General features: G+C 34.7%; 2 protein-coding genes across 2 annotated transcripts; one reads left to right on the top strand and one right to left on the bottom strand.

Moving 5' to 3' along the window:
* The first annotated feature begins 4,326 nt into the window (after positions 1 to 4,326).
* Positions 4,327 to 8,881, top strand: LOC137404898 (neurofilament medium polypeptide-like). The gene is made up of 3 exons (XM_068091124.1): positions 4,327 to 5,200; positions 5,425 to 5,702; positions 8,807 to 8,881. The coding sequence occupies exons 1-3, from the start codon at positions 4,327 to 4,329 to the stop codon at positions 8,879 to 8,881; spliced, it is 1,227 nt and encodes a 408-aa protein (XP_067947225.1).
* A 1,849-nt stretch (positions 8,882 to 10,730) lies between these two features.
* LOC137404899 (coiled-coil domain-containing protein 150-like) lies at positions 10,731 to 47,390 on the bottom strand. The gene is made up of 12 exons (XM_068091125.1): positions 47,291 to 47,390; positions 45,591 to 45,670; positions 43,576 to 43,718; positions 42,729 to 42,851; positions 28,484 to 28,577; positions 27,697 to 27,866; positions 26,275 to 26,395; positions 25,243 to 25,368; positions 12,531 to 12,782; positions 11,524 to 11,610; positions 11,171 to 11,242; positions 10,731 to 10,904 (listed from the first exon to the last, which is right to left on the bottom strand). Exons 1-12 carry the CDS (start codon positions 47,388 to 47,390, stop codon positions 10,731 to 10,733), a joined length of 1,542 nt encoding a protein of 513 aa, XP_067947226.1.
* Positions 47,391 to 72,089: the final 24,699 nt, after the last annotated feature.

Here is a 72,089-nt window from a genome sequence, read left to right on the forward strand (position 1 = left end):
AATTTGTTTATGGAAGTTGTCACACTACATATAGTTGCTTGTATTACTCAGAAGTAACTTACCTTTTGGCAATGGAATAGCTGACGCTGATCTTTATTTCTACACTAACTGAATGCTCGGTGTTGCCCAAGTAATAAAAGTTTTTGCAAAAACCATTAATTATTTTTAACACATCACAGCAGTTACTACTCTAAATTTCAAACTTCATATCATGAGAAAAGTGTTTTATGTAGTTGAAATAAATTGAGAGAAAAAATAAAAACAACTGTGCTGGTTGTCAAACTTTGTCAAACAACTGTAACTTTCAAACATCATATCATGAGAAAAATGTTTTATGCAGGTCAAATAAATTAGAAAAAAATAAAACAACTATGAAAGGGTTTAAATATAAATGTGAAATAATTAGCAAGTAAGAACTAAATTGAGTCTGTTTTGCTAGGATTACAATTGAATATGATTTGGTAATGATATATTTATTGTATCTAAATATAGTTTGAGTAATCAGCACTAGTAATAAGGACATCAACACTTATCGTGTACTTGATGAGCTACCAACTTGTCTTGTACATAGCAATCATTCATTGAGTTGCGTTGCGTATTTACTAGCTGCTAGTGAGAAGTTGTTTCACGGCTAAATATATTATATATTTGTTATTTACAGAACATGTACCAGTGTTCTGATACAATTGATACAAACTGAGAAAACAAAATGAAAGTCCTGAATTTTTTGAATTAATATAACAATTTGCGCATAGAAGTGTTTGCATTCGTGTATAAAAAAAGGTTACTGCTTCAGCAGAAGCTATCTATCAAAACTTTGCATTCGACTATACTGGTACCTTTCGATACTGGTACAAATGTGAAAATGATATATCGGGTTGCCTTTGTCTGATCGAACAGAGAGAAAATGGACTTCTCGAGATTCCTACTTAAGATAATACCATTGTCCGCATGAAAAGAATTGGCCTTGACCGCGGATTTAGCAGTTGAACCTCACGAAAAACCAAAAATATATGAAGCGAGAAACCAAAAACATGAAAAAGACCAATGTTTTAGATAACTGAAATAGTTCATAGAGTTTCAATTAATGTGAAAATGGGAAAAAGATGTATAATTTATATAGTAAGAGCTATCAATTGTAAGAGCTTTCGCAGTCTCGTGATTAGAGAATAGTATTGTCAAGCTGCGGCTGCATTCTTTGTGAGTTCACGTCAAGCAGAATGCCAAATCTTATTTCAAAATTTTGATAGTTATAGCTGGACATACCGAAAACACCACAAACTTTGAGAAATATATAGATATAGATTTATGTCAGAACCATTGATTTATGACAGCAATACTAAAAACAGCTTTAAGAGTTGTGAGAGGCTAGAAATTATGATTGAGAACTTAAGAGGGCTGTTTAATATGACTCCTGCATTGATAGCTAAATTTCCCCCCTGCTCTTTCTTTTTCTAATGTATAAACATCATGTAAGATATTTCTAAAGTCCTTAGAGGTTAATGTTTTATGACAAGTTTGCAACATGATTTATACAAAACAGAATTATTTTACTAATTTAATAAACTTTTTAGTAAAAACTCAACAAAAGGTTACTCATAGAACAGGTTTCTTCTGTTTGCTAACACTTAAGAAGATTTGGAAAACAGCTGTCATAACAGAAAATGACTCTTGCAGTCATGGTGCACTCTTGCAGCCTGCATTCCCAAATTTTTAATATTTTAATGGAAGGATTAGGTTAGTAAGAAAAGGCTACCAGTTTTATACAACAATCTGAAATCGAAAGTATTAATGATTCTACTAACTGACTCTACAACAAGAGTTTGCTAGCCAATTAAATACTGGAAGGGCAGATCTACAAAAATGACTGCAAGAATTAGTGACAAATTCTTTAGTGCAAAATAGCAACCCATGCATTTAGGTTTTTACCCTAGTCAGATCAGATCTGAGGCTCACATACTTAGACAGTAAACAGGTATGCTATTGGTCAGTAATATACCTACCTGCCCAGTGGTAACTATGACAACATTGTGTGAAACCTGCAGGTGTATGTATGGGAGTCAGATCTACTAAGTAACCAGAACTCTATGTATTTGCTGAGACTTATAAAAAACCTCTCAACTGCAGACAGTCAATAACAGGTGCTTATTCGGGGCTCTAGTCACTAGTTTGTTGTAACCTTGAAGTCTTGTGAGAACATGAGCTTTCCTGTGCGCACAAATTAATATATTGTGATACTATCATAAGCTGAGTTATAAAAATAGACTGCCTTTTTAATTTTGTTATGTGTGGTTTGCAGGCAAGCATCGATGGCCATTTTAGGGCTTGTCGAAACTCTTGTTGAAAAAGGTGCAAACATCAATGCGCAGGACTGCGAAGGATGGGCCCCACTCCACGCAGCCATCTCAAATGGCTTCCTCGATGTCACTTGGTAAGAATAAATAAACCCTCATCGGCCAGGTTGTTAAAATGTATAACTGAGTTCATACCAAAGTGTCTGTGAATATTTTATTTTTTACAATTTAAACAGAAGTCAATTCATTTAGACAGTTGCTTGAACCGCCCGATTGATGAGTGAATAATAACAACTATGAAGATATTGATAACAAAATTGATCAACTTGAACAAATTGGCAGGCTTTCACGCAGTACAGTTTGTGTACAGCATGACAAATGATGACATTATTATATAAGGTGAAACTACTAAGAAAATTTGGAGCACTCTCTCTATATCTAGCTATCCCGCATTGCAGTTGAAATAAATTTCAGCGTGTATTCTGACACAATTTCATTTCACTTCCTCGTACCTTATACATGGTCGTTAATATAATTATTTTGAATAATGTGTTTGAGCATTTTGATCATATTTATAGCTAAGGGTTGAGGGTTTGTAATGGAATAATTTTTAGCTATTTGCTAAGCCAAGGGGCAGCCAGGGACATTCTCAATAACGACAGGAAAACGCCAGAGGACATGGGCCAGGAGGAGGAGATGAGACAACTCCTAAGTATGAGTATTGAAAGTAAGTAGTGCATGTGGGTAATTACAGAAGTAGCTTGTATTTTTAATAAGTTTTAAGCTGAATATTGGATAGTATAACCTGTAGGGACTTGCAGGCAAATTAAGTGTCATGTGACAGCATTGTGATTGTTATCAGCATAATAAGGGCCTCTACTAATATGCATTAGTGACAGTGATAAAAAAGGCTTTGCTAATCTGCTCTTTTGTGTTGGTTTTAGCACCAGCAGAATATCTTAGCAAAAGAGAAGAGAAAATGACCTTGCTAAAAGTTAATTTTAGATAATTCTAACCGACTTCATGTCTTATTTGATAGGTGACATGAGGCTAATAGCGATGCAGTATCTCTTAACAACTTGTTTCATTTGTCTATTCACTACTAAAGACCTGAAGAGCATTAGAAGTGAAATAAGAAATATGTCAAGATCTCACATTTGGTTCTTCATAAAAACCTTATGAGGCTTAAGACAAACTTAAGAGTTTCAAATTGTTTTAAAACATTGTAGTCAAATGGTATAAGACTAGTTTAACATTTTGAAAGTGAACAACAATTGATCAATTTTATAAAGAATAAACTCTAATCTCGGCAGCCATGTTTAAAGTGTAAGTAGTTATAGTAATTTGTGGGAAATAAAACGATTGCAACCAAGTTCAATTCATTTAAAAGTTAACATAATATTCAGATTGAAAAAAATTTAAACAACCTCTTTGCTACCATATGTATTATTCTTATTGACTACAGAACACTTTAGGAAACCTAAAGGATAAACAAAACTGTGTGTTAATTAGGTTATGTTCTTAGACAAAAACTTACAATTTATTGTATTTTAGAGAGATGGAAAAATAACCAAACAACAATGAGGGGTATCAGCAAGAAACTGAATTCGAAAGAATTTCCTGAGATGATGCAGCAAAAACAGTTGAATCAGGGGGCCAGACAGAAGAAGATGAGCATGAAATAGCTCAGTTAAAAGTTGATTTGGTGGAAGTTTTCTCAGGGATGAAAATCGAACAGGGAAGCGAGGAGGGAAATAGTAAGAAACAAGTTGCAGGAGGTATACAGAGAGAAGACACCCAGAGCATAGCTGAATCAAGGAGGCAGACTGAAGCAAATGAGAATGAAACAGTTCATTTAAATGCTGATAAGAACCAAGTTTTCTCAGGGATAAAAGTCGAACAGGAAAGCAAGGAGAGAAATAGTAAGAAACGTGTTGCGGAAGGTATAGAGAGAGAAGGTACCAAAAACTTAATTGGATCAAGGAGTTAGACAGAAGAAAATAAGACTGAAATAGTTCAATTAGACGTTGATATGAATGGAGTTTTCTCGAGGTTGAAAGTTGAACATAAAAACAAGAAGGGAAGTAGTAAGGAGCAAGTTGCTGAAGGTACACAGAGGGAAGATACAGCAAAAGCAGTTGGATCAGGAAGCCAGACAGAAGAAGATGAGCAAGAAATAGCTCAGTTTAAAGTTGATATGGTTGAAGTTTCTTCAGAGATGGGAATTGAACAGGAAAGCGAGGAGAAAAATAGTAAGAAACAAGTTGCAGGAGGCATACAGAGAGAAGATACCCAGAGTGTAGCTGAATCAGGGAGGCAGACAGTAGCAAATGAGAATGAAACAGTTCATTTTAATTTTGATATGAACAAAGTTTTCTCAGTGACAAAAATCGAACAGGAAAGCGACGAGGGAAATAGCAAAGAGCAAGTTGCAGGAGGTATACAGAGAGACAATACCAAAAAATTAATTGGATTAGTGAGTCAGACAGAAGAAAATAAGATGGAAACAGTTTGTTTCAATGTTAATATGAACGAAGCTTTTTCAGGAATAGGACTCGAACAAAAAAATGAGGTAAATAATAAGGAGCAGATTGCTAAAAGTACACAGAGAGAAGATACCAAAAATATAGTTGAATTACTGAGCCAAACAGAAAGTAAGAATGAAATAGTTCATTTAAATGTTGATATGATTGAAGTTTTCTCAGAGATTGGAATTGAACATACCAACAAGGAGGTAAATAGTAAGGAGCAAGTTGCTGAAGGTACACAGAGAGAAGATACCAAAAATGTTGTTGTATCAAGGAGTCAGACAGAAGAACATGAGGATGAAACAGTTCAGTTAAAAGTTGATACGGTTGAAGTTTTCTCAGAGATGGGAATTGAACAGGAAAGTGAGGAGGGAAATAGTAAGGAACAAGCTGCATGAGGCATACAGAGAGAAAACACCCAAAAAGTAGCTGAATCAGGGAGGCAGACAGAAGCAAATGAGAATGAAACAGTTAAATTAAATATTGCCATAGGTATACAGAGAGGAGACATCGACAAGCAAACTAGAGCCGGAAGCCACACAGAAAAAATGATGCAAATGAATCGGTTGCATTGCGTGTCAACAAAAAAAGTGTTTTTCCAGAAATAGGAGGAACAAAAGAGGAAGAAAATAATGGTAAAATAAAGCCAAATAGACAACATGAGAATGAAAAGAATGGTCATGACAGTGAGTATGCAGAACTTCATTCGGACACGCATAAACAGTTAGAAGGAAAGTTTCGGGAGGAGGCTGTGATGGATGGGTGTGACCAAACAGAAGATACGCGAAAAGAAAAAGGGTTTTTCCGATTAAACAAAAAGAATTTGAAAGGCAAAAAACGAAGGAATGTTGGCTTTGAGCTAGCAAAGGCATGGAATCGAGTAAGCAGAAGTTTGAAAAGCTTTCAAGTATATCCTTAGTTTTTAGTTGTTTCTATAATAGCAGCTAATAATTTAAAATTTTTCTCTAGATTTTTAAACATTGGGTCGGAAAATCTTCCAACAAACTTTTAAATTGCCTTTTTGTTAAATCTACGTACAGTCAAACATGGATAACCCAGAAGCAACTTCTATTGAAAAGTTCTGATGTTTTTGAAAAAATCACATAACAAAGAATCTGTACAGACTGTCGCTAGAGACAGGTAGGAATAGGTAGTTATGGCTCGAACAGAGAGTACCTGCTCAGATTGTCACTATAGGCAGGTGAGAATAGGTAGTGTATGAATTGACCAGAAGAACCTGTGCCAACTGTCATTGGTTTAGGATTATTAAGTTTGGGTCAATCAAAGAGTGTTAATAGAAATGAATAAATTAAGTGAGTTCCAAGGTACATAGAAAGGTAATGATTAAAAATGTGTGTCAATAATATCCAATTATCCCTTTACATTCGTGTAACTACAAATTACTATTATGTGTTTATATACTGAGCAAGCTAGAGATATGAAAACACCTATGATACCAGACAGATTGAATGTTTTAAAACTGCTAATCAGGTTACATCATAGAAAATACAACTCTTAGAGCAAGCATAGACAACTCCCAATACACTCGCAACAATCACATGTTCAAAATTAAGCAGAGATAGCAGATTGTGCATCATTACAGTTGAATACATAAAAGATGAAGAAGCGATTTACATGTAGCTTTCACATAAGCTAATAGGGAAAATAGTGTTGATTGTTATAATGGTACTTTATACTTTGTATAGTATAAAGTACCGGCAGCAATAGTGGCATCAGCAGCTGACACTGAGATTTATTACTCCTCTTCATGAGTGCTAATATTATTCAATAAAATGTCACGTATTTATGACTTTCTCTATGGATGTACTTATAATCCTTTTTATTATATTATTTATATTGTACTTTGTGTAGTGGTACTTTATACAAAGTAATACTCCTTTTTCTTATATTATTTTTATTTATAGTGTGTTAAATAATTATATTCCTTCCTCCATATAAGGTATCATTTACCAATAAAAAAGATGACTTGTTACATGTACTACCATAAATACATCAATAAAACCATAATTTGACTATGAATAATAGGCTAACAGTTCAAATTATAATGGCAGCACTATGAAGTGTTATGATAGCCTGCTATCGTGTGCTGAAAAGCCTTAAATTCTAATATCATGTATCAATCATTAAGTACCCAGCCCTAAACACTTAAGGATTAGACTAGTTTTTCACACCTAGTAATTATCCATCTACTAAACCGTAAATTAAATCATCAGCTAAACTATAAATTAAGCATTAATAGGTCAGACATATTGGTTATTCTATGACATAGATAGTGATATGCATAAGCTTGTATAGCAGGGTGCAGTACCTCGCATGACATTGCTCTGAACCAGGTTTTACTGCTAAGGCAAGATTCACAACATTCAATTCTTTTTCAGGAGCCGTAACCGTTGGGTTCGTTAGTTGGAGGCTTCGAACATGATAATGGTGAGTATTGCTTAGAATCGAGCAAATGTTACTGTAAAAAGATGTTCTACATAATGGTCTATCAAATGAGCAAACATGATCGTATATTGCGCTGGCTATTATTGAATAAATGTGAACAAAATATAAAAAACAAGCTTATTTATGACTATGCTAATCTAATTCATACCATATATTTCAGGTATTCTATTCCACACACAAGTTTCAAAGTAGATACACGTAGATGAGCCAACAGAGCTTATTATAAAAGTGATTGATCATCTTGTTGACTAAAACAGATTCAAGTTTCCCTGATGAGATGGCGTCTGCTCGACTAGCCTTCCTAAGCTCATTTGTTGTTTAATCTGTGTCGCATTTTGCAAAGAATAAACAGCGGTTACGCTTCAAGTGAAACGAAAATGGGTTTTATCTTTTGGTTTCATAATCTACAGACATGCAAATATTCTGGTTATAAACCAGAAATACCATAAGACTTCGAATACATACAAAACAATGCTAACATTCAATTTAGAGGAAATGATTATCTTTCTCCAAATACAATGTACATGTAATTTTGGCCAATTGTCAACAAACCCCTTCACGAGCAGTTTATCAGTGATTTAGCCATAGAGTTACCATCTAATATGTACAGTATTATGTGATATGAGTACATCCATGAAATGTATGCCCTATCTGCTATCATTACATTTTTATGAAATGCTTTCCATTCCTTAAATGATTAACTAATCCATGTAATACTGGAAACTTACATTGAATAGGGAAGTTATCCTCTCCCTAGGTTGGTGTGAAAGCCTGCTGAAGACAGATTATTCTCTTTTTGTGTAATTCATCAGAATACTTACTGATAAGTGAGGACGTTCTTTTTCCATTGTGTTTCATAGAAATATCTACATAACAGAGAATTGATTTTATATTATATCCAAGTATCTACTCAAGGGAGAAGTTGGTCTCTTCTGGTGTATTACTAACAAATATGTACTAAGGAAAGAAGTCGTCCCCTATTGACATCTTCCATAAAAACACGCTCTGAGAAAAAAGTTGCCTTCTTCCATAGAATGACTAGCAAACATCTATTAGAGGGAGAGAGATGTTTTGCATTTTTCCTATGAAGAAAAGAGGCTGTTCTTCTTTGGCACATTATATACAAAGAAAAACAAGGAAAACAAAAAAGGCTAGTAATGATTCTATAGCTTTTGCTTCCAACGAAGTTTACTCAGTTTTTTTATTAATTATATAAACTAAGCTATGCAAGCAAGGAAATGCGACTTCACAAAATAATACTCAAAGAGAATCATTCAGTAAAGCTAGTCTAGATGAAAGCTGTAATCAGCAGAGCTGTGGACGGAAGAAACTGTGTAAAAACATCAGTGATTGGCTGAGAGCGGAAGCAAGCATCAAGATATAAGCCATCGCTTTTCCATCTCTCTTATGATGGCATCCAATTTTTGGCTGCTTGATGTGAACTATAAAAAGAGGAAAGATGAATAATTATATAATCAAATACAACCCAGAGCTAGTGTATTACTATCTCTGGTGCAGCGTAGAGAACCAACGGAGGAACGTGTTAGATTAGATACAGAGCGATCTCCAGTACGTACACGAGAAAGCGACTAAGCTGGACGATTGCTACTTTGATATCTTCCCTGTGATACGCTGAGAATCTGCTCCAAAGAGGAATTACCTTCCACGCGATCATTCCTCCTGCAATATAAAACTAGAGCATATGTTGGCCTACTGATTGACAAAAGGACGTCTGTGAATTACAAGAACAATGCTTTACCAAACTTATAACTGAGAGAGACAAGAGAGAGCAGGCCAGCCTCTACACAAAGCTATTGTTAGTCTGGTTAATAAGAGCACTTTACATATTCAGCAAGATCAATGCTCAAATATTAGCAACACAGTTCAGCCATAGCAGACAGTCTGTCGGTTGTAGTTACACCATAAAAATGACAAAAACAGACCTTTCCTCCTGTATACATACCAGACAGAAGTAGTTACAGCTTGTTCAACTATTAAGCTGCGGCTACACCAGCAACCAAAGCTTTTAAAGAGCATAAGTCTCTGCAGCGAGACAACTCCCAAATGAACATCAGATGTTATGTGGTTCCCTTCATGTTATTTTATTCCACATTTATTTTATTCCATATTTACTTATATTATTTTAATATTTTCATATATTATTTGATTCCATTTATACTATTTCACATTTGCCTAGCCGGTTATAATTAAGAAAAGATTATTGCAATTTACTACTTTACGATGAAAAATAAGTTAATTGAAAAATTGCTAATGACATGCTGACTAAAGAAACGAGAGCTTCAATTACATCTAGCTAAACCAGAATTATCGCGACTGAATCTGTTCGGCTGCAAGCTTTTACCCTTTGGTTATTTTAGTTGCTTATTTTAGCCAAACTTTATGAAAACGAAAACTTCACTTTACTTGCTGCATGACTCGGGCTTCAGAGTACTACAGAAACCTGAAAAATATTTGCCATTCAAAGTTAATCAGTTTTTATGTAAAACAACAGTGAATAAGAGCCAGTTTTAGACTGTTAATGACCAATAATAGTTACATTGAAGACCGATTGTCAGATAGCATTTAGCTTGCTATGAGTTACCTGTAGGTAGTTGGCTACTGTTTGAGGAAATACTGTACAAAAAGTGTATGAGGTCAGGATGCGGAGTACGTCTAACAGAGAGAGCTCAGGCTAACCTGAGGTGACAGATCATGGATGTACTTGCATCCACAATAATATATCAGCAGGTGCTAGCAGTTGTACATAAGGTAGGGTGAAGTAGACACTAGCATACATGATTTAACACAGGAGCACCAGTATGATGTCTCTAACTAATCACCAGTACACTGAGACATCAGTTAGTATTTCCATGATTTGAGAGAGATTGTCAATAAACATATACATCGTACCTTGTGTTAGACAGAGTGGATTCATATGCTGTGAGTGTCAGTGTGAGTGATTGATAGTGGATTGATCAAAGTCCATTCTGTCGGCCATGTTTGTCAGATGTTTTCGTGCAACCTTTTAATAAAGTGAAACAGATCAGAAATGAGTGAGTTCTAATACAGTGTAGAAATAGAGTGCAGAAATAAAAGATTCCATGGTGTATCTTGGCTTAATATGTGTAAAATGTTGGAAAGACGTTCTCACCAAAAAAACCTTTGAAGCACTTAGTTACCAACTCCACAACTATTAGATTTACACAGAATTTAGTTGTAAAATTTCTGTGAGACTTTTACCTATTTGCCCTCTAATTTAAAATAAATGATGGAAGAGTATTCCTAAACTTGCAATACTATGGCTGAACTACAACAAAGGAGACACCTTCATAACCTGTCATCACTAGTAGACAACAACTTGATCACAAAGAATGAAAAACAAGCCACATAATGTACTGTACAACTTACCTTAATCATATCCCTAGCTTTTGAGGTCGTCTCATCAGCTCGAGGTCGTCTCATCAGCTCGCTGTCGTTCTATCAATAGCCGATGCTGTTTGTCCATGTTCTTCCACTCAAGGTCTAGATGCTGCTTTTTTGCTGAGCACAGCTCCCCTGAGAGCGCTGAAAATCTCTCTTCAAAATACCTGTTAGTATCCTCCAGTGTCTCAGTGGCCTGAGTAATAAATATTCTAATAATAATTTAAACAGTGTCTACTCTAGCTGAGACCACATAAAAACAGATTGTTTTTATGTTTATATTTTGATAAAGTTAATTCTTCTGAGCAGTTCTTCCACATGGATGATCCATTTAAAAGGTTGACAACACATTTGAATTTATTACAATTTTGACGACAGTTTTAATTACTAGTTATACAAAGTGGCCATAAAAGATCACATATTAAGAAATGAACCATCTCTGCAGGTGGCCACACTACTTACTATTTGTGTGTCATTGTTTGCTTCGACCAGTTTCAACTCTGTAGCTCTGAGAAGTTCTTGCAGGGAGGCAACCTACAAATGAATTCAAGGACTATGGAATTGGGTAAAAAATAACAACATGAGCTACACAGTAATCAAACATAGGTTACACAGTAATACGACCAAAGTAGACTATACAGTACTACAGCATTGGCTATACAGTAACACAATGTAGACCACACAGTAATGCTAAATATGCTACATGATACTACAAAATGGGCTACACAGTACTACAGAATATGGGCAACACATTACTGCAATACAGACAATTTGCTATTTTGGAGTTGTCAGTAGATGAAGTACAAAGTAATTACCTCCTTTTTGCATTCATGATACTTCCTTCTCAGCTCATCACATCTCATCTTCTCTGCATCCAGCAGTCTCTTCGTTTCCTCAAGACTCTATAAACAAACAAAAGGTTTTCACAAACAACTGTTCACTTAATCCAAATGAAGAAATCTTCATCAAATTTTAAGTGTATCAAGCGAATTAGGGCTAATTAAGTTACAATAAAACCTCTAATTGAATGCCACCTCTATTTGAACGCCACCTCTATTTGAACGTCATCTTTATTTGAATACCACCTCTATATGACTGCCATTATAAGAAAAGGGTTGAAGAATAGAGCGCCCACCCTTTAATTGAATGTCACCTCCATTTGACCGTCACCTCCATTTAACTACCACTTTGACATTCTCTGATCTTTACGAACCCATAATATCAAGTGATCAGTAGAAAAGTGTCCACAAAATCACAAAATACACACAGAGTCAAGAGACTTAAACATCCATGGAAGGTGTTGAGAGATCAAGCATTCATCAAATGTCTCTAAAGTGCTTTATTGCAATGCGAATCACATTATTTTGAATTATACCTCAGCACCCTGCATGACTGTCATAGTGTGGCTGAATATAAAATATAAAAAACTGTATAAATAGTAATTGTATTTACAAACATAACAGGATCCATTTTCTAAAATAAAAAAAACATCTGAAAGTCCAACTAGGATGGGCTGCTCTCTAAGTTTAAAGATTAACAGAATGATGGAATATGGTAGCTCTTGCAACAATCAGCTAATTACTTACAATATATATGTACCTACTAGTGCCAACAGGAAGCACACTATATAGCAATCAACATAGCAACCATAATCTTTGCCTCAAGCTACTGAAAATCTTTACATTTCAACTAATCTTAGCCTTTCATCAAATCAGATTCTGTGGCGAGATGCAAATTAAACTTGTTAAAATACTAAAAACAAACTCAAAACCCATTACAGCCTCATCTGTGTAATGATAGACTAAATTATGTTATTTTATACTAAATGAGTTTTGGGCAACCACCAGTAAGGAATATCTGTGACTAGAGGAAGTCTATAAAACAGAAGCCTCTGACTACAGCTACAAGGACACATCTCTGTCTGTTCAGGATGCAGAGTAGCTAGTTTTCGCATTTTACTCTGCACTTCCTTGAACTGGGATACAATCTTTCTAATTGTCTTTTCTTGATCTCTACAGCGAAATGACAACTTCTCATTGCTGGTGTAAAGTCTTTTCACTTCTTTTTTTATTTCCTAGAAACAGACAAGAGCTTGTTCAGAAATTTAAAGTTAACAGCTGAAAAAGTATTAATAGGAAAAGCTATGACATATGTGAACAGATCCTAAAGACAAAACCATAAGAAATATAGAATGTGAAAGCTAGTCAGTGAAAAAACGTAGCATAAATAATCAATGTTATAAGAAGTGAGTACTCTGAAAAGTCTGCCTAGCTTGAAACTAGAGATTGTTGATTAATCTATTTGAATTTGTTGCAAACATTAAAAAAACAATTTAAAAGTACATTGATAATCACTTTAACCAATTCAAAAGTACATTGATTATCGTCTTAACAGTAGTATAGTAGGAGCAGATCTACACACATTTGCACTTAAAGTTGGATTTTGGGTACATTTTAGCCCGAGAACCTCGGAGAATGGTGTTGTCTGATGGAAAGTTTGGGGGGGTAGGTGTGTGAGTGTTGGGAGCTAAGGTTATGAAGTTTGAGAGGAATTGTGGGAAGGATGCGGTGCTGGTCGAGAGGAATTGTGGGAAGGATGACGTGAAGAGGGCGATGGTTTCGGGTTTCGATGCGATGGGTTTGGGGTTTGGGTGTCTACGAGTTGAGCGATCGATCGTCGAATGGTTGGGGTTGGGTTGGCGACCGGTGGGGTGAACGGTGTTATGTCGTTTCGGTTGAATGAACGCTGATGTTGGACGAGTTCGGGCGTGTCTATTCGTGGAATCGGTTAAGTCTCCCTTCGTTATAAAACTCTTTAAAGATGAGTAATAAGAAAGGGGAAAGTCGAATGATTTATTCATTATGAAAAATTTCTTTTGAGAAGACATGAAGAGTCTTTATAGAAAACTAGATGATATAATTCAAATTTCTCCAATACTATTTATTAGTTTTGGATTTTTTTCGGTTAACGGTGAATTTTTACGAAATATAATTCAATTAAAACATAACCCCTCGGATTGTACTTATGGTATAGCTAGTTATGAAATTATTCAAAGGTTGGGAATTACTGAACGACTTGTTCAATGGGCTAATCCATCTTCACGGTTAGCGAGATATTGTGTAGGCAACTCAGCTCGTTCAAGGTTTTGTGGATGGAGAGCATTGCCTATTAAGTTTGTTTGTCATCATCCACAATTCGAAGAAAATAATGGTAGATTTACAGCTCCAATTAATACTTCCACTACTCGATCCACCATCAGAACTACACACACATCCAGAATTCCTACCACCACCACAACTACACTCGCTAGTACAATTCCTACTACCACCACAACTACACTCGCTACCATCATTCTAGCAAGTGGAATCACAACTCTTCCATCATCTGAAAATCTTAAGGAAAATATAACTAATATCCCATTTGTACCAATAGCCTTAAGATTATATAATCCGAATAATGATGAAAGAGAATACGGAAATGAAAGTTTTTCTGTAGAAAGATCCACCATCAGAACTACACACATTTCCACAATTCCTACCAACATTGCAACTACGGACGTTACCACTATTCCAGTGAGCAGAATGACAACTCAGACATCATCTGAAAATCTTAAGGAAAATATAACTGATATCTTATTCATACCAAGAGCCTTAAGATTATATCATCTAAGTAATAAAGAAGAGAGTATGGAAATGAAAGTTTTTCTGTAGACAAATTACAGGATGTCGAAATTTTTTATCATAATCACATGCTGCTGCTAAAGTTGTAATCTAATTTTCATGCTTTCCTAAATTTTTATTCCACAATGAAAATGATATGTGAATATTGTATTGATTTTATTTTAATAATAGTATCTTAAAATATACAATAAAATATAAATTCTCCATCTTTGGAGATGAAGATTTTATTTCTAAAGGTTCTATTGATTTGCATATATATTCATTCAAAAAAAATTCTTTCTTATAAATACTAATTGCCAGTTTTCTGTGGAGTTGAAGAGCTTGTCACTTCAGAATATTGTAATTCTTTCTTATCGAGATAGAAGTATGTGTTGCTTGACTCGCTTTTCTCATCAACTTCTTTTTGTTTTGCATCATCACTGTTTAAATATATAAAACATTGAGGATTGAGAAAGGATGAAATAAATGGATAACTATTATCTTTGGTTTTAAAATTCTCAAAATCTACTTACCAAAATATACATTGAGCTAAGCCATCGTATACGTCTTGTCCACATGTTCAGGAAGGTAATCCGTCTAAAGGATAATCCAATGGTAAATCCAATTGCAACTCCGTTTCACTATTTTGAGAGTTTGTTTCTTTCGAGTTGTTTTTTTTCATCAGTTTCCTTACCATCTTCTTGATACCTGTTTAATTTTTTGAAAAACCATTGAAAATTGAGAAAAGATGATGTATATAAAATGAATAATTATATATTCATATAAAACTTTAGAATTTAAAATTTCAAAATGTACTTACCAATGTACACATTGTGCTAATCCATCATATACATGTCCACATGTACAGGAAAGTAGTTCGTGTGTACAATATTCCCATGGTGTAGCCCAAATTTGAAGACAACTATCTGTACATTTCCATTCTGACATTTTACCCTTCTCAGAATTCTGTTAGCTTATGAAGAGTGTTATGATAATAATGATTCGTTCTCGATTGCTTTATATAGTTGAACGTCTGTAAAACGCTTGAGTGAGTTTAATGAAAATTTATAAATAGATTACAAAACATTCCTCTATGCTTACAATTTCGCGAAAATGAATTTCGCGAAATTACACATATATATTACATAGTCAACTTTCGCGAAATTGAATTTCGCGAAAGTGAATTTCGCGAAATTGGATTTCGCGAAATTTCACATTATATATATTATATAGTCAACTTTCGCGAAATTGAATTTCGCGAAATTTCACATTATATATATTATATAGTCAACTTTCGCGAAATTGAATTTCGCGAAAGTGAATTTCGCGAAATTGGATTTAGCGAAATTTTACTTCATATATGTTATATAGTCAACTTTCGCGAAATTGAATTTCGCGAAAATGAATTTCGCGAAATTAGATTTCGCGAAATTTCACATCATATATATTATATAGTCAACTTTCGCGAAATTGAATTTCGCGAAAGTGAATTTCGCGAAATTGGATTTCGCGAAATTTCACATCATATATATTATATAGTCAACTTTCGCGAAATTGGATTTCGCGAAATTTCACATTATATATATTATATAGTCAACTTTCGCGAAATTCAATTTCGCGAAAATCTGTTTACTATTTTCACCTCATTAATTCCTTTAGACACACCCATCATTCTTCAATTCACTATATAAGCGTTGCATGATCTGATGGAATATTCTGCCTCCTTAACCATCTCTTGATGCCTACTTATATACAGACTTGAGAATTTGGGTCGATCGAGCGTTGATACCATAAGGCTTGTATGCTTCAGCTAGAATTCTGTTAGCCGGCTATTCGCGATTAAGTTCGTTGAGTGTCGCTGTGTTCAGGCTGTTGTGTGGACAAGCGCCTTGGCATTCGACCTGATTGTTTTCCTAGGTTTACCTATGGAATTCTCCTGTTTGGTTTGGCTTAACCATTCCATAACAGTCTCTTGCCCAGTAAATAGATGAAGATGATGAACTAGTAAAGGGGCATACATGGATTAATATGTGGATTATTTTGAGGATAGCTCCAACTCAGCGTGAGTATATCAATATATAAAACTTATATCAAAAAAGTAAATAATATTCGGTTGTATTTGTTACCAAGTTTATTTCGATATAAAGTATATATGTATATTCAATTGTAAAATATAGAAAAAAATTTATGTCAGTTCTTCTAGTAATTTAACAATTTGGGAAGTTCCTTGAATATGTACATTGTCAATACCTTCATTTTCTTCGTTATTAAGACTTTTACTAATTTTTCCATTCCAATCATATCTATCTAGTATAGTTTTTCGAACTACATGATCTCGTGTATCTGTTTCAGAAATTTTTAGCATAACTGTTAGAAAATCTTCTATTGAACATCCTCTGCTCCAAAATATTGCAAAGAGAAGACAGTAATCTCCACATGTTGTTGAAAGAAATCCTTGGAGTAGAACATCATTCCATTTAATTAACTTTATTCCAGAAAGTTTTAAGATTTGAGCGACATCTGGATATGTTGAAGGATCTCATCCTGTTGAATCGAAATAATTAATTTCGGATTTTGTTCGAATAACTCCTATCCAGTGTTCTCCTGGTTGATAAGAATAGTGTGTGTTAAAAATATATATTCCTTCATTCGATAAAAATTGTTCTTTAAATTCATTTCTTGCACAGACAGCAAAAAAATGATTATTAGTCATGTGATCTTGGGAAAGAACATCGAAAATATTTGCTGTATTCATCCTTAGAATATGCTTTCACCACTGAGTCGAACGCTAAAGTCAGAAGCGATTTCCATCATTCCATCTTTTTGTATATATGTATTAAGATAGACATTTTCTGGTGTTGCAGCCTGAAAACCGATATCGATTGTTAGTGAAACATGTCTCATTAAATGAAAACCTTCGGATGAGAGATCTCCTGTCAAATCGAAAGCGTATATTGCAAGTCCAGTTTCATATTCAGTCAGTCCAATTCCACTTCCTTCAGAAGAAAGATCTTTTCCCATTGCATTTAGAAGTTGTACATATGGTCGAGTATACATTCTATTTTCAAAATTTGGAGTATATCGTTTTCCAAAAGGTAGTCCATCAATTTGTAGTTCTACATGACTCACATCGTAATGACCAAATTTGAAAGGATTACGATTGTATGATCCATTTTCTCCATCGTGTGATGAAAGTGAAACAAGTATTAAATTTGGTCTAAGTGTGTTATCAGCAATTTTAATTTGAGTATGGGTTAATCCAGTATTCACATTATAAGATCTGGTGTATACCCGAGAAAGAGGATACTTTGCATTAACACCATTAAGTAGTTTTTCGTTATGTAAAAGCTGAATTGTTTGGTTGATTTTTAATTTTCGAAGATGAAGTACACATTTCGTCAACTTTACTTTTCCCCCTCCTCTAGGAGCAGCTGCTGCTGCCATCAAACAATAACTTGGTTTACTTCGGTCTAGTTCTAATTTACAATTCAATCCTGGAATGAGATATCTTTCCTGTTGAAAAATGCTAAGATGGAGTCGTCCAAAAAACTCAAATTTGTTTGATCCTCTAATAAGATTCTTTCTTGCTGTAGTCGCAGTATTATCGAAATCCACACCATCTTTTGCAAGATTATCATCTTGAAACCATCCTTCTGCTTTTAATTGGTATTGTTTTGCTTCTCTGCTATTATTGAGAAGGGTTTCTATGAACGATCTCATAGGATAATCACTTGAATGTTCAACAACGGATCCATTAATTTTGAATGTTGCTGTTTTGATTAGCGAATGAAAAAACGCATCCCCTGGTACAACACTTACGTTAGCAACAGCATTGTCTAAATTGGAACCATCGTCCTTGACTACTTTTCCTTCGATTTGCAAATATGAATTACTTAAATCGATATAGTGATCTACATCTCCAGGTATTTCAATTTCAATTGGTCCATATTCACTGAGTCGTGACGGACCTAATTCACTATAATATCCGTGCTCCACCAAACTATGTGTGCCCGGAACAACAAATATACCCAAACTTTCGTTTATCGTAAAAGGAGAACCCGAGATTTTTAAACCTGTTGAACCAATCTCTCCAGAACTCATCTTTCACTATTGATGTATGTCAATGAAATGAACTAAAAAATATTGAGATAATAATATATAAAACATTTCAAATTTTAAAAAATATTTGGAGTGGCTTTTCTCCGTCGCTTTGCAGGTTTGCTACGGTTATTTAATTTTCTTTTCCTAGGTTTTCTAACTCTTGGAATTACTACTTCATCTGTTTCTTCTTCTTCTTCTTTTGGTCTCTCTACCATGTTATTAAGATAATTGGATGCAGCATCTAACCCTTTTTTCCCTAATGAGATAGCCGTTTTTTTGCTAGAGGCGCAACAGCTTTTGCTAATTTTTTAAATATTCCTGATAGTCGTCCATTTCCCATCACTCTTTTTCCTTTATATGGTGTCAATCCGCCATTTCCTGTTTGATTAGACGTGTAATATTGAATGTAAAAGTTTTTTGAGTCTTCTGGAGTATATGGAATTAATATGGAATTCATTGTTTCTTTCTGAAATGAACCGTTAGTATAACCTTCCCTCCATCAAATGGTACTTTTTCTCCATCATCACTTGTTATAAGGGTCTCTATCACATCAGTAGAAATTTTATCTACTTCAACGTAATGCGCTTGACTGAATTCTGTATAAACTCGAGAGAACTTCTTTCCACTTACTGGGACAACTCGTAACAATCGTACATTTGCATCTCCAGCGAGTCTGTTACTTACAATTGATGAATATACGTATAATGATGTAAATCCATAGTTGATATCCGGAGATGTGATGTTTCCGTGTTTTCCCACATTATAAGTTATCTTCGGATCTAATCCTAAGATATTTGCGAAATCTTGTGAAAACGAAACCTGAACACTCGAATCTCTTACATACAACATAGATTTGTTGGATATTTTGTCGTATTCGAATTCTATAGTTGGATGGAGATTGAAGGATTTTAGAACATCATGAGCTCGTTAAATTACTTCATCTATATCTTCGTATCTTCCATTTCCAATTTTTATGTCGAAACGACGAAATCTCCCATTAAGTTCCGCTTTTGTGATGCTTATTATCCCTTCTACTACATTTGGCCAATTATTTGAAAACGATATATCTTTTAGAGCAACTTTCCATTGTCCTTCTGTAAAATCTACATATCTGGCTAGTCTAACTGTAAAGTTTGAATTAGTATTTTTAGGAAAGTCACTAAAACTAGCATCAGAAGGAAGAGTTACGAACTCCGACATTTTCAATTCTTTCAATGAAGTTCAATTCCTTATCATCCTCTTTTATTTAACAAAATCTCTTTCATTGACCCAGCTATTGAATGAATCAGGATATCCCATCCATTTAACAAGTATTTCCTTTGTTCTTCCTCGTTTCCGAGATTTGAGAATTTTCTTGACTCGAAAAAATGCGGGTTTTTTTACTTTCTGTAGTTCATCTTCATAAAAAGTTCCATCAACCGGTTCGTTTGCCAAATCACGTAATTTATAGATAATCGGTCTTTCAAAATCAAGTACTTCTGTAATTTGAAAAACTTCAACCTTCCAATTTATTGTGAAACCTCTTTCGAAAGCTGTTCTAGCTTTACTAATACGAACGTAATCATCAATATTGAATTTGGGAGTACTGTCAGAACTATATTCTCCATTTTCATAAATCCTATTCCAGATTCTTTCTTGATTTTCATAATTTACATCATTCGGTTTTATTCCTAATGTTGTGTGAATAGTATTGTTATATGCTTTTACCATTTGTGGTAAAACATCAATATATCTACGTTCATCCGAATATGTCATGAATCTATACATCTTCATCCGTAATGTTTTGTTGAATCGTTCTATGATGGAAGCTTTAATTGTCTCATTCTCAGATGTAAACCATTTTACTTTATTTTCTTTCAAAACTTTTTTGACATCTCGATTATTAAACTCATTTCCTTTGTCTGTTTGAAAAACTCTATAATTAGTTCCATCCAATACTTTTTTTAAGGCTTTTGCTACCAATATACCTGATTTGTTAACAAGAGGCTCTACCCATGCTTTTCTTGAAAAAACATCAATCATTGTAAGTAAAAATGTAATTGCATCATTTTCAGCTCGATGAGATCTAACATCCATTAAATCAGCCTGTAATTGTTCACCAACTCCTGCAACAATTGTAGGTCTTCTTCTAAATTTCGTTTTTATTTGTTTGTGTAACGTATAAGCATCTTCACCACTTAACCAATCTCTAACTTCTTGTTCGCTTTCTTTTCTCCGAAGTGCTTCAATCAGTTTTCATGCTCCACCTAATGAAGATGGTAGATCCCGGGTATAATAGAATTCATTTAGTAAGTCGTCCATTTTCCTCTTGTTCCTACATAAGGTTTTCGTGAAGACGATCTATTCGAATTAGATTTTGATTTATTTGATAAATTCGAGTTCGACTCCTTGATAATTTTTTCAAATAAGTTATATTGTTTCTCAAATGAACTTGGAGAAAAGGGAGAAGATACAATTGAACTATCTTTAACTCGAATCTTTCTTTCAAGAAGATTTCGTAAGTTCTCAGGTTTAATCTCTCCTGCAGATCCTGTTATTTTCCCGGTTAAAGAATCATAATGTCCAGACTTTTCCAATTTTTGCCAGAAGTTTTTTCGCTTTAGTTTGATCTTGTTTCGAACCGAAGTCTTCAACTATTGAAGAAATGGAATAAGATCTAGAAGAATTTGACGATGGTTCTTCTTCGTTAAACTTCGGTGGTAATAATGTGTCTTCTTTTTTTGGCGAATCTTTTAAAACTGTAGAGTCTTGAGACGAATTATCTTTGGGTAATTCAGGTGTATCTTTCTTTAGAGTTTCTTTTGAATTTTGTGGAGCTGAAGGTGTTTGTGACATCATTGAAATCGGTTTTCGAATAGTCGGAGACTGTTGAATTGGATAACTCCGAATTGAATTCATTTCATCTAAAAATTTTTGAAGTTCAGCTGCATACAAATTAACTTTGTTATAGTCTGAAATAGTGTTATCGTTATTAATTTGACGCATCCTATCTCTGGACTCCTTAACCTTACTTACTCTTGGATTTTCTAATGGATTAAAACGAAGTGACGAACTATAGCCATCATTGATAATTTTTTAATCCTGTCGACTTTTAAATTGGTTCCTTTTGTACTCGTCTTCAGAAACCAAAAAAAATTTTTTTTTGTACTTAGGAAAGCTCATCTTCCTGCTGAATGATTAATACAAGTTGAGGGATGGCTTTATAATCCGTTTCAATAATCCTCTTCCGTTTTGCAAAATCTTTCGTTTATATTTAAGCGGTTTGTTTTGATCGATAATATTCATCAACTCCTTTTTATGTTGACTCAGAGAATGGTATTGATTTTTCGTTAAAGGTACATTCCCATATATAATATTTTTAACAATTTCAAGTAATGTTCTAATTACTTCTTCTTTCATATGAGGTAAAGCAGAACTTGCAAGTTCATCGGTAAGACTGTTCAGTATTTGCAGAATTACTCTGTTTTTTTTCATTCTCTTAGAAAGTGGAGAATTATCCATGATAACTTAATTATCTTCTTTTTCGTGGTTTAAACAATCCTCCGAGAAATGGTTCAACTAATCCTGGGAGTATAGCACCCGCGATCGGACCTAGTAAAGCCGATAAAAACCCTCCTCTTTGCAAAAGTTGTTTCTTTTCCAAATTCGATGTTCTAGGACTAATCAGTCGAGCGATGTTCGTACTTTGTCGACTCAAAGCTTTATACTGAGCATCAGTTAGTCGTTCTTTTCTTTTAATGAGTAATTTCACACAATCAATAATTGCTAAAATTAAATCCGTTTTAGCATTTTTAATAATTGATTGTTGAGAAGAAATAGAATCTCCAACTAGAGATAATAAAGTTAGTAAATTTCGTTGAATTCTTTTTGTTTCAGCCATATCTATGTGATAATTTTAGTGATGTTATAGTAATCACTCAGAGGAAGATACAGAAGTAGTATGGTGATTATTTAAAGAGAACTTGGAATAAATACTTGTTTTATTTAATTATGGAATACCAATCAAAATCGTTTGCTTAATTAGGCTTATAAATAATCATAGGCGTAGAGTCAACAGGAGGGAAATTTCCCATAATTCTCATTGTATCATCGGTTTCTTGTCGGAGGTCCAGTCTCATGAAGGAATATGGTGAAGATGTTGCATCTCGGTAGGATTCCTGAAAATATTTAACTTGTCCAGGAAAAACTTGTTTTCCTAAAAATGTAATTGATGTAGAATCCCTGGGGTTTTTTCCTATAAAAAATAGTGACTATTCAACGAAATTGTTCTAAGTTTACCAAAGAATAAGTTTTGTGTAATAGTAAAAATACTAATATTTAGATGGTGACTTTCTCGAGTATACAAATTGTTAGCCATCTTGATATTTGATGATAATTCCTCCATTAGATCATCAATGATCATCCATCTATTTTCTCCATCTTTGGGAAAAGTACTCGGATCTTTCAATCCTTCATGAAATTCCACTCCTTTCATATCCTCAAAAGCTTCCTGCCATATTCCATAGCAATATATAATTTCGATTGGAGAAGGGGTAGATATTAATTGAGATTGTTCAATCAACCGTTTAACGAGTTGAGTTTTTCCTGATCCTGTTGGTCCTGTTATCATAGATGTGAAAGGAGAATGTAACCTCACATCAATTGATTGTAGTCCGTCTTTCTCCATGTTTTGATAATTACTAACATTGAAGTTTTCATTTCAACTAATTATAATGATGAGGAGATGTTTCAAAAATCACACTTTCATTATTCATAAGATTTCGAAAAAATACTTCTACATAGTTCACAGTAGCATTCATCTTTTCTCCTGTAATCCGAATAAAAAAATATTCAATCAAAGATGAAGCCACAGTTATTGCAAGTAATATTAAAACCACTCCAAAAAATTGAAGCAAACTTTGTCGAAGCGGTTTTGATGTAGATTTAGTGATGTTATCAAAATGTTTATGTAATAATACAGCCTCTTCAACTAATCCATCTGTATTATCTTTTTCTTCTTCACAAGATTTGTAAACTTTAGAATTATCCTTATGAATAGTTTCCATAATTTTATATATTTTTATATTCCTTCTAGTTGAACTTCTCAATGATATATAATGTTCATATATAAAACTCTTAACTTATAAATAGTGAATGGACAGTTAATCGATTCCACGAATAGACACACCCGAACTCGTCCAACATCAGCGTTTTCTTCATTATTCGGATTATATAATCTTAAGGCTATTGGTACAAATGGGATATTAGTTATATTTTCCTTAAGATTTTCAGATGATGGAAGAGTTGTGATTCCACTTGCTAGAATGATGGTAGCGAGTGTAGTTGTGGTGGTAGTAGGAATTGTACTAGCGAGTGTAGTTGTGGTGGTGGTAGGAATTCTGGATGTGTGTGTAGTTCTGATGGTGGATCGAGTAGTGGAAGTATTAATTGGAGCTGTAAATCTACCATTATTTTCTTCGAATTGTGGATGATGACAAACAAACTTAATAGGCAATGCTCTCCATCCACAAAACCTTGAACGAGCTGAGTTGCCTACACAATATCTCGCTAACCGTGAAGATGGATTAGCCCATTGAACAAGTCGTTCAGTAATTCCCAACCTTTGAATAATTTCATAACTAGCTATGCCATAAGTACAATCCGAGGGGTTATGTTCTAATTGAATTATATTTCGTAAAAATTCACCGTTAACCGAAAAAAATCCAAAACTAATAAATAGTATTGGAGAAATTTGAATTATATCATCTAGTTTTCTATAAAGACTCTTCATGTCTTCTCAAAAGAAATTTTTCATAATGAATAAATCATTCGACTTTCCCCTTTCTTATTACTCATCTTTAAAGAGTTTTATAACGAAGGGAGACTTAACCGATTCCACGAATAGACACGCCCGAACTCGTCCAACATCAGCGTTCATTCAACCGAAACGACATAACACTGTTCACCCCACCGGTCGCCAACCCAACCCCAACCATTCGACGATCGATCGCTCAACTCGTCGACACCCAAACCCCAAACCCATCGCATCGAAACCCGAAACCATCGCCCTCTTCACGTCATCCTTCCCACAATTCCTCTCGACCAGCACCGCATCCTTCCCACAATTCCTCTCAAACTTCATAACCTTAGCTCCCAACACTCACACACTTACCCCCCCCCCAAACTTTCCATCAGACAACACCATTCTCCGAGGTTCTCGGGCTAAAATGTACCCAAAATCCAACTTTAAGTGCAAATGTGTGTAGATATGCTCCTACTATACTACTCTTAACCAATTTAAAGCTACATTGATAATCGCATTTAAATAAATAAAAAAGGCAGATAATAAACCAGAGTTCTCTCTAGCCACCAAAAGATAACTAGAACAAAGAGCCAGGTTGTTTAGCCTTGTTCTAAAGATTAGACATCTATAGAACTATCTGCAGATCAACACCCAAATTAATAAAAACTGTCTTTAGATCAGACAGTTCTGAAGGGCAGCATTTTAAACTAATGTCCTCACTGTATTTTATTCTATGCTTCTAAAGTAGCAGAACTTCCAGATTGCTAATAAAAAATAGGAATAATTATGAGAAGACAATCTCTATAAAATATTAGGAAATAGTACAGTTAATGGAGTTTATAAAATTATAATGAATACTTACAGTCAACGGTACATACCTGCAGTCTATGAAACACACCTATAGTCTATGGTACATAACTATTCTATAGTGTATGCCTACATTCCATTGTACTCATCTTCATCTTTTAATGTAGGAAATCTATGATGCATACCTGTAACTTGTGTATTTTCTGTGCCTTATGCTTTATCTCCCCCTTGAGTTTGCAAACATCTGCTTTCAACGATTTCACCTTGAGCTTGAGTTCATCATTTTTTCTGCTTAGTTCTGCTCTTTCAGACTAGAGAAGAAGTCAAGAACAGTTCCTGTTTTATCAGCTACATAAATTCATAAATAACTTCCTTTTTATGACCTTCATTTGTATTTATATAGCGATAAATTGTCAGTCTCATCACTAAGGCATGAATAGGGCACATATTCTATTGATGTGGAAGTACTCTAGCAATGAGCTGTTTGATGTCAGTGATAAAAATGAAACTCTACAAAGAATAGTTCGATACACTTTTTAGCTACCGAATAGAATTTGACCATCTCTCCTTTATCTACATAGAATTGACACAAACACCTTCCATCATTTTGTTATCCGAGAATGAAGAAGTTACCACTACATAACTCAGTCAAAATCTCGTGGCTCCAACACCATTGCTTCTTTGGTAATGAAAAATATTTCTACAAACCTAATCAGATGACATAGAAGAAAATAATTAGGAGTTGCATTTCTATATCTATAATTTATGTTATAGAGATTTGGCTTTGAGATTGATATATCTCTATGTTTGTGTGTTGTGTGTATGTCCAGTTATAGCGATTCAAGTCTAGCAACGAAAATTCTATTTGGCACTGGATTCAATGTCGGAACCTCCAGTTCTAACAATTTTCACTATTATTGATCGCTGGCTTGATGAGCGAACAATAAAAGTGAGGATATTCATTACATCAATTAAAATATGTATAATGACGTTGCGTCAAATATAGCGATTACCAACTGAACTCACGGCCTCACTAGATGAATGCCCAGCGTTGCACGGGTAATAAAAACAGCTTATAAACATTTGCAGGTAATGTAGTGTAAAGGTAATGAAGGTAACGTAATGTTTATAAGCTGTTATTATCTATGCAAAGCAGTGCATTCAGCTAATATATATATTTATATTATCTATTTATATTATATATTTATAATATTTACTGATTTGACTTGAACATGTTGAGACGCTTTATCCCACTCTTGGCTAAGCTGAGCTTCCAGTTCAGCAATTCTGGCAGCATATGATGAGTCCTGCTGCCGCAACTTGCTCTCTATATCTTTGCTAAAAATAGAGAGCTAAGGATAATATAATCTTATGGACTATCTTATGCTAATAAAGAGAAGCTGCTTAATGAATAGCCAACTAAACTGAACAATACTATCTTGACATATAAACACTGCGGTGCTCGTTATTAATAATTAAATTGGTGTTCATGTTTTTTTAGCTGCTTTTTATTTTGCTCAGCAATTATTATTATTTATAATAATTATTATTATAAATAATAATATAATTATATTAGTTATTTATATTAATTAATATAATAATACATAATAACATTATTTATAATTTGCGTTAATTATAGTTATATAATTAATGTAAATTATAAATAATATTATTATATATCATTATATTAATTAATATAAATAATTAATATAATTATATTATTATTTAATTATTATTTATATTTATAGCTGTTTATAATAATATATTAATGATATAATATTATTATCAATATTACTATTTCTGCATAAAACTGAAATTTATACTCACAATTATTTTTACTTTCTCTATTTTCTTCTTTTTCGAATTGTCTATTGAACTTACTAACAATCACAACGGCAGATGAGCGTTATACTGAAGGAGACTACATATAACTACATCCGCCAAGATAGTAATCATAGGAGGTAAAGTTTTTTATGATTAACTGATACATGTTTATCAATTACCAGAATGACTTTGTAAGAAGAAAAAGGGTAGGTCTACAAGAGCCATGACACCGATGAATACAAACAATGTACGACAGGCGAATATAGTATGCGAATAGAATTAGAAGTTATCTGCACAAATGCAAAAATTTCAAGCAGCCAGACTGAAAAAAATATAGAATTTAAAGAAAAGATAAAGATTAATAATGATAAACGTTGAATTGGCCATGATCTTTCTGGTAAATCCATTTATTGAAAGATTTGGGAAAATGGCCTCATGGTACGATATGACACCGATGATGAATTTGCTTTTCAAGTTCACCTGCTTAAATCTGCTTTAGCATTTGTTCCAGTTTTTAAAGTAGAAGAAACACTTGAATATTTAATTGGAAATGAAATCCTTCTTGTTGAAATTCAATGTTTGGTTGACGCTTTTGAAGATACAAGATCAAATTCAGTGCAAGGCGGACTTTTCAATGCTAAATTTTGCTGATATTATTATAGTAACAAATTATTTTTCAAGCTATCGATTTCAAGAATTTGACTTTCGAGAAATTGCATTCGCAAAAATTCACCTAAAATCTGTGTAGGTAGAGGTAGTGATAGAAAAGACATAACATACATACTAGAAATGATAAATATTATGTGAATGCTGACCTCTGAGCATTCAGCTTGTCACACTCAACTTTCTGCTTGCATAGTGTTTCCTCAAGTAATGCCACCTGAGCTCTCAGCTGCTCATTGAGCTCTAGAGTATCTTGCAGAGTTCGAACCAACTTCGAGTTGTCTATCTTGACTGGTTTAATTCCTCGCTGTAAGTTTGTTGCCTAAACATATAGTTTTAAAATGGTTCATGAAGCAATATATAGCCTGAAATACTGTATATAAAACATGTCTATCTGTCTGTTCATCTGTCGGTGTGTTAAGAGCTCATGAAGCCACGCCGTAAAAGCTTCACTTCAACCTGCATTTAGTTAACTGAAGCTGAATGGCTGAGACTATGTATTTTAACTCATCATCAGGCCCAAGATGGACACTTAAAGGCAGCATTGAAAAGCTGCTTTCTGTGAAAAATGAGCCGTTTTCTGCTAGTTTACCTTAAATAAACCAATAACTAGCTAATTCAATCATTCAAAAACCTTATAAGAAATTCATATGCATCCTATGCTCAGGAAGTGCCATGAACTTGAAGTGCCATGACATCAGACCATGACATTGGTGAGAAGCTGCTGAGAATAGTCCAGTCTGGAAAGCTATGGTCTACATACAATAATCCAATTGAACACTCAGAACAGACCCGACAGGCTGTCTATTAAGATGAGACAGCATACAGAGAAGAAACAACAATATATATTTCATAGTTACAGCTAGTCAAAGACCAACAGGGCACCTAGCATGAAAAAAAATGACACATCATAGTAGAGAGTGAAGTTAAAAGAGGTACCTGGTTGCTTTGTTTGCCTTCGACATCAGTCAACTTCCCTGAGAGCACCTCCAACTGATTCTCTACCCTAGATAGCTTATCCTGCTGCCTCTTCCTGTATGACAACAGCTCGCTACATAAACATTGAATAACGTCCTGTATTTACTGTTTATTTCTAGCCAGTAAAAAAATAAAACCACTTCCAGGATATAAGATATGATTTTTCCACAGAAGCTAATGACATGTCAATCATACCTATGTGTGAATGGGCAGCTACAAACTTACACAAGAGAAGTTACTGACACGAGCAGAAGGGGTGTCAAAGATGAAGCACTGAGCTGCAGCGAAAAATCTTGACAAAGAACATCATCAGTCAGGCTCAATTTTCTTTTATTCAGAACAACCTATCTTTGAGTCTGATTGGATAATCACATATTAGCAAATACAACTGCCACATCATTTCTCACACCAGTTTATTCATGCTTTCCATTCACACAAAAAATGGAAATCATTGTGCGTTTTGCGAGACTCGACATAAATGATATAGTTGAGACAATAATTATTATTATACATTATTATTATCCCACGACCAAACACGAGCAAAGCGATTGGTTGGGAGCTTTATGATAAATGCACATGTGCACACAACTCCCGAAAATCATTCATTAACGGCCGTTGCAAACCCTTGTACCGAAATCTCATCAACAAATTTAACCATTTTTGTGTAAAGTCGTTTAAATATAATAACGATACAAAACACACACAAACCTTTTTAAATATGTAACCAAGTTTTTAAAAGGATACCGCAAGACCCTAAAACTAACCCATCCGATCGGATTATACATAAATAGACAGATTAATTCTGCCTTGAATCAAAATAAAAAATTACAAGCCTATTGTAATTAAAATTAAGACCGACATATGAAACGCCGATAAAGCCGTGCAACAGAAAGTAGAAATATTAAGTCGCCAGCATTTTACAGGAAAAACGTAGACATTTCATCAGTCTATAGATGTAGTGTACCAATGTTTGTATTCTTTGATTATTCATGATCTTCACACCTGTATGTCAGCTGATGCCACACATTATGTGAATCAACAGTTATCACAAGCTAGTGCAGAAATGTTTCTTTGTTATGCTTTCAGTGTGGCAATCCATAATATTGTTTCTCTTATTGTGTGTCATCTGATTCATTGCTGACTTGTTTGTGACAAAATCTTTCAGTAACATAAATTAGTTTAGTCTAGCACAGCAAACAGTCAAGAAAGCTCCCTATGCACTTCTAATGATAATCAACGTATAAATGAATACATTAAAATAGCATTGTTTAATTGCCCAAGGTTTGTGTAATTAACGTAGACTGAGGCGTAGGCCGATTTACAGGTAAGAAAATGTGGTACACAGTTTATCAGCCTACGTTTTTTATCCAATTACAGGTTTTTTAAATTATCTAGAAAATTAACCAGATTTCTTTACATTTTATCTAAAAGCTAGGGTCGAACTACAATGCCCCTTTGTGACAATAATATTTCTTTATTTCACTCCAGTTTGCAGAAAACTTCCAGATGCGTGAATGCTAATGATTGCTTTTTGTTACATACCGCTGTATGTTCAAACAGTTTATCAGCTTACATTTTTTGTCCAATTACCGAAGGTTTTTTAAATTATCTAGAACATTAGCCAGATTTCTTTACATCATATCTACAAGCTAGGGCTGAACTACAATGCCCTTTTGTGACAAGAATATTTCTTTATTTTACTCCAGTTTGCAGAAAACTTCCTGAAGTGTGAATGCTAATGCTTGCTTTCTGTTACATATCACTGTCAAAACCATTCTACATTCACAACACAACCAACTTTCAAACTGTATATTACACGGCAGCTTGCCGTTTTACTTTTAATATTGCATTTCAGAGATATAATAAACATATTTCATTATTGCTGTTGTTAGTTAAATTACGTACAGTAGGTTAAGTCTACAGCTTGAATTAATATTTATTTTATTGTTGTTGTAAAACATAAGTTTGAGATAGTAGTAGATTAGGTCTGATTTTCATACAACCTTTTGTTTTGCGTAATTGACCTTTTGAATTTCATTTCAAAACAACTTGACAACTACCATAGACATACCACCTCCCAGAACACCACGTCATCGCAGTGGCCGTCCACGTGTCTCCCAATTATTACGGAGGAGGAGAAATAGAAGGTTCTCACAGCAACCATCAACATCAAATGCTAATGTTCAACAACACACTACTCAAAATAATAACAACTCATCTGATTCAGAGGATTCTTTAGTAGATTTGTAGGCGAAGCCTACAACATCTAACTAAAGAATGCTACTTTTGTAGAATTCTGACCTGTTGTAACTACTTTTTCAACAAGCAGCAGTACCCTTTCTTTTTTCCATTATCACTTTGGTCATGGGCTGTATGACAGCGGAATTTCTAGTGTAACTTTGTCTCTAGTCCTTTGAAGCCTTGCAAGCACTGGCCAATCTGAGTATCTCACTAGTGCTTCTTTCGTTCTAAATCTATTTCCGTTCTAAGTTCTAAAAACACCTCTGATTATCTCGCTTACATCTAAGTTTCACGCCGGACAGACTATCAAGGAGCAACCACCACAATTTGTGGATTTCCATGCTTCAAATGGATTTGAAGTTTCTTCCACTCTAAATCATCGAAATGGTTAAATCCAAAAGGATTCGAAGCCATTTCCCTTCCCACAATTTCTGCAAAGGCATTCGCAGTGAGGCTACTAATCAACAACACAGAATATCTCACTGCGGATGGTTTTGAATCGATAATGTCTAGCTAAGCACCTCTAGTGAAGATAAAACAACTCCGCACATTCCATCACATTACCTTGCGGGTATATTATAACCACTAATGCTAACTATTATAGGTTGCTCATAAGACAATAATAGATAATTACATGTACCTGTTTATTTATATTATAACCTTATTCGTGAAATAATTGAACCTACCGATTGTACAGATTCCAACTTCACTGCTGCTAACCTCTTCATAGGTCAGAAGTTGAAATTTTTCCACTCAAAGAGTCATTTGGACTTGTTTTCCGTCGGAAGGAACACAGTGGGAGTCACAAACCCCTTAAATTTAAATTTTGTTAAAAATCAACACTACATGTAACATTTTTGTTTACCTTTAAACGATTTTCTACTACATTTACACTATAAAATGAAAATATGTGGCAGGTATAATGATTTAACTGATGAGGAAACAAAATTACACTTTTGCACAAAACAATAAAATAATTTTAGCGGTTCTATTGGGGCATAAATTGTTATAAGATGTACTACTTGTATTAGTGTTGCTGTTGGTCAGTAGTGTTGTTGACGATATTGCAGACCTAAGTGGCTGGCCTTACTAGATTTCTAATTTTTTAACTCGGTTCTGGTCTTTTACGTGAACTCGGTAGTACGTTTTTCTGTACCTTAATGTTTAAGTTAAAGCCACGTGACGATCATGTGATAAGGTGCTACTAGTAATATAACATAAATAATGATGCATAACATGCGACAATGTTTGATTTATCACCATAATGACAATTTTTTAAATTATGTTACAGTCTAGTGATGAAACTTCTATATTTTTTTAAGAATTACATAGCATATAACAAAAAAAGAAAATGGAAAAAAATTAAAAATCAGAGGGAGCTGCAACGAGGGGATGAAAAAGCCACATGCAGCTTCAGAACTGTGGGTTGTTGACCCCTGTCCTTGGTGTAACTCTCCTGACATAGAAACATTTTTACTGAAAGTGACTGTAGCTCAAGCAATTTTTGAAGAATAGCTGTACAGAAGTTAGTAGATTCTGTTGCTGTTTTATAATATACAGAGGTCAGCTATAAAGAAAATAAAAAGAAACATTTGATCAGGTATCCTGGCTCAGTTAGTGCAACAAGTGTACGTAGCGTAAATTAAAAAGTGACCATGAACCGAAAGTGAATCTATTTTAACAAGTTCTGCTTTGAGGAGCACAATCATAGTTTTGGAAAGATAGATAAAGTGCAACTGTGAATCGTTGAAATGATAGGTTAAAAAATTGTTGGTAGAGGTCAACTCCAAATCTATTCAAAGCATGGCAACGGCATGGATAGCTCATGCATGGCAAGCATAGCATGAGAGTTTATATTCAGTATCTCCCTGAGTTAATCTATTAAAGCTATTCAACTTCTTTACTGTTTTTCTTTCTGTTTACTTGTGAAAGTTCTGCCTGGAAAGATTCTGTGGTTCTTGATTAGCTAAATATTTCAGCTTTGATGAGTCACCAATTCCATTGTAAACTGTGATAAACAGAATGAGTACAACAGTAATAAGAACTGGGGAATTACAACAATTGTGCAAACAAGGCAAACAAACTACAAATTTTTGTTTTATGCATAACCGAGCATAGGGTACAACCATCCTAAACAAGTTTAATCCTGCATAACACAATCTTTTTTTCTCAACCTCCAACCGCGGCTTCAGGCAGACGGGCAAGATTATTATTAAAATAAAGATTTCAACAATGAACTTCTTGTTCTTGCGTTTTCATTACTCATCTAAAGGTCCTTATTTATAATTTTTTACCCTCTCATGGTCTAAATTGCTGTCTATAACGTGAAGTTTGAATAAAATTGGTAGTAAAATGTAAAAATATAATGATTATACAGACTAACAGACAGACACAATGACAAAACGAGATTTGTTAGCACAAATATTAGTATATACCAGGACTTAACAATGTGTATAATCTAACCATACTCACGGCAGCAAACACATATTTCATTTGCTGCTGCAACCGTTAATTTTTATACTTTACAGTCTAATATAGACAATCTTTCAAATCTGATTTAGTTGTGAAATTAAATTATTCATGTAATGAACCCATCACTTTTTATGCTCAGAGAATCAATTTTTTTTCAATAAATGTTATTTTCATTGGTCTTCACTAGTAATTGCTCTCTAGTTGAACTCTTTCATGGTCCAAAGAGAGAATGACCATGCTATTAAAGATGTGAATCAGAGGGTGGCCATGAAGTTACCAAGTAATCCTCAGCTCTGTGTAGTTCCTAAAGCTGACACACTTGCTATCTCAATAATCCTGACCTTTGACATGAGCAACTAAAGAAGTCTCTACATTCGATGTGAGAAAGAGAGATAACATATTACTGTAGGCTTATAGATTATACTCTTAGGTTGGGACGCTGTCATTAATTTTATAGTAGTGTTGGTATCTTGATGAATTCAGGTAGTTATTCATCAAACTTTTGATGAACCCTTTGTTTTGACTCTTCTCAGTTGATGTCCACTGCTTATCTCTTTGTCAAGCAGCCTCTTACTATTCATTAGACAGTAATACTTCAACTTACGAGTGCTCTAACGTATGAGAAACTTGAGATACGAGCCAGCTTTTAAGCAAGTTTTAGCACTAACATATGAGCCATGTTTGAGATACGAGCACGTGAGTCAGTTGCCAAGTATGCCAGAGGTGTTTTATGACAACAGCATCAATCTGTATTTGTCGACTGCTCAGGTTATACGTTTGTACCGTGTTTTTGTGCGCGCTTTTCAGTGCATAATTATGTGAATTAAAAGTACTGTGCGTAGTTTGCCAGTAAAATGAAAAATAATGCAAAGAAAAAGCAAATGATAACAATTGATATTAAACGGAAAATTATTGAAAAATATGGGAAATGTGTATGCGTGGTTGAGCTAGCTCAGCAATATGACAGAAATAAATCCACAATTATCAAACAGAAGGATTATATTCAGGGCATTTAGCTCGCAAAAGGACTAACCATAGTTTCTAAAGGGTGCAGCGATCTTCACGACCGGTGATGGAGAGACCGCTCAGGCATTGGATAAAAGATAAACAATTGGCCGGTGACAGCGCAACTGAAACGATGCTATTTGAAAAGGCCTGTTCCATACCTATCAAAACTATAAAAATAGACATTGGGACAAGTTGGCTAGTAGTCGTGCATTAAACCTTTGTGACGACACCTGTGTTCGTCTTAATCGCAACCATGTTGAAAGGGCGACAAAGGCAAACGTCTATAGATAGGTTTATCTTAAAACGGCTGGCTAGTCGTGAAAGCGAAACAAAGGAAAAATTAGCTAGCCAGCGAGAAACTTCAAACTATGAACGCCGAAGAAATTTTAATTACGTTAAGTTAAAAATGAAAGTTTGCTTTTAGAATTGCTTCTAAGTTTGTATTTTAAGACTTTGATACAATCTAAATTTATCAAAGTCAACTGTTGTAATAAAGGATAACTTATATCTCCCTCTCTGGCAAATGCTAGCATTAGCTGCTATTGTATGTCTTTAATTTTACATTTTAATTTATCACATTTCCTTGCATTATTTTTTATTTGTTGCTTTTTAAAAGCATGTGGTAAGTTATGACAATAACCAACATGTTCTTTCTGTTATAATATCTTGTTTTGAGTGTTTTATTTGCATTTTTTAAAGTATGGAAACCAATCAATATATATTTAATTGTTGTATCTATATATATATATATATATATATATATATATATATATTTCTCAAAGTATGTCGTCGTATATATGTCGGAAATCCTGCTATAGATCTTAAAATCTTGAATTAAATAATCCGTACCGAAGAGGATTCGATCTCGGACCAAGCCTAGCCTAGCCCACTGGACTATGGAAGTTAAATTACTAGCTTTTCAATATAAGGCATTATATGAGAGCAATACCTAACTGCTTTACGTATGACGCGGGTCACAGCATAACGTCACGAGAAGCTGTTCTCTCACATCATTTACCTGCCTAATAGCAAAACTTTCACTACTTCTCATTGTTTATAAGACAAAAAACTTCTCATGATATGTAGTTTGAAAGTTAGAATGGCACATATTGTAATATGTTAAATATAAATAAATTTTCTGTCCATATACTCTTCTATTACACGGGCAACGCCGCGTGGCACAGCTAGTATATAAATAAATTGCACCAACATGCGAGTAAATTGACGTACGAGCTCAGTCACGGAACGCATTAAGCTCGTAAGTTGAAGTATGACTGTATTTCATTCCTTTGAGTTATCTTCTTTCATAAGGTCCAAAATATCACCAGAACAGTCTGCTGTAATTTATTAGCAATCTAGTATAATAGTGATAAAGTCATGTTATTGTTAATAAACCATAGTTAATAACTTTACTAACACTAGTACAGAATAAGATGAACAATTACTATTCAATGTATAGCTTCAGCTCATGAAAGTTAATGTGGACATAGAAATTTACATGATCTTGGACATGGATATAGACAAGGCTGTGAACATGAGCATGTGCATGGGAAAAGCATGAACATGGGGAATGGGCATAGATGTGAACAAGGATATGAAAATGATGTGAAAAATAGATGTGGACCTACACTTGTATTTAGAAATTAACATGGATGTGGACATAGATAAGGACATAGACATTAATATCGACGTGGAAATGAATGTGGACATGGATACAAACCCAGGCACAGACATGAGCATAGAAAGACATAGACATAGTTGTCGACATAGGCATAGAACTAGATGTAGCCTTAAACAAGAACATAGGCAAATACTCAAACATAGGAACAATTGTAAACTTGGAAATAGACGTCGATATTGCAATGGACATGGACACATAGATGGACAAAGACGTAATCATGAACATAAATATAAATCCATTTATGTGTATGATTATTAAATAAAAATGTATAAATGCATAGACCATAAATGATTCATTATTAATACGATTTTGTGTACACTTTTCTAATGATCGCCTGATAATATGGGTTCATAAAGATCAAAGATTGTCAAAGTGGCAGTCAAATGGACGTAACGTTCAATTGGGGGATGGCGCTCTATTTTGCTACCCTTCTCCCAGAATGGTGCTCAAATAGAGAGGAGGTTCACATAAAGGTTGCATTCAAATACAGGTTTTATTGTATATTCCTTACGTTATGCGGAACTTATGTTATAGGAGCGTCTACTGTACTATATATACACAAACAAATAATAAATATAATGTATGTACTAATCTACTCCATTTCCTCTTTAAACTTTTCAAAGTTTGCTGAGATCTCAGACAGCATCTGCAGTTTGTCATCATCTAGGTTTTATACCAGACTTGTTTTGGCCTGGTCAACAATGGAGGAAACATTTTATAGAACTCTCATCAATATAGAAATATTTTTTGTTTAGAAAGTCAAATATTTAATACATTGTATAGGTACTTCTTTTGGCAGTAAGATAAAATGACTATATGGAGTCTCTATTTCCTCAGATTTGGCTTGAAACTTCTTCACAAATAATCTTATCTTTGGACAATCCTAATCAGGAACAGTATCAGTTGTGGTTATTTCATCACAGAGTTCACCAGGGAGAGTTTGGTAATCGTTTTAATCGTTTGGAAATCATCTTGGCAACTATTCAACCTCCTATCAAAATTGAAAGCACACACTCACACACTGCTTGTTCAATTATATGTACTAAATGGGTATGATATTTTATTATGAGACAGTGACACAGCACGTGTGACACTTATACACAGGTCTTCCGAGAGATTGCTTTGACTGTTGATAAAAACTCATTTGGGTATTTTCTTTGTCTGGTTTTCCTAATTTTATTCACAATGAATAATTATACACAATCTTATCACAATTTAATAAAATTGTAATATTATATGACTGTTGTAAAATATTTTTTGTGTATATTGAAAGATAAACATTTCAGTGAACATGCAGTGATACTAGTGAAACAACTAGTGGTAACAAATAAAATAAAAAACATTTTGTATACATTATACAAATTGAACATACTTAAAACAATGAAAATGCATGTTTTCAAATATACAATAAAAAAATAGTTGCAAATCGCTTGCTATTGGTGATTTTGCACTGTTTAAAACTGCCACAGCCACCATCACACAAACAAGAATTAGTGAATGTTTTAATAAATTAATTAAACCGGTTTTTTATTAATTTATAACATCCGTGTTTCCTCAGTGTTCTTTCCATTACTATAACATCGCCATATAACTTAGTTATGGTCATTTTATAAAGGCTAAAATTATGATGACTAAACAGAATCAATACTCAAAAGAACATTCATAAATTCTCAATGCTTCTCAATCAGTCTCGATTTATAGTAAAGGGGTGTTGTATGCAAGGCAATTTGGAGTTGTCACCCACTTTCTGGTAAAAGACAACTCCTATTGTACATTTGTAATGGTGATGAAAAAGTTTCAAATGGATTAGCTGAAAAGTAATATGCCGCGTTAGATAGTCGCAGAATGTGAGTAATAAAAACTATTATTCTTTCTGATTAATCGTTGCAGATTAAACATTGATAGACAATAATAATAAACAAAAAACTAATATCACAACAAAAATATAATGAATGTTAAATTTAAGTTTACAAAGTCGAAGCCTGTTGGCTCCAAATCTCGGTCGGCTTCTTGAACGTAATAGAACAGAAAAAAATAACCGTTTTTAAACAGAACAAAATTTAATATTAAAGATCTCATACATATTTGAGTTTTAGTTGTTAAAGTTCACAATCATGGTACTGTATGCAACTTGTTTAATGTTATACGAATTACCTGGTGCTTAGCGCTTGAGGATGTAGTGAAACGAATAAAACCAAACACACTTACAAGTTTACAACAAAAATTTTTAGGCTTACCAAGATACTAGGTAAAATCTAGTTCCTATCCAAAAAGTTCGAATGGAGGCAAAATAAAAAGGGACGGGTATAACTGGAGTATCTCAGAACCTGGTTGCAACCTCAGAACTTCTATGTATGCATGCATACATGCATGTATGCATGCATATATGCATGTATGCATGCATACATAGAAGTTCTGAGGTTGCAACCAGGTTCTGAGATACTCCAGTTATACCCGTCCAATAAAAAGGGTCGACAAATAATAGTCTGAATAATTGGGATGTTCAAAAGGAGTACATGTACTCGCAAATTGGATTCTTACAGATCGTAAATAATCATGCCAAATTTATTGCGTTCGGAGCGCAGTCTACAGTACTTGTCAGTTTTCAAAACGGTTCTCTGCAACGAAAACTAAAATCGCGAGCGGCGCTCTCTCGCCTTCAAATATAGTGGCTATTGTGACTACGCATAATTAGTGATTCTAGCGTGTACAGTTTTAAAACAGGCAGACGATATTACGTAATACATTGTGGACGAAACTGCGACGCAAGTTCGAGAAACTTTATTACAGACTAAACACCTCATTGGCAGAAATAATTGCTTTCTCTCCTCTCATTATTTATTGGTCGACATTATTCGATCGTTTTAGGTCGCGATTGCTCGAAGCTGATAGTTGCGGTAAGAAAAGTTTGTTGTAAGTATTATTAATATATCTATTGAGGTTAGCATGATCATACAAATTTTGGTTGACCTCACTAATACTAGAAGAACTAAATTGAGTGTGTGAAAAACAATTAGGGTTTAAAGGAAAGTAATACAAATGTAAATGATTTCTTTTCCGCAGATGTAGCTGAGATAAAAATGGATTCATAAACACATTCAAGGATAAAGTGTTATTTTTATTAACTATTTGCGTAGGAGCTTTTTTGTCCTTTCGCAGTAGTACAAATTTTTACTCTTCAATCAGTTTGTAGCAAACCTAAAATCAAGCGAAATATTCTCAAAAACAAACTATGAAAAGATTGGTGTTCTTGAAAAAGCCGTGAGAAGAATAACTTCGAAGAATTATCCTATTTTTATGCTATCGGTCCCAAGGACGCCATGTTCATCGAGGCTAAGCGGATCTCGGGGATTCTTGGCAACAATTCTGAAAGAGAGTTCTCTTATTGGATTGTGTGATGTCCTAAGCAGTTGGATGGGCGCAACCGGTCTCATGTGCCCACTCGGAGGAGTAAGATTAAAAAAGATAACTCTTTGTGAGTTTCTAGCTCGCAGTTCCTAACTCATGTGCGGAATTATATGCTTGCATGGTGTCATACTGACACTAAAGTCATAGCAATCGCAGCTGGGTGTTCCAATATCCACCGAAGAAAATCCTTGACCACTCTGTTATTTTACCTTGTGAATTAAGCCATCCAATGATATATCTTTAGAGTTAATAAACTTAAAAGTTTAAGTATTTTTTACATGCTGATACGACGGCCTTTGGTCTGGAGTGCAAGTAGGTAGGTATATATTTGTTGTAACATCTAACAGAACGTCTCCTTCTGGTGTTTTGGCGCAACACAGCTGTTATATCTGATATCAGCCATGTACAGATAGACGTAAAGAAAATAACAAGTTACATCACCATACGGCTTACATAACAAACTCCCAGAGTTACGACATCCACAAATCTCATCTTTGGGATTAGTGCCATCACGTGACAACCCACCCATTCCACTGTCTGAACATTAAGAACGTTACATTGGAAGATTCAAGAATATTGCAAAAAAAGCCAGTAATGGAAACCCAGATTAAAATTCTAAAAACGGCATCACACCCCAGTCAACGACAACACCCAGACGATAACAACTTTCGTCATGCAGTACAAAGATCCGCATCTGGTACCAAGCTACACCAGACAGGGATTAAAGCTAGAAGATTGAATATTATGAAACCCCGCTGACGTAAATACAACAGGACGTAGTCAGGAATCCCACAAACTTCGATACCCAAAATTGGAGATCTGAAAGATATAGCTTTACTCTTGGACATCCAGGCTAACTCCTAATCGATACATAAAGACGTATATTCACCTTCATACTTCACTCTCTTCAATACAGCTTCTTCATAGCAGACAGACGTGTCAGCGGAACAAATGAAAAGGGTCAACTTTCGGAGAACAAGGGGGTGAATATATTCTAAGTCTCAGACATTACTTTTATACTCTTATAATTCTTAGTCTGAAGCGTAACTTATTATATATTTTTCTTGTTCATTTAATAAAAATTAGGTCTTGGGAAAACCCCTTCCACATACCTTAGCTATTCCTTATCTCAGAGCATAGCCCTAGATTCTCACATCTAGAAAGGTCAGTTGTAAAATCTCGATACGTTAGTCAACTAGTCAGACCACTCAAACAGCCATTAATCAGGATTAGGCCTATCTGAGTTTATTATAATAATTTAGCAGTGCATCTGCTCATGACAATAAACCTGAGCTTACTCCCTAACCGTTGTAAGATTACTTGGTAGGATAATCCAATACTATCAATAATCATCACAACACAGCTACACATTTTTTCAAACCGACTAGAACTCGTAGGCTATGATCTCACAAAGGCCTCGGAGAAGGCACTCTTCTTTCCCTTGGTCTACTAGTACACGGTGGCTAAGTGGGCGATGTTTGTGTGGCCACAGATTGTCGGTGCACTCCTTCTGTATGTTGGACTAGCATCGCCCTGGTCACGAAGACGCTCTTGCAGAAGGGACACTTGAGCTGTCTGATGTGACACGCCTCATGACGTCGCAGCTCTCTGAGGGATGCGAAACGCTTCGGACACTCGGCGCAGAAAAGCATGATGAACTGATCAAAGAATAAGGTGACCTAGCCGATATATATATACATGTATATAGATAAGAAAATTCTGTGACAGTGGATGAGCTAGAAAAGATAACAGACGCTATGATTTAAAATTTTTACGCAATAACTAATCTTTAATTAATTTCTTTACACTGTTCACTTGTTTCAAGAGTTTTTTTATGTTCATGATTGCATGCCAGAGTAATCTTAAGTATCTGATCTAATTAAGTAATAGTTCTTTAATTCATTTAAATAACATTGTTTCAGTTTTTAGTGATACCTTTTCTCAAGATAAGATTTTGTAATTGTAAAATTTTTAGAAAATTGGCTGTCAGCAAAGTAAATATAAAATAATATAGAACAATCATGTAATTTAAAATATAATTTTCTCTCTTACAGAGCATGTTGCCTAATAATGCCTCTGTCATTCCTTGTCCTCATCGATGATTTGACTTCACATGCTTCAGGGTATAGAACAAGGCTCACAGACGTAGTTGCCCTAAACATTGACTGTGTCTTAGGCACAGTCAGGTTTTTATTCAATGTTGCATATCAGGCTTTTTGCATAATTATTCAAAAAAGTGCTAGTGGCCTGCTCGCTGGTTTTTTGTTTTTGTTGAGAAGGAATTTTCATTAAAAAAATTTTTGAATTTATTTTGAACAGTTTTTGTCTGTTGGACACAAACACTTTTTACCAGCTCAGGCAGTATTTCGGACTCACCCTGCAGTGTCAGGTTCAGTCTGTTCAAGTGGCGCAGAATGCCATCAACAAGCCAGATTCATATAGTGCACTTATGGTCTAAGAACTTGGATAGCGTTTATCGTTCTATCAGAAGTTTCACATCATTCAAAAGAAATGTCAAAGTACATAGATAAAGCAGAATGACTTGCCATTACATTCAACACAAGATATAAGCTCTCTCACTCTTTTAAAGACATCATGTGTTATCTCCATTTTTTGTTTTGCTGTGATTTTTTACTCTCATTTTGTAATTGAATAATTAATCCTAAACATACTACTTGATGGGTATGCCTCTAACTGGTCTGCATAAATTCTCATGTGTGTGATATGCGCTTACTACATAAAACCACACGCAAAATTCAACCTGCTGCACAAAACTGGGCAAAAAGTCGCATGTGGTTTTTGGACCAAAGCAGGCCAGTCTATAACAGGGATTCCCTAACTAGCAGAACAGTGATTTTGCTTTCGATTTGCTATTAGGAGCATCAAACAAAGCCATATTTCTCAGTCTGGATGTGGGTTTTTTGTAATCTGCCATCGGAACCTACTTCAAGAATGGCGGACAAACGGATTGAAAGAATTGCCAGGATAAGTTGACACATTTGTTCAACTCAATCACCTATTATAAAGTTGCTCAAGACGAATCTAATCATACAAACATTTACCTGCATATGGAACGTATCCTCCTTTTGAAGCTTTCAGTATAGTGGAACATTTTAGAGATTTTAAATAGAGATCTAGCTATCATCCATGTTACAGCTCGCACATTGAAATACATCTCACTAGAGCTAGAAATTTTCTCTTTACGGACAGCTAAAAATGCACAACGCATAACAGCGATGATTGAAGCCCAAATATTTGCTGTAGAATATTACCAAGATGGCCTTTTTTGCCCCAATTTTTCAGCGACAGTTGTTGGTGTTCTCGAACCAATTTTTTCTAATTCTTGTATTGTTGTTATACTACTTCGACTCTCTATTATCCCTTCCATCTCCCTACCGTCCAGCGTAGTCTGCTTTTTCATAATCTTCCATCTTAATCTTATCACTTATCCCTTCACCATAATCACTCAAGTTGTTTGTGGCTCCTATCAGTTTACCCAGTTGATGTGTAGAACATTTCCTAGTAGATATTTTTAAAAAGAGCAATAGTCATTGAGACCAGCTGTTTTGTAGATGACTTTTTCCTAATCTTCCGTCTTAATCTTATCACTTACTTTCACCATAATCACTTGAGTGGTTTGCGGTTCCTATCTGCTTACAGTCGTCATGGGTGAAACGTTTCCAAGTAGATATTTTAAGTGTTTTTATAGTCCATTATTGTGATCATTCTTTGAAAGTTTCAATCGTTGAGTTTTTCATTTTTTCATCCGCAACTGCGACTGCATCCTCATCAAAAACTTTCGGTTCACGTAATTATACTGTATTTGAACAAACTAACCGGTGAAACTACAAAGAAACAAACAATTTGAAAAAAGTATTTGCTTATTTGTAATCACAATGATAAATGACGTTTTCAACTAAATGCATTAATACACAGAGGGGATAAATAAGCAAACAAACTTTGAAACTCTAGAACAAAGTCTTACATCATCATCATAGCAGTCTGTCGATGCGACAATGGCTGCCCTCATCTAAGCTCTTTGTTGCCAACCAATCCTGTCCATGTCCAGTTTCATATTTGTGAGTAGATTTTCGATACACCATTTCATTAAAACTGCTTGCAAAAGGGATTAAGGTACTACTAGCTTTTGCTGGACTAATAACACACTTGGCAGTGATAAGGGATATAAGTGGCAAAGACAGTCCAAAACAAACTGGATCCCTCTCCTGTTGCTGTAACCGACCAGAAAAAAGTGTCAATTTCTGGGCATGTCACATCACACTGCCTGGCATGGCCCACCACAGACCTGCGACAAATGTCAGGAGGTTCAGTTTCACCCATCAGGCCTGAGCGCCTAGTAGTCAGTTTATTCGCTGACCGCTCGACCTATGTGACAGGTTGTACCGGTTTTCATGGTTGTTCAATAGCAGGCACAATCACCTGACCCATACTTGATAATATGATGAAAGATAAGAACAGTACATACAGTAGTCACTCATTTCACACTTCATAAAAAGAAGCATAGTGAACTATGATGGCTGATACTACAATGATGCTATCACCAACTAGAGTGAGAAAGTGAATGATGATGGCTGATAGTACAGTGGAGCTCTCACCTACTAGAGTACGAGAGTGAACTATGATGGCTGATAGTACAAAGATGCTATCAGCAACTTGACTGGAAGAGACATTCATGGATTTTGCTTTTTATTCATTTTCTATATAATACTATTTACTCTGGGAAACATAGAAGCGGTCAAGAATAAATCAAGAAGTAGTAAGGGATTATTGTATGCATATTCACTTCTATAGAATTATGTCAAGGTCAGCCATCCAATTCGCTCTCATTCGAATCAGTTACACAACTGATGAACAAACTCTTACCACTATAGTTCTTTTAAAGGCACATAATCACTTTGCTTCGTCACCTCTTTCACATATTAGTAACTTGAGAATGCCATAAAGGTTAAATGAACGCCCTATGCACAGTGTTGATTAGGTGGTGAAAATAGGTGATATTAGGTAAGAAGATAAGAGAAGACAATTTTAGAGATGTGCGATGATTATTGAATGAAGAAGACAACCTTGATGAATGCGAGATGATAATAATGATACGAAAAGAGAATACTTGTCATCAAAATGCATTCATCATATTCTCTCTCCCAATCACCCTAAGGTGTGGTCCAAAAGCTATTTTCCACCTGCCACAAATAAAACTACTCCACTAGAGGGTCTTTCCATCTCACTTTCATCAGAGAGTCTAACCGTGAGTGGCAGTACTAATAATTCCCAGTTGCCAGAGATTTCTGGGCTTGCCATTTTTCTTTAGCACTACAATATGTCCAACATATCCAACTGAAAAGCTCCTTTGGGTCTCTGACCATTCCTTTCTACTTTGTATTGTAATTCAGGTACTCTACTTTCCACCATTTCCAAAACTCGTCAGCCAAAGTTTGCACTTTTCGCCATTATTGTATTAACCCTGTGAGGCCCATACACAGAAGCTTTGCTCTAAAAATTTTCAAACGTTTTGGATAGTTTCCAGATATATGTATGAGTGTTTTTCTAATTTTTTTATTTTCTACAACGACCCTGACCTGAGATATTAAGTGTTGCACTCACGCAACATTGGGCTTTAATGCTACCTATATACATTACGCATTAGACAATAGTGTTATGAAGTATTTGAGCCAGTAAAATAACTTTATTTGAATAAATAAATGGTAAATGTACTTATATACATATACATGTATACAGATACATACATATACATATATATAGTACATATATTGATTATATATACACATTCAGTATATATAAATTGTATATATATATACATGTACATATACGCATACATATTTATATGTATATATTGTATATATTGTATATATGCATACATATATGCACACACATATATTTATACACATATAAATATATATATATATATAAATATATATATATAACACAAGCATATAAGTTTACATCACTGTTTGGTACAAATGGACTAAATCCTGGAGCAATATCAACTGTTCCAAAGTAACTATAGCTCTCCATTCGCTTGCAGTGATAGGTACGAAAATAATTTCGTTCATCAAGAAGGCAGAGACTATTTCACATTTTGTAGTAGTTATTTTCTTGAACAGCTTGCCGTGACTTCGCTTTGGAGCCTTTATTGGCCAATGAGCAAAATTGTCATAGTGAACATTGCACGGACCTTTTCCAATTTTTTAGCTGGTGTAAGGCATAGACTAGCATCACCTGCTGCAGCTGGTCATCCTTGTTTGGCAGCACCATTGACATGAATGAGACTGCCGGCAACTTCAGCTTGGAATTCTCTTCTATTTAGTACTTTATTTATGGTAGCTTGAGAAGGCGACTATCACTTCTGTAGATATTCCAAGTGTTGATTTCGGCTACCATTACAAATGTCGTTACAGGTAGAGATATCATCACCGGCTCTTCATGGCAAAACGATACTCTGCTAAAAATAAATCTTACAAATCACTGCCTCCCATATTTTTATGTGGTTGTATAACAGCAGGCATGTTATAGAAACGATGCTCGTTTGAGGACTTGTCCCACCGTTTGGCTTGAGCAAAGGGCTGTACACCAGTCAATGAGGAGAGAACGGCGATAACTTTGTTGTCACACTATTTGACAGCAACCACATTGTTGACCTCCTTTACATAGCTGTCATAAGATCCTTTACTATCTCGTTTGAGGACTTTGCATTATTGAGCATGCATTCTTGAACCCTGTTGGTTCGAACAGTATCTGTATAGAACATCCCAGTTTTATTTAGCTCAGAGATGAAGGGAATAGCAATAAACAAGTTGCCTCCGACAATTTTGTACCTCCAGTTCTTTTGTAGAGTAGATCTTAGCTTGGGCACAACATCAGCTTCTTAGTCCAACTCCATCTGCTTACCATCACCACCTTGGTATACTTCAGTCATTCAAAATGCCACTGACTCCTGCTCGATGCTAGATCTTGAAGCGCCATGGATGTGGCTTACTCTTTATGTATTGTCGGGTTCTATTTATAGACATTCATTCCATATGGCACCTATCCTCCGTCACATTTTCCAGAGCTTGTCTAGCAAATTCGTTCCATCAACCCTGCTTCTCATTCGAAGGCAATTGCTGTTGCTGTTTGAAGTGGAAGGCTTTTAATGCATTTTGTATCTACAAACTAAAACAGAATATTTTAAAATACTATTCATCTAACACCTAAAATTGCCCAAAAGAAAGCCTACACACCTAACTATCATGCTATATCAAGTGAAATAATTGCACAATTTTGTATCATTCGGAAATACCAATTTGCTTTGATAGTAAATGACTAATAGCAGTAGTACTAGTAGCAGTGAAGGTAACCTGGTAATATTACTTCAATGGTAGTCAGTGTACCTCTACTACCATCTTTACAACACTAAGTATTATGCACATCAACAAGAATGAAGAACATTAGCCCTAACAATGGTCTATTGGAACATCCGATACTAACCCCTTGGCTTGCAGCTTAGCTATGTATGTAGAGCCCAATGTTGCACTCCTGCACAAGAAATTTTGAGCTCATATAGATAGAAAAAAAAAATTTACTTCTTCGAAACATTTAATGTGTGTAAAAATATGGTCAACATAGTACCAAAAAACAGAAAATGAGTTATTCCAACTTACCTCAAAGAGCTATAAATCTTTGCCTAAAAAGTTGCTTTCCTCATGTGTGGTCTACTCTCAATTCCATGGAATGTTCTAGAGTTATGTGATGACATCACGAGCATGACATCCAATCAATTTTGGGTTTAGGGTTGCATAAAGATATGTAAGAAGCCACTTGAGAAAAATATTTGGCTATAAAGCATTTTTAGTTGCTCTATCTAGTTTTGAAAATTATGTTGCACCAGTGCAACAAGGGGCCCCAGAGGGTTAAATATATGTCATCTGATTCAAAGATACCTGGCGCTGTCATCATGTGTGCTTTTCCTGTCAGCAGATAACTCAGAGTGATGGGCTCCACATCTGTGGGGGCAAGTAGCTTACTGTTGAGATTATACATCACTTCATATAACCGCGGTATGTAGTGATGCTGTTGAAAGCTGTCCACTAGATTTGGTTATTGTGACGTTGAGAATTCTTCGAGCTGAAAGAATCATATGCTCCTACACGCCTCTAAAGTTACTTGCATGAGGAGGGTTGAGTACAAAATCTGTGTTGATCTTCAGTAGATAACACTTGATCTTCGGCAGGTATACATGTCATAATTCTTTGGATAGTATGTTGTGCGCTCCAGTGAAGTTTGTTCCATTGTCACACCTTTTTTAATGCTGCCTCTGATGGACCATATATTTCTAATACCATTAATCAGACTAATTGTGTTCATGTCTTCTAGTAGTTCTAGGTGTACAGTGCGTGAGGCCAAGCAAGTTATCATCAGTCCTTGCTTTTTTGATTCTCTTCTGCTATCTTTCGTATGGACAAGGCCAAAACACTCAAATACTGAGAAAAAGAAAGGTGGTGCGGATTCCACTCTGCACTTGAGCAGATCAGCCACCTTCTGCAAAGGATCCAGTATTCATGGCTTTTTACAGGTTGTTTCTTGCAGTCTTCTCACTTACGGATGAGTGAGAACATTGCTTTTTCACAGCTCACAACCCAGTACCCATTTGATCTCAAAGCATTCACGATCATGCTTCTTTCTCAGTGGTGAATTGAACAATGGACATAACGAATGATTAAGTTAGTGACGTGAGAACACTGTGACAGAATTAATGGGTGCTTAACTGCATAGTTGATTGTAGTGGAATTTGATAATCCTCCACCCCAACTTGTAGCAGGCTATCATCAGCCACAAATGGACATAAGGAGCTCAGCTGATTACTCTTCCGATTAGGCTGTTCAAGAACGTCACCGTAGTGCTTACTTTGTAACAACTTAAGTATCTTCTCTACAGCGAGTCTTCGTGTTTGGAGAGGTGAGAATGGTGGTTTGTCAGGTTTCCTATAAAAAGGTTTGTTCCTACATAGGTTTGCTGTCAGCAAAAAATATACTGCAGCAAGCATCTTATTCCAGTCCAAGATTTTTCTAGTGGATCCAGTAAATCTTTTCCTGGAGATCATTCAGTGATCAGTGTTTGCAGTTTTGCGTATTTTGGGGTGACTGATATCAAACGCTGTAGTCACTTGGACAGGTGATTAGTAGGGTTTCTCTTGGTGAAAAAAACCCTGGACCAATAACCCAGGACAAGTTCAAAAGCTCTCTTGGAGACAAGCCTCTAGAGCCGTAATTGGTGGGATTCCTGGAAGTTTCAACATGATGCCACGAGCGTATGTCCCAGTTGTTGCATATTTTCTGGACTGAACCATGTTTGCCACAAATGTATTAAACATTCTTGCTTAGTTTCTAATGTAGCTTAAAACAATAGTCGATTCAGTCCAAAAATACTCCTCAGCTTTAATATCAAGCTCCTTTTTTAATAGTTTCGCTGCTTCTGTAGACAGAATGGTAGCTTTCATTTCTAAGCGAGGACTCGTCTGCATCTTTGTTGGTGCTACTCTTGACTTTGCCATCAACATCCTGCAGCTGATTTGATTTGCATTATTTATTAGTCAAACGTAGGATACTGCAATATCCCTTTGTAGAAGCATCTGAAAAGTGATGACAAGTTCTTTTTCTTTAACTTTCCCCAAGTTTGCAAGGTTGATACATCTGGGAATAACAAAATCTTGCCGACATTCTAACTGAGCTTGCCATTTTCCCAATGGAGTTTGCAACTGTTCAGGCAAAAGATCATCTCACTGTTTTGATTTACAACTGACTTGCAAAAGAAGTTTCCCTTCCAGGATTACAGGTGCAATGTGACCCGGTGGATCATAAATGGACGACAATATTGAGAGCATACTTCCGTTGGTAAAAAGGTTATTTTGGATGCCTAATTTATTGCTGAAGTCATAACTTCCTTTGTTCTAGTATACACCTAGTAATGCTCTTTCTAAAGGCAAGGCATCATCATGAAGATCAACCAATGATGCATCCACTAGTCTATCTCAGGAGGAGCACCATGTAAAACACTCAACTTGTAACTGACGATCTTGTGTAGTTTTAGATTTTTTTTGCACAAATGGCTTAGCTTATGTGTTATGTAGAAGTTTTTTGGCTTTGCTCTCTGTCTCGAAGCTACAAGGCCAATGTTCTGCGTAGAAGTCATTTTGAATAAATTGTTGAGTTAGTGAGGCCTTTTGCCATGATTAGCGGTGATTCTTTTCAATCCAAATTTTGCACAGTTAGATGTAGCCCTAAACAAATGAATGGCCATCTTGTAGTTAGGAAGGGTTCCCTGTTCATCACTCCAAACAAATCTGAGGAAGTCTCTGTCACTTTCTACAACACGGAACAAATGATACATGCACTGGATGTCACACATAATGGCTACTTGATTTAATCCAAAATGAAGCAAGACTCCAAGAAGCTTATTGTTTAAATCTAGTCCAGGCATGAGGCAGGAGTTGAGAAAAATGCGACCATCCAAAGCACTACAGTCGAAAACCACATGAAAATGGCATGAAGGTCTCTGTCATGTATTGGCATTCTATACTTTGTCAGCTGGGACATTTTGTACTTCACCTCTCTCAATAACTGATGACATGAATTCTCTATACTTCGAGTTGTGTATTGGGTCCATCCATATTCATCCTTTTTTGTGTTTAGGCAAATCTTCGTACAGCCATGTTTCTGTTGTTTTTTAGCCGCGGTTGGACTGTAAATGGAAGAAGCATATTATAGTCGCTATCCAGTTGTTGCAATCTATTAGCTTCCAGCAACTCAAAGAATCCCAAATCTTTTTGGGACATCGTTGTATTTTCATCGCTGAACAAAATATTTTTTCTTCGCATTGCAAAGCCGGGAAAGTTTTGTTATCTGGATAACCTTTTTTATTTTTTTCAAGTCATTTCTTGTGTAAGATACCCGCTGCACTTTGCTTTATTACTAGGTGTCATCTTTTTAACCTTTCGTAAATGGTATTCATGTTTTAAGATAGTCGTTTTGAAGTTTTCTGTGTTTTTAACACTAATTTAACTATGGAGCAGTACAATTTTTTGTTTTCCATATTATTTATAGCTCTATTGCTTCATTACATTCACTTAAAACCTCTTGTATAGGCGTGCATCTCATCATGTCCTACAAATTTTATCCCGTTGTCGAAGACATATATTTTGTCCATCTTATCAGCATGGTCTGCATGTGCCTCTAATTTTGGTTCACTGATAAAGACCACTTTTATGTTCAGCATCTAATGAATATGATAAAATTTAATTTGCTTCACTGAAATTTTAATTTGTTTAACAAGAAACTAGTTGCATGCAGTGTCGGGATAGTGTGCTCTGTTTACGATGCTGATGGAGTTCCTTCAGTAATTTATTTGCAATCTATTTTTATTCCGTTTTTTCATGACCCATTTCAGCGTAACTTCCATAAACCTTTACTTTGTAGCTTCTTTTTCTTTGCACCTAACAATATAGCTACATTGCATCATGCAACGAGCGATTAATTTTTTCAAAGATCTATAATTTCATACCAATGAATATTATTTTAGTTTTTACTTATATTATATACTATATAATAATATTCAATAATGCCAAGTACTCTATTCCTTTTTGAAAAAGGTAGCGGTATTTACTAGTGTCATCTATTTCTGACTGAGCCGCTCACATACATGTATTTAGTCTGTCAATGTGACTCTCATTAAAATCTCCATCATACCATTCACTTTGCGATTAGTAGACTATCAAAAGTTTTGGAATGAACAAACATTGCATTTAGCAGTTTGATTGTGATTTTAGACTACATGAAGAAATATAGCTCCGCTCTACTGTATTAGCATATGTGGGATGAGTAATTTCACTCATAATTGTACAGAACACCAATACGCAATAGCAAGTTTTAAACATCAATATTTTTCTCACAGAATGTGTATATAAAATTAGTATCACCTGAAAAATAATGCTCATATAACATACCAGCATTTAACTTGTGTTACCTGTACAAGGTTTATGTCTTAGTAAATATTTTCTTATTTCAAGACAAAGTAAAAATCATTTTCATGTTTAAGCGCAGGTCATTTTGATAAATATGTTCAATTTAGTTGTGTAAAGAAGCATTTATTGCACTGTATAAAAGCATGTAGCCCTCTTCAAATTTATAAAAATGGATACATGAGATTTTTTATTGTTTTATAAGATCTCAGGACAAACAGCAATTGACAACTTAGATTGCCACCAGTTTCTATTAACTATGCCTTGTTGTATACTATATATTGTATAGTATATATTATATATCTCACCTGTTAATTATCTAATGTTATTGTTAGCTGTCAGCTACCTTCAGCAGGTACTACTTAGTGATACTCACCTCTAGTTCTTTCATAGATGTACAAACCATGCAGATATGACCTACTCCCAACATGCATATCAAATTTTCTCTCATGTCACTGTCACTCTAACTATTTTTACATTTCTCGTTCTTATCTGAAATAACCCATGAATAGTCCTTATGCACAAACGAAAACTATAATTCATCTACGATCTGCCTGTTGACACCATTTTTTCAATTGTTTGCTTTCAATACTGTAAGTGTTTTTTGTATGCACTTCGATCAGGCATCGTAAGAAAAATGTTTGAGCAGGCTTGTTCATCTTCAGCTGATAAAAACAAATTATTTGTTTTTCAGAGTACTTGATACTTTTTAATGCCTTTAGAAACATTCAATATGAATAGAATATTTTCAGATACTATTGTGTGAACTATGTAAAATATGATTTATAACAAACAGTAAAACATACAGTAAAAACAAATGATGAGTGTTACTATCCTTACCGGTCTATATCAAGATGGCCACACTTTATGGCTACATGAAGTGGTGCCTACCTGTCACCATGTTGGGCATTTATATCTGCACTGTGTTCTATAAAACATTCTGCAAAGATTCTGCAAAAAGTGATACAGAAGCACTAAGTACAGAAGATATTGAACTAAATAGAACTAATGCAGGAACTTGTATTAGACATCACTAGATAAGGTAGATTATATTAGAGCAAGCACCTACAACTTACATTATTATATTATAAGGTTCCACTGCAAGTATGTAAGTCTGCATAAACATACTTACCCAAACCGCTTGTCTAATGGCTGCCCTCTGCCGAAACTTTTATTCTTTTTTGAGATTATTTTTAAGGTTTCAATATAATATCTACATGTAGCTATAGTCAAGTTTGAATATATTACACTTACCTGAACTTGTAAGCCCATTAGGCTCTCTACTTGCCAGTAGTTCCTCTAAAATGCTTCTTCGGTTGATAAAAGTTGTGTTTCGTTTGCCGTCAACACTTTTATTTACTTTGTCAAGGTCACAAGTTGATGGTATTTGAGTTGAGTTCTCACTAATCCTCAGTGGATGTTCTGTCCTAGTTTCAATGACTATATCTAGTTATCCCACGACCAAACGAGCGGAGCGAAGTGTGGGAGTTTTTATGATAAATGCATGTGCACGCAACTTACGAAAATTATTCATCAACAATGAGACGAACACTCGTCAAGAAATGTCATCAACATATTTAAGCATCGTTTTGTAAAGTCGTTAAAGTATAATAACGATACAAAACACATTTAAACCTAATTAAATATGTTACCAAGCCTTTGAAAGGTTACCACAATTCCTAACACTAACCCATCTGATCGGATCATACACAAATAGACAGATTAATTTGGACGAAAATCGCCACAAAACGCTTGAAAAGCTTGGTTTAATAAAAGTTAAGACCGGAAATTGAAACGCCGAGCGACAGATAATAGAACGATAAAGTCTTGCGCATTTCACGAAAAAATAACGTGCACTTTTAACCAGTCTATAGAATTGTCAAATTGCCGAAGGTTTCGGCAATTAACACAGGAGTACAGAAATCGTTTCATTTTTGCCGATTTCAATTTTTTCATTTACATTTGCCGACACATTTAAATACTTTCGCATTCTAACTTATGTCCAACGCAGTGTAAGTAAAGCAAATGACGATGATATTTTTTTAACGTTTCTTATGAGATTATTACAATAATTAATTATAAGTTTGGATGACTACAGAACAATGACTACGTAGTACAGATTTTCTAAAAATCTATATAAATATCACAACTTCGTGATATTGTTAGCTATGCCGTTTTGAAATGTAAAAAAAATTGTGCATTGGTTTTATATTATTACTTTATAAATAATATTGGTTATTCTAATAATATCAGTGCATTTTACTTCTAATATTGGCTAATATTGCATTTCTCTTTTTGCCGGAGGAGAGATATAAACATAATCTTTTCCTTTCATTATTGCTATTTGTTGTATATAATAACACCCACACCCAGTAAATTACAGCTACCATTGCAGTTATCCTATTTGACTGCTAATATTGCATTTCTCAACCATCAGTACCCTTTCTTTTTTCCAATATCACTTTGGTCGTGGGCTGTATGACAGTGGAATTTCTAGTAACACAAACTATTAGCTTATGGTAAAACCATAAAAAGATTTTGATACCAAAATATTAAAGTCCTGCAAAGGTAAAATAGTGTATTATATTGTAATTAGTAGGTAGATCATTTGGATATTCATTTAATTAAGTCAACTCTGAAAAGGTAATCAGCCTTTCATCTTATCTGAACTCACCATTGAGTAATTGGAGATTTTGTTCAGACTTGAAGTAGCTGAGAATAGACTCGCCATACTGCAATACCTGAAATCCTAGCAACTGTTACTGGTATGGTAGTTTTTATGCTATAGTATATTAAAATAAAAATGTTTGTTTCAATTAAGGGGTAGAACTGGAATAGCAATTTAAATAAAAGTGTGTTCCTCAAAAAAAGAAATTTGTAATTTTATTTGTTTAATTTTTTACTATTTCATTTTATTGATTTTGCACTAGATCTTAGTCCTATTGTGAAAACCAGTTTCTTTCATACAATTTAATATATCCATATGGAAGACATTTTATTGAACTTTGATTGGAGATATCAGAAGGTAGTGCTTAGAAAAGTGATTGAACAACAGATTGACCAGACAGCTATAGTGTCAAATAATAGATCCTATTAAACTACCAGGATCTTGTCAGATTTGTTGGTATGTTGAGGGTGAAATTGAGATTGTGTAGTAAAGCAGTTTGACACTATACTTCTCTGTTACTGATACCATGCTATCTCAATTCTAAACCCTTTACTGGAGACACCAAATACACCATACACTGACAATTTTGATAAATACGCTTCTCTTGAACGGTGTCATGGCAAAAAACCATGTTTACCATATCACGTATGCTTCTAAACTTGCTTTAGTATTAACTACTAATATATATTATCTATATAAACTACTAATATATATTATCTATATAATATTAATAATACATAATACTTAGCTTATCCTATCTCAGTAATTGAAACTTTTTAACTGATGATCACTTTATCAACTGTAAAGGTTTTCTTTTCCTTCTTTTCATTTTACTCACAAACGAATGCAAACATTGCAGGAGTCGAGCATTGCTTGATTATGCTGTTAGATGAAATATATTTGTTCATTATCTTGTGAACAATTTAGACAGAATAATGGAAAGTGGTCTGTCTAAATATAAAAGTTATATTTCTAATAATTGATAAAATAAAATACACACACGTACACACGACAGCCGATTGCTCTATAGCTCTGAATACATTGACATTCTCTAGCTCTATGGTGGATGCTTTGCCCTTTCCTCTTAGCCTAGTCATATCTTGTACAAACTTTCATTGCACCACTTTCGATTTTGCATATCTTTCCCTTAAACTGATATCTTTCACCCATTCCATCACCAGACATTTCACCACATTTGAGTTTAGCCTCATTATATATGTACTGCTCGGACTCTAGCGCTCTTCACCTCAGAATGACTTCTACTGAATGTACCATAGGAACTGAACTTTTTGTGTGGTTTAGATTTTTAGGCTTTATCTTTTCTATTTCTGGACCCTCTACTAAGCCGCATTGCCTTAGCTTTTGTGGAAGCAACTGCTAAACGCATTTACTGCTTTGCTTCATCACTTGCAAAATGGTATCTTACTACTGGCTGATCTCAGCACATCTTTTATAAGCATGGCTTAGAGAACCTGCAGCCAAATGACCTTGTCTAGCCATACATCATAATTTACCTTCCTTATCATAAGCCAACAGCGTTTTGCCCTACTTATACTATCCCTTGTAGCCACTTTTGGTCCACTAATTCAATGCCTTTAGATGTCTGTGTTCATTATGATCATTTCATTTGCCTATGAGTAACCTGTTGACTATACTGAGTCAAGTCACTAACTGCTACACCACTACTGACCAAGGCTGGCAGTGATTTTTTAGTATCACCATAATGCCTGATTCTCTCACTATTATTTTTTTCCGTCAACTATTTTGTCACCATCCTAATGGCACCTTACTATAATACCATTGGCTGATTTTTTGTCATCTTGTTTTAGTCCTTACTAACTCCACACTTTTAACAGCCTGGCATGACACAATACCATTGGCAAGAAAAAATATATCCATATTTTAAACACATACAAAAAGCTGCATATCTCATCAGTTTTTGTATATGCAAGTGTCTCTCGGGCACCTGACTATGTTTTGGAACTAGGGCTAAAGTCATCAGATCCGCCACAGGGGGCAACACCTTTTACATAGGCCTATAAAATGGTATACATACATGTAAAATAATATACATCTCAAGCATCCCCTCAGCTTATTAGATAGCTAAAATCATTCTATCACAAGCACTTAAACCCTTAGCTATTAATATGGTAGGAATGCTCGGTTGTAGCGAAAATACATTCATCAAATTAGTTTTGCTGTAAATTTGTTAATAAATATTATAAAAAATGTACTAAAGCCACTAAAAAGTAAACAAGCTATTTTGAAATGTGATGTATGTTTACCAAAACCCATACAAAAACTATGAATATAGTGGAGGGTGCAAAGTTCTTGTTTAGTTTTATTTATCAAGATCTAGACATTATTTCAGCGGTTACAAAAGCTGTCATTCGCAAAAAGTCAACCAATATGTTCAAGTTGTTCAATTTTGTCATCAATATTTTCATAGCTGATATAACTGACCCATCAATCACACACATGGGCTTAGGTATGTCTAAATGACTTGGCTGCTATTTAGCTTGTAAAAAACAAATTGTTCACAGACATTCTAGTATAAACTAGGCATTGTAACAGCCAAGCACAATGCAAGAGTTTAGCTATCATCACAGGGCAACGTCAAGGAATCCACTTGATACAACTGCATGATGCGAGGTCTTCCCTTCAACGTTATGAGCAAAGTAGCATTATTGAGTGCTCGATTATGCCATGGTAAATAAAAATTTAATACAATATTTTGTTGAAAACTTTGTACAAAATCTTGTACACAAATTAGGTAAAACAAGAAAACTCGCGCTGCCCATATGATGTTCATCCTTTCACTTTTATGGAAACATACCTCGTAGGTCATGTTGCTATGTATGTCATCTAACTGCATCGCCTTAGCTCTTGTAGAAACCACTACAATTAACTGCAATATTTGCTTTTTGACATCATTGACAAAATGCTACCTTACTATCCTGCTAGTGACTGACTTCACCACATATCTTGCAATCACTGCTGAGACAATTTACGGCCAAATGGCCATGTTTAGTTTCAGAGTCCAACACCATAACTTGCTTTCTTGTCGCGCACCAAAATCCCAAATGTTTCAGTTTTTTTGAACCTGTGTGCTTTCCTGTCAGACCTTTTAACTTTACCAATGTGCACTTGCCAATTCGTGCTCCCTTTTTGAATTTTGTGGTCCATGTTAGCATAAAGTAAATTGACATGCTGTTGCAGATTTAAATCCTTAAAATGCTCTAATGATGAGCCATAAATCTTTTTAAAAACATCTTGTGTTTATCTTCATATTGTCCATTTGCTGTGCATGTTTTGTTTACCATAATGGCAGTAAATATAGAAAGCCTACACACTACTTAATGAGTTTACTTCCAACTCATTTGAGACAATGATCTTGCGAGTGACACGCATGTACTTAAAAAATCACACCTACAAAATTCAACATGTGCATAAAAGCCTTGAGTCAGCAAGGCCATTACTAGAACATGCTCATCTACACACCTTATTGAACAGATCTGCGTAAATCTCTGAGAGCAGCTGGATCAAGCACAAAAACTGGTTGCACACAGTTCCGGTATATGCACAAAAACTGTGTGCCAAAAGGTAGTTGGATCGGCCTTGTGTTCTGGCTTTCCTACATTCATACACATTAAACGTCGGGCCCAATGATGAAATATGGTGACAATTTATCATTTTTACTATTAACTGCTTAAAAAGACAACCCTGCGACATGCCATCAATTTGAGCCAATTCTGGTACAACTCAAACCAGAAAGAGATTAAAAGTCAATACTACTGAAATTTTTCTACATATACAACAGCCAGTGGCCAGCACCATCACACTTTACCGTGGATGGAGATTACACAGAAATGTGAAGAATCACAAAGTCTTTAATATTGTCTTAGATGAGCTTCTACTAAACTTCCCTCCTTACATAGACCAGGTCTCCACTCATGATCATAAATGATCAGGGCTTAGCAGTTCAATGATGTATGTGAAGCTGTTTGTATTCTACTTTGACATTCCATGACAACAGGTGAACAATGTATAAAACTAACAAGACTGGAAGCCTCTCACTAAAAAGTATAACTGGAAAGAGGACAGCTGCAGGGCTAGAGTGATTAGAGCACTATTTTGAATGCATAGGCAGACAGCGCATAAGCAAATTCAAACCAAATGGGAATGAGGACCTACGTGAGTTTGTGGGACCTACATGTATATTTTGAGCAAAATAAGAATCAAATAACTCACCACCTGGTTCCACAGAACATCGGTGGTATGAACACAACACAAATACTAACCTCGATATATTTGCTTACCTGGCACAAAGTGGCCACATATTTGTTATTCTTCCTGGAGTGTATTCGCTCAGAATATTGGGGCTTTGAACATAAGCTGGCTGTTTCTTTCAAGACCTTTGTTCCATCAGGTCTTTTATTCTCAGGCTTGTAAAACCAAAAAAGCAGCAATCTTAAATTGATGGTGACCCTGGTGACATCGAGGTAGCCGCTGGAAATGGCTGCATGAAGCGGTGCCCAACCTTCCACATTTTGAGAGTTAATATTGGTAATATTCTCCACGAAGCGTTCAATTAGACCATGGTGGTCATCATTGTTTGTCTCCAACACATACAATGCTTTATAACATCCAGACTAACATGTCATAGGAGCTCACCAAAAGTTTTACTTTTTTACTTTAACAGGATAGCCGTATTATCTTTACTAATTATGAACTCCAAGTTTGGCAAAAAAAGCACCAAAAAGAGCAGCAGTCCAATAAATTTTATATTTTTTGTTTCAATTTTTTTCATGTACAGAATGTACCAGGCCATCTTCACATGAAGCGTTGTATGAAACGTCGTTGACCCTTTGAACTTTTTGGGATTTATATCCGCTACGTTCTTGTTAAAACATTCTACCAGGCCAAGTTTCTTTGTAATTGTGAGAAACATTCAATATGGATGAAGTGTTCACAGAAATTATATTGTAAACCAAGCCAATTATTTTATGATCTGCAACAACCAGGAAAACACGCAGTGAAAACAAGCACAGTTGTAACTATTTTTAATGGGCTATATCAAGATGTCTGCATTTGATGGCTACTTGAAGCCATGCTCGCCTATTGACAACTTGGTCATTTATATTTCCTCATTTAAAAAACATCCTACAGGACCAAGTTTTTTAGCCAATTTGTTAAGAACAATAATCTCACTCATTCCCCAGTTGTTATCAATTTCTAATTGGAGAAGTTCTTTTATTTCCTCTTTACTGAAAAAATCGTCAGGTGCATGAGCTGCATTGTTTAAGATGGCCCATCCAAGCCCCTTCCGTTATAAAATAGTCAAAATTATTTCAATACAAGGACTTCGACCCTCAGCTATCAATATGGTACAAATTCTTGCAGCCCAAGGCACTTTTTAGATTATTTTTGCTGTTAACTTGGTTAATAGCAATATTAATCAGCATATTCAAGCTACAAATTTCTGCTTAATTAAACTCTTTTGATCTGTAATAAATTTTTACCAAAACAATAAATATGGACAAAAGTGCAAAGTTCTTATAGTTTTGTTTCTTGAGAAAATCTCATAATTATTAATGTATTTACAAAAACTAATTTGTAAAAAGTCAGTTTATGTTTTTGGGTTGTTCAACTTGGCCATTGATGTCTGCATAGTTGTTATAATTGACTTATCAAGCAGGCCCATAAAAGCATCTGCCTAAATAAAATAACTTATTTTAGTTTGTAAAAACAAACCGTTTAGTTATATTTCAGTATGAACTATGCTATATAGTTTATAGCAGCCAGGTCGACAAGTGATAAGAACCAAATAGGAGTTTAACTATCTTTAGCAGGTAACGTCAAGATGGCTACTTGACACCGCAGCATGGATCTGTGTCCATCCATCCACATCTTGGGCATTCACATTCCTTCCATGCTCTATTGATGCTTCGACAAGACGGCTAATAGAGCATCTTGGCAATTGGCTAAGATTCTCCCTTGGCCAAGAGCATTGGCTATTAGCAAAAAAGTACAAGATGTCTATCGATTCTTGTCTGAAATCTATATATGTAATTCCGCAGCATGGAGCGGTGTCCATCCATTGACATCTTGTGCATTAATATTCGCTTTATTGTCTATCAATATCTCAACTAGCCCGAGATGGCCATTTATGCTTGCCTGTAATCTATATATGGCTTTATAATAGTCAGGCAAACATGTGATAAGAACATAACTCAATAGAACATAGCCTGAGTTATACAAGGCTATATCTAGATGGCTGATTCAGCACAGCGTGTAAATAATCGTGAAGCTGATAAAATAAGTTACTATTTTAGAGCGATTAGAGATTTTGTTAAAACTGGAGCTGGCTGAGAATACCCCTTGTTAAGGCTTATTAATTAGATTTTCATTTTCTTTCAATATCTCTTTGTTACCTAAAAGCTAGTACCATATTCATAATAATGCGTAACCGCAATAATGTATCTAATTTTAAAAAAATTTTGTTCAATATCTTGCAAACAAATTAGGCAAAATAATGGAAAGTGGTCTCCAAAAAAAATTGCACTTGATAAAAATAGCTCCATAAATTGTACAAGTACTATAATAATAATAATTAAACTTATAAAAATATTATCTTATCAAATCACTGTTGTACATGAGAACTACTAGCATATATGCAGTCGAGATATGGACACACACATTGTCTTTTATGGATATATTATATGGATACATATCGGTACACTACTGTGTGGCAATCTTAACTTGTACCAAGTACTGTACTGGAATGTACTTGATCATTAAGGAAGTTTGATGGTAAATTATGGCTAAAGGTAGATTATGTTAGAGCAAGCACCTACAGCTTACTTTATTATAGGGTTCCACTGCAAGTAAGTCAGCATAAACCATACTTACTCAAACCGCTTGTTGGATGACTGCCCCCCTGCAAGAATTTTTATTCTTTTTGAGATTATGTCAAAGGTTTCAATACAATATCTACATGTAGCTATAGTCAAGTTTGATTATATTACACTTACCTAAATTTGTAAGCCCGTTAGGCTCTCCACTTGCCAGTAGTTCCTCTAAAATGCTTCTTCGGTTGATAAAAGTGGCGTTTTGTTTGCCGTCAACGCTTTTATTTACTTTGTCAAGGTTACAAGTTGATTGTATTTGAGTTGAGTTCTCACTAATCCTCAGTGGATGTTCTGTCCTAGTTCTTTCCAATAACTCCATATCTAGTAATAACATGAACTATTAGCATATGGTTAAACCATGAACATATTTTGTTACCAAAATATTCAAGTGCTTCAAAGGTAAAATAGTGTATTATATGGTAATTAGTAGGTAGATCATTTGAATATTTGTCCATTTTGCCTTGAAATCATTGTACATATCATTAATTGACAGTTCATGGGGTAGTTAAAGTCTTAGGGCGTGCTCTCTGCAGTAATGGGATATCGCCGGGTTAAAAGACATGCTCATCTATTTTTTGATGAAAGCGATTTGTGTCATCCTTCTTGTTTCCACGCTTGTCTAAGCTAGCCATAACATCCTTTGCTGACTGCAACTGCTACAACGATTGAAGTTTCAGCATACCCAAGAGTTGCCAAAAAGAACTTTTTGCAGAGAACTCTCTCACATTTTTGTTATCTATCAAACGATAAACGTAGTAAACCTAAAATAGCCTATAACAGCTTTTATTCTTATTATAGCTTAAAAGTAAACGAGGCACAAATTAAAACCAAAGTTCGCCAAAACCAAATCATTAATTACTTTTCTCTCATTTCAAATATTGGGAACATAACACCAAATTTTGCAGCAAACATAACATATCACTTTGGATTTGAACAGAACAGCTACAAACTGTCTCAAGGAAAGTATTTCAATGTTTTGTAAAGTATTAAATGATCTCATAATAGAGTTTGAAAACTCACTCCTCGTTGACGTGAAGAAAAACGTCTCATGCTGGCATCGCAATGTTGAACCAGACGTTGTATGAAATTTTTTCTCCCTAGATAGCTAACACTCCAGTATGTTTTGGCCTGCCTGAAAAAGGTTTTTGAACTAATGAGAATTTCAACTTCAACAAATGTAAGTTTCTGATGTTGCAACTTACTGGGTGTCCATAAAGTCCTGATACAACTTTAAAAAAATTATTACCAAGCCAGCTGTGGTGATTCGTTAAAAAACTGAAGTCCGCCAAAATCAGACACTATAATAGTGGCTAGTCATAGATCTTTGTAGAACTGATAATGAGGGTTGTTATAATATGTTAGCAATTGCACAATTTTTTAATCAACAAACATCCACCAAAAATAGCTAGAGCTCAACATACTACAAATTGAAGCCCTCCGAGCGAGGGTTATACAAGTAATCACTTGCATCAAACACTTCTACAGACTAGAAGTCGCAACAAACAAAATAAAATAAGTAGCAGTACCATGGACATGCGCCAAGCACCACCTCTGACACAGAAGTGGTACAGAAGCTCGAGATATATTAAAATAGAACTTATGCAAGAACTTGCACCAGGCACCACTACTGATACAGGAGGTTAGCGTGTTAGTAAAAGCTTTCATGTCATAGCCATTCTGCCAGACAGCTAGTGTCTAATCACGATCTTTTCAAAACTGATGATGACATGGAGTGTTACAATACGATAGCAATTGTACAATTTTCTAGTCAACAAACATGCGCTAAAAATAACTAGAGCTTGACATACTTCAAATCGAAAAGAAGTAGTTTTTTGCATCAAACACCTCCACAAACCAGAATTTGCACTGGATGGAATAAAATAAAGCGTAGTACTACGGACATGCGCCAAGCACCACCACCACTGACGTAGAAGCTCTTTAAGTACAGAAGATAGTGAACTAAAATAGAACTAATGCAAGAACTTGTACCAGGCACCACCACTGATACAAGAGTTCAGCGTGTAAATTAATGTTGGTAAATAAGTTGGTAAATTCGGCATGGCATGTAAAGAGTGTTGAAGCTCATAAAATAATGTTTTTTAACCAAACTGCATACATTAACAGGTTAGCCACACATTGCGTGCGTCCCAATAGTCCCAATTATCACGCATCAACACGATAGTGACACAAACTGAGTCTTCTGGGACTAAAGCTTTGAGTCAATAGTTTTCAACAGTGGACAAACCACAAAAACGACTTTGAGTTTAATATTCAGTTCATTCCTACAAACAACAATATAGTTTACTGTCTTACAAGTATAGTAATCCATTTCACGAATGTTCAAGTTATTGATATTTGACATTACAGTGGTGTGCATAAACTTGGAATCACCAGTTAAATCTTCAAATATGTATGTTTACATACTGTTGTCTAAGAAATTCTTTGGAGTTAAGTGCCTCAACCCCATCAATATATATATCATTTGAAAGGGAAAATTCTGAAGAACAAGATGATGCCAAATATTCAAAAATATTCTCAGATTTTTATCGCTGGGGGTGGATCTACCAAAAGGCAGACTTATTGCAGGCTATGAATGTTGTTAGTGAAAATTGATAAAATAGGATACAAACAAACTCTTTAATACAAATTGGTATTTTAGTATTTTATTGGCCAGCCCTTGTTCTTGATCACCATCTGACACCATCGAGGCATGCTGTTTACCAACTTTCTGAGCTCTTCAGGAGTGATGATGTGATGCCAAGCATGAATAATCTTCTCTATGAGCTCCCGTTTTGTCTTTGGTTTATCTTTGCTGACTATCACACCAATACGCTGCCAAAGATTTTCAATGGGATTCAGGTCAGGGCTTTGTGCTAGCCAGTCTATTACCCTCACATTACTTCTGGTCATCCACTCGACTCTCTTGGCACGGTGGCAGGGTGTATTGTCATCCTGGTAGTACCAGGGTTGGTCATTGCTGGTGAACAGGCTCCGAGCACTTGGAAGCATGACATATTCCATGGTCTTGATGTATTTGTCTCCATTCATCATGCCTTCACAAATGGAGAGTCTTCCCACACCAAAAGCTGTCATGCAACCCCATACCATGACTCCAGTAGGGTGCTTGATGGTTGGTAGCGTACAAGCCAGGCTGTACTCCTCTCCAGGTCGTCTCCTCACATAACAATTCCCAGAGTGGTTTTGGATGGTAAATGTTGACTCATCACTGAACAAGACCCTTTGCCATTGGGCTGTTGTCCAGAACCGTTTATCTTTAGCCCACTCTAGACGACGCTTTTGCTGTTTCTCAGAAACTAAGGGCTTGCGCCTTGCCTTGCAGCCTTTCAAACCATTTGCAAGCAGTCTTCTTCGCACTGTACTGGGGTGAATCTCAATATCTCTGTTGTCCTTGATCTCCTTACAAAGTTGAGTACTGTTCAGATGTCTGTCAGCGAGGGATCTTCGTACCAGGTACCGATCTTCACGGATAGTCATCTTCTTGGGTCGTCCAGCAGAGTAGGTGGGTTTAAGACTGCCATTGGAGGTCCAAGTCTTGATTGCTGTGTAGACTGCCTTCTGAGAACAACCAACTTTCGCAGCTATCTGTCTTTGGGTCTTTTGCTGTTTGTGAAGGTGCAGAATGATGGCTCTTCTTTCTGTAGATAACACTTTAGGCATGGTAAAGTTCAAAGTCAAACTGAGTTCAAAGTTAAACTGAGAATGAATAAGACTTCAAGTGTCCTGCTTTAAACATGCAACAGTCAGCAAATTGCATAACTGAAATGCCATCATGATGGGATTTAGGATATTTCACTTTCTTTGAAATTTGACAAGCAGTAAACTTTCTCAGCTGGGAAGGTTTGTGCTAACCTGTTATAACCAGAATACGTACAAGACCAGATAAAATTGCTAATCTGTTTAATAGGATTAATATAAATCACTCGGAAATTATTGTGTTAAATTAATCAATGCATTGTTTGAAAGCACATCTTCTGCTGATCGGATTGATATATAATATCTGGCATGGCATCATAATTGGCGGGAAAATAGAAAGCAAATGGAAGATCCATTCGATATAGAGTGAACAAAACAATGTGATTCCAAGTTTATGCACACCACTGGGGGTAGATCTACCTATATGAACACTAAAATGCATGTAAATAGCCTAATTCATTCCAAGATTATTCCTAACTCACACTAAAGATGAACTTTTTAACATTTAAAGCTCCAATACTTTGTTTAACACTTTTTTGTGTTTTTTTTTCACTTTTTTTTGATGACCTTTTTGTCCACTAGATGAACGATCATCAGTAGATGACCTTTATAATATCTATTCCATGAGATTTGCTTTTGACTGTCTTTTAAAATTCTAAAATGCCTCGTGCAACTGTCTTCACAATTATCGATGACACGCATTGAATGGAGTTGGTCTTGATGGTATCTGGTAACAAAATCAGGTACCTGAAACTTTTTCAGCATTTCTTCAATTCTTGATAAAAATAAAGTTTTGATGACTAGCTCCTCCTCCAGTGCCTGCTTCTTTTCAAAAACACAGGAAATTATGTAAACAGTATTAAAATCATAGCAAGCTAATGGTTAAATAATAAAAGTACTAAAAACACTTCCTTTACTGTACTGTAAAATATATTTTAACCATCATAAACATGTCCAATTTGATAAACAAACCCTGTTATTTATAACTAGAAATTCCACTGTCATACAGCCCACGACCAAAGTGATATTGGAAAAAAGAAAGGGTACTGATGGTTGAGAAATGCAATATTAGCAGTCAAATAGGATAACTGCAATGGTAGCTGTAATGTACTGGGTGTTATTATATACAACAAATAGTAATAATGAAAGGAAAAGATTATATGTTTATATCTCTCCTCCTGCAAAAACAGAAATGCAATATTGGCCAATATTAGAAGTAAAATGCATTGATATTATTAGATTAACCAATATTATTTATATAGTAATAATAAAAAACCAATGCACAATTTTGTTTACATTTCCAAACGGCATAGCTAACAATATCACGAAGTTGTGATATTTACATAGATTTTTAGAAAATCTGTACTACGTAGTCATTGTCCTGTAGTCATCCAAACTTATAATTAATAATTGCAATAATCTCATTTGAACCGTTAGAAAAAATATCATCGTCATGCCTTTACTTACACTGCGTTAGATTTTTAGAAAGTCTGTACTACGTAGTCATTGTTCTGTAGTCATCCAAACTTATAGTTAATTATTGTAATAATCTCATAAGAAACGATAAAAAATATCATCGTCATTTGCTTGCCTTTACTTATACTGCGTTGGACATCAGTTAGAATGTGAAAGTATTTAAATGTGTTGGCAAATGAAAATGAAAAAATTGAAATCAGCAAAAATGAGACGATTTCTGTACTCCTATGTTAATGGCCAAAACCTTCGGCAATTCGACAATGCTATAGACTGGTGAAAAGTGCACGTTATCTTTTCGTGAAATGCGCAAGACATCGTCATACTTCATCGTTCTGTTATCTGTCCCTCGGCGTTTTAATTTCCGGTCTTAACTTTTATTAAACCAAGCTTTTCAAGTGTTTTGTGGCGATTTTCGTTGAAATTAATCTGTCTATTTGTGTATAATCCGATCAGATGGGTAAGTTTTAAGATATTATCGAAGGTTTACAAAGACTTGGTAACATATTTAAATAGGTTTAAATGTGCTTTGTATCGTTATTATACTTTAACGACTTTACATTCCGATGCTTAAATTTTTTGATGAAATTTCTTGACGAGGGTTCGTCTCATTTTTGATTAATAATTTTCGTAAGTTGTGTGCGCATGCATTTATCATAAAACTCCCACACTTCCGCTCCGCTCGTGTGGTCGTGGGATAACTTTTTTGTAACCTTATTTTTCATGCACAATGCTGGTGACCTTTGGTTTTTCTTACCTTCAAGAATCTTTTTCAAATCTGGTTCATGCTCAGTTGTTGCAACTCAGAATGATTCTTTCACTCGCGTGTCTGACATCACAGAGTGAAGCTTGGATTTCAGAGCCCCACAAACTAGCTCAAAGATCTGACTTGGGCTTGTGCTTTATCTACTGCTATCACATTCAATTTTGATATGAGAGGATTTGCTGATTTAAATTTACAAATGCAGGCACTATTCTTTCAAATCTATTTCATGGGTTCTATCTTTTGATAACACAAAGGTATTGGGAGCTCTGAAAGCTTCCAGTAAAGATCAATGCAAGATGTCAAAATGTCAGATGTCAAAATATGCCACCAGATGTCTAAATGCATTTTGATAAATGACTGATACTTGTAGAGTTGGGTTTATGCGAGAAGCCACCAGACTACACCAACTGTATGTAGCTTATATGTTAGTTTGTACAACTGCATTGCGATTCAGGAAAGCTGACAGGCAACTGCTCATAAAATCTTAATGATTTGAAGTTTTTCATCATGTTCATTTGGCTCGGTTTTCTCCTTCATGCAAACATTCCCTTTTTATGATGTGATTTGGTATGATGATGATTTGGTATTTTTAATGTGGAAAGAAATAGAATAAAATACTAGCTAGATAATGATGAGTATTGGCTAATACAAAAACAGCAGTTTAATATGCAAATTTAGTAAAAAGTGGTCAAAGGCCATGTTTGACCTTTCTTTGACGAAATTCCTATACATGTGTGTCAGTAAAAACATAGTGATGCTTTGATTTCACTGCCTCGTAAACCAGCTCACATATCTGACCTTGGCTTGTGTTTCATCTGTGGCTATCACATTTAGCTTTGATACGAGCCAATTTTTTTACAAATGCAACAACTATTTTTAAATTTATACCGTTGGTTTTGTCTCTGAATAACACAGTACTTATCAAAAAATTTATTTTTGATCGCACGACTTTTGGCTTAGATCGTGTAAATATTGTCAGCTAAGGCCTCTCTTGCGTGTAACTCATCCGATGTGATGGTAAAATATATTTGAAAATCAGGGTGCAACTGTGATTCAACAGTCGTGGCGATGTCTGCTATTTTGTGTTCACTAACCTGTGGAAACTACTAGATGTATGATATCTTTGGGTTTAGAAAGGGTTGAAAAAACCCATGGTTTTCATGAAACAAGCCATATAAACCAGGTTTTTTTGGTTTAAACCGGTTTTTATGGTTTATATAATTTGAACAAGATTTTTGCAATTTCAAATCTAGATAACATCCTACTATAGCTGTAGATTGACTATTGCTTGTACATATGTGAAATCATCTGTTAAAGATGGTTCTGTGGAAATGAAGCAAAAAATTTGTAAAACAGTAAGGGTGGTAGTATATACATGTACAATATGTGACTGAATACGTGCTTAGGTACTGGTCATATAATAAGCAAATACAAGTTTTCTAGCTTTCTCTGTCCTCACTCTATTTCGGACTTGATTGGACAAACTCAAATGTTGAGAATATCTGCTCAATGCTAGCAATAATGTTGATTTTTCAAACTATAATAAACTTGGTAAACTGAATTCTAACAATTCAATTACTTTGGGTTGTGCCCACTAAATAAAATATTAGTTTGCAAACCTAAAGCTTTTGCCTAAACGGATTTTCTTGTTTTAACGTTTAATTATGAGCAGTCTTCTCTCACTGGTTAAAGTTTTCAAGCATTATTGAAAGTGATGATGAGATTTGTACATCTCACATGGCTTTTATTTTTCACCAGCAAAGAGATCATCATATCACTTGATGTAACCAATTGAAAAAGAAATTCACTATTTCATTGTTGTGCTAGGATTTCATGAACATGTATTTGCAACTTGAGCTCTCCCACCACTTTAGTACTAAATGTGCTTAATGAACTTAAACAAGTGATATTTACATAGAATTGCATTTCTACTCCAAAGAAACCATTAGAAGCTGAAATTATGTTTTTCACAAGAAATATTGAAAAACTAGAAAAATAATTTTTTTTCGGCTAGTTTATACAGGGTTTAAATCTTGTTTAAACCGAGCGATTTAAACCCTCACTCGGATTAAACCCTGGGTGTAAACCGCACAGTTTAAACCGAGGTAACTCTGGGTTCAGTTTAGTCTGCAATTAAAAACTTATCAATTTTGCAATTTTACCAAAATTGCAGACACGTCTAATATAAAAATGTAGTAGTTAAAAATACCGTTGTTATATTGCTGAAGGCAATCCCTAGCAGAAATACGTTTAGGTCGCTGTTTACAATAATTCTTTCATTTATCTTAAACCGGATCTAGAACTAGTAGACTAACTTTTTTTTTAAATACTCAGAGGAGTGAGTTTGGAAAGACCTTAGAACAGATTAGGCAATGCACATGTAATTTACTGTTTTTACAACGTAAAATCTCTATAATGTAAAGATTCCTGGAATGGATTATTTATGTTGTCGGTGCGTCTACTGTACTGGTACTCCGTCCTTGTTGACCTCCATTGCTAAAGAGTAGCTGTGTAATGTGATGAATGAGCCTTTTACTTGTTTTTTGTTGTCAATAGTAGCTACTGCTTTATTTTTCATTCGAGTTTGATATTTCAGAGTTGATATTTCAGAGTTTCGGACTTGTTGAATAAGAGTATGATAGTAAAAAGACAATGTGAAGGAGTCTGAAGGGCTTGTTAAACACTAATAGAGTAGCTGAACATAATGGTGAAATGAACAATCATATCACCACGTCGACAGATTTTGTTTAAAAAGTTTATTCCATTCTATTTCCAGTCATAAAAACTAAACAGTTCAATTCTGACCAAGGTTAAACAACATAAAGGAAATCTTTTGGAACAGAACAATAACTCAAATATTGTTATCAAAATTTTTAGAACAGCTCCTCAGATTCTGTGTTAATATCAGCAGTGATAGGATAGGCTAGCAAAATAAAGTTGCAAATGGTCTTTAGTCTTAGCAAAAACACTCGGAGGTACTTTCTCCTTTCCTAATAAAAGAAATGCACGAACTAACGTTAATCTGCCAGCCAGGCAGATAGACCGAGTTTTGCATGGAATGATTTTGAATATTTGCCCATTGTATATGCAAACAGCCAATTTCCCTCCGCTATCAATGTCTGTTTAAACAAATTTTTAAATACATTTGTTACCAGCATCACATTCAGCTAACACAATTTTTCTGAAGAGAGTTTGCTGGAATTAACGGGGTTGTATGACACCATAAAATGGTGTAGATGTAGATGCTAAAGTGTGTCAGGGTCAGGAACTTCTCACCATGACAACTGTGGAACCGACTAACTTATGGGATGCGAGTCTGTATATCTGTAAGATTTTGGGGTGTGAAAATTGTTACTTAAGGCTAAAGTTGTCAATGCTCATTTCAAAGGAATATTATGGCTATTTCAGTCACACTAGTTCTAAGATTGCTATTGTTTAGTCACAATATTTCATACTTTAATTTAAATATATAGTGGAAATTATTAAATGCTTGCTAACAATACTAGTGATAAACTCGCTGTCTTTTAGTATCGCGGATGTTTCTGTTTTACTGAGATTTGTGAACTACTTGAAGAACCATGAGAACCTTTGCTACCTACAAGCCCGACACTCAGGTAACTTTTCAATGCCAGTTATTCTCTGTATTGGATGAAGTCCTATGCACATTTGAGAATGTAATAAGTTGTGATAAAGGTGATAGAACTTTTATTAATTATAATAATCCATCTCACCAAGGAAACAGCTTTGACTAAGTGGTCTTGGTGGTTGGGGCTCAATTTTTAGTAAGGCCACATTGGTGGAGATAAAAATGGCATCTAACTTTCAATAACTTTTGCTAATTAGTCTGCACTCTAATAGGCGCTTGGTTTGGCAAAAAATAAAAGAGAAACCACCAAGCTCCATCTGAGTTTAAATAAAAAAAAACACCAAGATCAAACTGAGTTTGAATAGAGGAGAGACCACCAAAGGTTAACTGAGTTTAAATAAAAAAGAAACCGCCAAGATCAAACTGAGTTTAAATTAAGGAGAAACCACCAAAGCTTAACTGAGTTCAGAATAAAAGAGAAACCACCAAGATTTAACTGAGTTTAGTATAAAAGAGAAACCACCAAGATTTAACTGAGTTTAGAATAAAAGAGAAACCACCAAGATTCAAGTGAGTTTAGAATAAAAGAGAAACCACCAAGATTCAGCTGAGTTTAGAGTAAAAGAGAAACGATCAAGATTCAAGTAAGTATAAATTGATACATGCCATTATTTTAAATACTCATTCTTACATTTTGTTTTCATGGTATTCACATTATATTGCATTTGTATTATTATTGCATGTATTTGGTTATATTACTCTACATAGCCTACTTTACGTTTCGGTTAATGAACATTATCCCTATCATGTAACGTAAACATCCCCAGAATAGATTATTTACGTTGTGGAAGCGTCCGCTGTACTTACTATTTTAATTGTTATTGCACTCTTATTATGGCATTCATATTGTTATTACATTCATATTATTATTACATTCATATTGTTATTACATTTATATTGTTATTACATTCATATTGTTTTTAAATTCATATCATTATTACATTCATATTGTTATTACATTCATATTATTATTACATTCATATTGTTATTACATTTATATTGTTATTACATTCATATTGTTTTTAAATTCATATCATTATTACATTCATATTATTATTACATTTATATTGTTATTACATACAAATTGCTATTAAATTATATTTTTATTACATTTATATTGTTATTACATACAAATTATTATTACATTCATATTGTTATCTCATTCATATTATTGTTACATTTATATTGTTATCTCATTCATATTGTTATTACATTTATATTTTTATTACATACAAATTGTTATTAAATTCATATTTTTATTACATTCATATTGTTATTACATTTATATTTTTATTACACACAAATTGTTATTAAATTCATATTTTTATTACATTTATATTGTTATTACATACAAATTGTTATTAAATTCGTATTTTGATTACATTCATATTGTTATTGAATTCATATTGTTATTACATTTATATTGTTAGTACATTTATATTGTTGGTCTGAACAGTTGACCTTGAACCATAGCTCTAGACTGCCCGCCCTCAGCAACATATTTACATAGATATAAATCATAGTTTTTCTTTCTCTGAAAGAGATTCA

Source organism: Watersipora subatra, chromosome 9, assembly GCF_963576615.1.
Source record: "Watersipora subatra chromosome 9, tzWatSuba1.1, whole genome shotgun sequence".
Classification (NCBI taxonomy): domain Eukaryota; kingdom Metazoa; phylum Bryozoa; class Gymnolaemata; order Cheilostomatida; family Watersiporidae; genus Watersipora; species Watersipora subatra.

Coding starts and splice junctions, on each gene's coding strand:
- LOC137404898 (XM_068091124.1), top strand. CDS start 4,327: ATGAATGGAGTTTTCTCGAGGTTGAAAGTTGAACATAAAAACAAGAAG. Junction 5,201..5,424: donor GGAAAGTGAGGAGGGAAATA/GTAAGGAACAAG, acceptor GTGTTTTTCCAG/AAATAGGAGGAACAAAAGAG. Junction 5,703..8,806: donor TAGCAAAGGCATGGAATCGA/GTAAGCAGAAGT, acceptor TCTCTGGTGCAG/CGTAGAGAACCAACGGAGGA.
- LOC137404899 (XM_068091125.1), bottom strand. CDS start 47,390: ATGTATAATCTCAACAGTAAGCTACTTGCCCCCACAGATGTGGAGCCC. Junction 28,578..42,728: donor AAAGCAGACTACGCTGGACG/GTAGGGAGATGG, acceptor GTTGTCATACAG/GAAGAGGCAGCAGGATAAGC. Junction 12,783..25,242: donor AGAAAATACACAAGTTACAG/GTATGCATCATA, acceptor GTCTGTTTCTAG/GAAATAAAAAAAGAAGTGAA.